Source organism: Vicugna pacos, unplaced genomic scaffold (assembly GCF_048564905.1).
Source record: "Vicugna pacos unplaced genomic scaffold, VicPac4 scaffold_20, whole genome shotgun sequence".
Lineage (NCBI taxonomy): Eukaryota > Metazoa > Chordata > Mammalia > Artiodactyla > Camelidae > Vicugna > Vicugna pacos.
The window spans coordinates 91,710,217-91,782,305 of NW_027328741.1; the positions used below are offsets into that span (position 1 = coordinate 91,710,217).

At 45.0% G+C, this 72,089-nt stretch overlaps 6 long non-coding RNA genes across 6 annotated transcripts; all 6 read left to right on the forward strand.

Annotated features, from left to right (window-relative positions):
- The first annotated feature begins 19,901 nt into the window (after window positions 1-19,901).
- LOC140693740 (uncharacterized) lies at window positions 19,902-20,581 on the forward strand. Its single transcript, XR_012069438.1, has 3 exons — window positions 19,902-20,015; window positions 20,224-20,314; window positions 20,397-20,581. It is a non-coding gene; the product is annotated as an uncharacterized lncRNA (long non-coding RNA).
- Window positions 20,582-26,008: 5,427 nt separating this feature from the next.
- LOC140693745 (uncharacterized) lies at window positions 26,009-30,955 on the forward strand. The gene is made up of 3 exons (XR_012069443.1): window positions 26,009-26,167; window positions 30,541-30,611; window positions 30,820-30,955. It is a non-coding gene; the product is annotated as an uncharacterized lncRNA (long non-coding RNA).
- A 351-nt stretch (window positions 30,956-31,306) lies between these two features.
- On the forward strand, window positions 31,307-36,242 carry LOC140693739 (uncharacterized). The gene is made up of 3 exons (XR_012069437.1): window positions 31,307-31,465; window positions 35,838-35,908; window positions 36,117-36,242. It is a non-coding gene; the product is annotated as an uncharacterized lncRNA (long non-coding RNA).
- A 10,943-nt stretch (window positions 36,243-47,185) lies between these two features.
- Window positions 47,186-52,104, forward strand: LOC140693746 (uncharacterized). The gene is made up of 3 exons (XR_012069444.1): window positions 47,186-47,358; window positions 51,732-51,802; window positions 52,011-52,104. It is a non-coding gene; the product is annotated as an uncharacterized lncRNA (long non-coding RNA).
- A 5,667-nt stretch (window positions 52,105-57,771) lies between these two features.
- On the forward strand, window positions 57,772-62,691 carry LOC140693748 (uncharacterized). The gene is made up of 3 exons (XR_012069446.1): window positions 57,772-57,953; window positions 62,326-62,396; window positions 62,605-62,691. It is a non-coding gene; the product is annotated as an uncharacterized lncRNA (long non-coding RNA).
- Window positions 62,692-63,068: 377 nt separating this feature from the next.
- Window positions 63,069-67,995, forward strand: LOC140693757 (uncharacterized). Its single transcript, XR_012069455.1, has 3 exons — window positions 63,069-63,250; window positions 67,623-67,693; window positions 67,902-67,995. It is a non-coding gene; the product is annotated as an uncharacterized lncRNA (long non-coding RNA).
- The last annotated feature ends 4,094 nt before the right edge of the window (window positions 67,996-72,089 follow it).

The window sequence follows — 72,089 nt, forward strand, 5'->3', positions numbered from 1 at the left end:
CTGTCGGTCTCTTTTGCACTTAGTACACTTTGGCAGAGCTACTTGCCTTTGTTATAGGCTTCTTACATTTCTTCTCTACGTAGCCTAGAATATGGCATTCCTTCATCCTGTTGGAAGACATACAAGTCTACATCACGGACTAGGAAACCATTTGATTCCAAATCGGCATTAGTGTTAGGTCACGATATGCTCTTATGAATCAAAATTTACGAATATGAATGCACGCTTCTGATTTCCGAATACAAGTGTGCTGAGTACATGCAAGCCACGATACTGGGTCGATGCATGCTGAATGACCCTTGACCTCACCTTGAGTATTTTCTTTTGAATACTCATGGTTCCCTTTGTATATGTCAGCCAACCATACCATTTTGGTGCTTGTTTGTTGGTTTGATTCTTTGTTGGTCTTCTTCTCGCTTGTTTTGCAAACACGTCAGGCCATGCATCTCTCCTTTCGCTTCAAACAGAGTCAAATAAGCTGATTCACTTAAGAGAGTGCTTCCAATCACCTATGATTTCCTGCTTCCCTCTCCCATCTTTAGGGTTTTGATGTCCTCCTTAAGTTCTTCTTCTTTCTTCTCTGCCACACATGCTCTTCTTGCATTTCCAATAATGGTTTCTTCTTTCCATTCCATCTTGCTGCTTTTCTATTCAGGGGAGTTTTCTCAACCTTTCTTTTAGAAAAACTTTTGAACTGCTGAATTCTTTTAAGATTTGCCGGTCTGTAGAATTCTCTAGCTCTGCCGTTATTTGAAATGGTGTTCATGTGGCATAGGCTACCCTAGGTGGCAGCATTTGGCCATTCAGGATATGGTCTGTGTCCTGGCACTCCTCCCTGTCCTGCAATATTGCTGCCGAGATATCAGCTGAAACCCCTCTGGAGGTTTCCTTGTGACTATGTTGTTTCCTCCAGGTGCATTTTAAATCACTCGGATATTCGTGAACTTTGTTGATTTGAATCATACAGCTGCTGGTAGGTCTATTGGGATTCCACCTCCTTCGGATGCTGTGTAATTCCTGAATTCGCATAGATGATTCTTTCTTGGCTTTCAGCAAGTTTCAGTCTGATTTTTCTACAGATAAATTTTCAGACATTTTTTGTTTCTTTATCTCTTGCTTTTCCATCTGGGACTCATGATTTCTATTCTTTCATGCCCTGTCTTAACCCAGGGTTCAACTGCAATGTTTTCATTTGTTTGCACTTGCTTTCCTATGTCTGCTTCTGACCGAGGTTTTTCTCTTCCCCTGTCTTCACAGTCATTCACGCGTCCCTCTGCATTATCTAGTCTGCTTAGGACTGAACTTTAGCCTAGATATAATCACATCCATTGAGTTTCCTGATATTTTTTGGCTCGTCTTTAGACATTCTCTTAAAATATTCTGGTATTCTGCCTTTTGTGATTCTGAGACACTGGTGTTCTTCAGTGTTTTCCTGACCTTCATTTTCAACACTTGTTCTGGATAGCGTTTTGCAGACTAGTTGTTTGAAAGCTTATCTTTTGCGCCTTCAATATCTTTGGAACTGAAAATGGTACTTCCTGTTTCTTTTACTGTTCTTCTTCATCTCTACTGGTCAGGTAATATCAGGTATCTAATGTAGACTTCTAGGGCTTTGTTAATTGAAAATTTTAGACTCTTGTCTCTACGCAATTCCTTGGGATTTCTGTGAGGACAATTTCTCCTAGGCATTGATGCCATAACCTGTACCTGTGTGTGTTGTTTGGTATATCTCCAATTGCTGGTGTTGCATTAGTTGTGATGAACAACCCATACTACTTCGATTAGCATAACTTCATTTTGATTTTACTTATCTCACACTTCTGAAAGTGCACAGGACACTTCCTCTTGTGGAAATGAAGCTTCTAAAAGTTCTCAGCTCTGCATTCTTCTCTATGTCATTTTGGAGTGTTTCCAAAACAGCAAACTGAGAGTGCTCTGCTGCTTTTTATTGCCACGGGAATGTCCCAATGAAATCAGTTCTTTCCAGAGCTTCTCTGTCTACAGAAACACCAGTGGAAGCATATCTATGGATGTCACATATCAGGGCCTGCTGGAATGATCCCGCAGACCTTCCTTGTTGTCCTAGGTGCCGTACCGTGCCGGTGCCATCCAAAATGTAGCATCCGCTTTTGGGAGATAGTGCTGAAGGGAATGCTTCCTCTTCTCACGCTGTGGACTTGGACCACTCTTCCTTGTCCTCTCATCCTTGTGGCACGGGTGCACGAAGGCAACCACAGAGTTGTTGCGCATCCTGTGACTCAAACCAAACCATAATCCCAGCCCAGGTTATGAATGTAGCATATCCTAAGGCTTTTCATTCTGATTTCAAATTCAAGGCCCCCTGGATCCCTCAGACCAGATGCACGATATCTCTGATTCAGCCCCACACGTGCTCTATTGGCAAAATTCCCAATTGGTCCCTGGTCCTGCAGATGTACTGGGTGTGGCCATGGGACATATCGGTAATCGCAACCGCGCGACCAGTGTGGTTGATTTATTATTGGTACACAGTTCGGTTTGCTCTCTTGATTCGACCCACCACATCCCACAACGCACTCCAGATCCATGAGACTCAGCGTGTGCCATCATCCGTAGCTCTATGCCTCACTGACCATTGCCTCTGCTACCTCAAATTTGGCAGCTGGGATCTTGGTCTCAGAATTAACTGTGGGGATATTTTGCGCTGGTTTCTTTGAGTTCTCTCAGCCAAGCATCTGCTGTGCACTCTTGTAAATCTCAGCACATCACCTTCAAACCCATGTCTCCTGTCCGCTTGAGAGTGTGCGTCCAAGTTAAACAGAGTTTCACCCTCGTTGCTCCATCACCAGGGGTCCGAACCTGCACTGGTTTCCATTCCCTGCTTTGCATTCTCCTGCTTCCTGGTGTCCTGAGGCCTCATCCTGTCTTTGGGAGTAACAGACCTCTCTTCGGCCAGTGTCCTATGCTAAGGGCTGGGTGAGTGGATGTTTCCATTGCTCTGTACATGGGAGCGAGTGAGTGCAGGTTGCACTTCTTCTCTGCCAACTGGGCATCGATGAATCAACACTATCCAGATACATTTCACAGAAATGTGATATTTGCTTAGCTCTTTGTTTCTATACAGCCGTGGTGGGAGGGATTGTCCGAAGACAACTATTTTGACATTGTGTTGATATCCCATTTGCAGTCTTTAAGAAGTTTAACAGAACTCATTTACATGTTTTGGGAGTTATACGAAAATGGAGTTATTTTTTGAAACACACTAAATCGACCTAGAAGCCAGACTTGTCAATTTTGGTAACATTGTGTCAGCTCTACGGAAAAGCTAGACAGATAGAATGCAAACTAGCAGTCCAAACTGTTCAAGGGGTCATGTCAGCTCTTTAAGGTTGAAGCCTCCGAAACCAACAGGAACCATGAAATAACTTTTGGAAACATGGAATAACCCCCAACCTTGGATACACTTGTGCATGTGGTGCCCTGTATCCCAATGACACCTACTGGACAATGTTGGCATTTCAAGGGGTAACATCCCTCTCTAGGAAAATACAAGAGGAACCAAACCAAATATATACATTTAGGTTTGAATCCAAAAGCACCTAGAGGCATTCTAGCTAGGAGAATCCTGCTGCAGTTATGCTAGTCTATTGAGAACCAGGTGTTTTTCTATCAGTGTTGAGAACGCTTAATCATCCGATCCTGTAGTTTAAAGCCATTTAACGCAACCAAGTCTGCACCCCCATGATATAGTGCCCCCGGGGGCTTGACTCAAGTGAAAGACGATCCACATAAGCTGTGTCTTTAATGTCATTGGCGACTTTTACAGTTCAGTTCACTTTCTGACTGGCACTATTTACCTTCACTGTCTTGAGAAACTGAAGCCTAATACAGATTCATGTTCAGTCAAAGATGCCCCTCACTTACCACACTCCCTTCACCCCAGGGAAGACATAAACACAACATTTGCTGAATCTAGCGGAAGGACATCGTTTCTAGGTGTGAGCTAAGTATTCAATTTTATCTATTTCAGCCGAGACTATTTGACCTTTAAGGTGTTCACTGTTGTTCACAGAGAGTGAAGCTGGAGGAACTCTGATTCTAGGAGGGGCTTGCTCTTCTCGTAATGGCTTCATTGCAGCTCAGGTACTGATCCTTCAAAATGGATGCCTGAGTGGAGGGGAGGCAAGGGCAAGTGCTCACTAGCTAGGCCCAAACCTGGGAAAAGGCTTACCTGGGCTTGTTGAATTTTGGTCTGAATGGCTTGGGAATGCCCCTTGGGACGTGTGGATTCTCACGACCTCTTCCAAGAACAGGAGCGTTTTGATCATCTCTGCCATTTCTTCTCCTTCAGACGTCAGGGACCTTGGACCCGTTATTGGAGAAGAGAATTGAGGAACTTCCTCAAGTCCACGTTGGCACTCCGTATGTTTCTGCCTGTATCAGTGAGTTTCAATATGTCTCATGAATGTCTTTTGAGCCTGGTATCCTCTACAGCTGTCTCCACGCCAGTATTCTCCATTGTAGCAGAACATCTCTCATCCATGTGTTCGCATCTCTCCTCAATCCGTGCAGCCAGCTTATCGGCCAGCTTCTCTTCGTGTCTCCCCTAAAGTCGACTTCACCAGGACTGGGCAAGTCTGAAAGTACCTCGGAGCCTGACCAGTAAGCTGATGACAGGCAGATCTTCCACTGTCTGCCCTTTCAGGTTCTGGAAACTGACCTGTGACCTCAGGTCTTTGGGCAGCAGCAGTATCTCGAACTTACACAGCTTCCCGGACCAAACACCTAAGCCAAGCTCCACAGAGGGCGGCAGCCCCGCCATCACACTGATCCACCCACAGAACTCTGCCCGGTTACCTAGGATCCAACAGCCACAACAAGCCTCGCGGTACACACCAACATTCCACCTGGAATCCAACCGCTAACTGCCATCCCCAATGGCTGCTGCATCTTGTCAGTGTTGGGGGAGGGGCTGCATCCGACGAGAGGTTCCTAAGGTAAATGTGATTCTACCCACTAGCGTCCCATGGGCCTTTCTTCTTCCCTCTTTCCTTTTGTTCAGAGCTCTATGCACCGTACCAATGGAGGGAAGTGTGTCCCTTTTCAGTTGATGGTTTCACACGTCTTTAAACTTTCTAACAGTTCACAGTACACAGGGACCCACTAAAGGAGACTTATGTTCCTATAATATCCGTACACCCGGAATACATATGCGTCGCCTGAGTTCTGCTGAAACACCCACACTCTCAGGACATGGATCCATTGGATTCATGGGGGCTGAAATTCCAAGAAATGAAACCAACCCCAATGTGCACTTTGCTGTCGGTCTCTTTTGCACTTAGTACACTTTGGCAGAGCTACTTGCCTTTGTTATAGGCTTCTTACATTTCTTCTCTACGTAGCCTAGAATATGGCATTCCTTCATCCTGTTGGAAGACATACAAGTCTACATCACGGACTAGGAAACCATTTGATTCCAAATCGGCATTAGTGTTAGGTCACGATATGCTCTTATGAATCAAAATTTACGAATATGAATGCACGCTTCTGATTTCCGAATACAAGTGTGCTGAGTACATGCAAGCCACGATACTGGGTCGATGCGTTCTGAATGACCCTTGACCTCACCTTGAGTATTTTCTTTTGAATACTCATGGTTCCCTTTGTATATGTCAGCCAACCATACCATTTTGGTGCTTGTTTGTTGGTTTGATTCTTTGTTGGTCTTCTTCTCGCTTGTTTTGCAAACACGTCAGGCCATGCATCTCTCCTTTCGCTTCAAACAGAGTCAAATAAGCTGATTCACTTAAGAGAGTGCTTCCAATCACCTATGATTTCCTGCTTCCCTCTCCCATCTTTAGGGTTTTGATGTCCTCCTTAAGTTCTTCTTCTTTCTTCTCTGCCACACATGCTCTTCTTGCATTTCCAATAATGGTTTCTTCTTTCCATTCCATCTTGCTGCTTTTCTATTCAGGGGAGTTTTCTCAACCTTTCTTTTAGAAAAACTTTTGAACTGCTGAATTCTTTTAAGATTTGCCGGTCTGTAGAATTCTCTAGCTCTGCCGTTATTTGAAATGGTGTTCATGTGGCATAGGCTACCCTAGGTGGCAGCATTTGGCCATTCAGGATATGGTCTGTGTCCTGGCACTCCTCCCTGTCCTGCAATATTGCTGCCGAGATATCAGCTGAAACCCCTCTGGAGGTTTCCTTGTGACTATGTTGTTTCCTCCAGGTGCATTTTAAATCACTCGGATATTCGTGAACTTTGTTGATTTGAATCATACAGCTGCTGGTAGGTCTATTGGGATTCCACCTCCTTCGGATGCTGTGTAATTCCTGAATTCGCATAGATGATTCTTTCTTGGCTTTCAGCAAGTTTCAGTCTGATTTTTCTACAGATAAATTTTCAGACATTTTTTGTTTCTTTATCTCTTGCTTTTCCATCTGGGACTCATGATTTCTATTCTTTCATGCCCTGTCTTAACCCAGGGTTCAACTGCAATGTTTTCATTTGTTTGCACTTGCTTTCCTATGTCTGCTTCTGACCGAGGTTTTTCTCTTCCCCTGTCTTCACAGTCATTCACGCGTCCCTCTGCATTATCTAGTCTGCTAAGGACTGAATTTTAGCCCTGATATTATCACAACCATTGAGTTTCCTGATATTTTTGGCTCGTGTTGAGACTTTCTCTTCCCCTTTTCTGGTATTCTGCCTTTTGTGATTCTGAGACACTGGTGTTCTTCAGTGTTTTCCTGACCTTCATTTTCAACACTTGTTCTGGATAGCGTTTTGCAGACTAGTTGTTTGAAAGCTTATCTTTTGCGCCTTCAATATCTTTGGAACTGAAAATGGTACTTCCTGTTTCTTTTACTGTTCTTCTTCATCTCTACTGGTCAGGTAATATCAGGTATCTAATGTAGACTTCTAGGGCTTTGTTAATTGAAAATTTTAGACTCTTGTCTCTACGCAATTCCTTGGGATTTCTGTGAGGACAATTTCTCCTAGGCATTGATGCCATAACCTGTACCTGTGTGTGTTGTTTGGTATATCTCCAATTGCTGGTGTTGCATTAGTTGTGATGAACAACCCATACTACTTCGATTAGCATAACTTCATTTTGATTATACTTATCTCACACTTCTGAAAGTGCACAGGACACTTCCTCTTGTGGAAATGAAGCTTCTAAAAGTTCTCAGCTCTGCATTCTTCTCTATGTCATTTTGGAGTGTTTCCAAAACAGCAAACTGAGAGTGCTCTGCTGCTTTTTATTGCCACGGGAATGTCCCAATGAAATCAGTTCTTTCCAGAGCTTCTCTGTCTACAGAAACACCAGTGGAAGCATATCTATGGATGTCACATATCAGGGCCTGCTGGAATGATCCCGCAGACCTTCCTTGTTGTCCTAGGTGCCGTACCGTGCCGGTGCCATCCAAAATGTAGCATCCGCTTTTGGGAGATAGTGCTGAAGGGAATGCTTCCTCTTCTCACGCTGTGGACTTGGACCACTCTTCCTTGTCCTCTCATCCTTGTGGCACGGGTGCACGAAGGCAACCACAGAGTTGTTGCGCATCCTGTGACTCAAACCAAACCATAATCCCAGCCCAGGTTATGAATGTAGCATATCCTAAGGCTTTTCATTCTGATTTCAAATTCAAGGCCCCCTGGATCCCTCAGACCAGATGCACGATATCTCTGATTCAGCCCCACACGTGCTCTATTGGCAAAATTCCCAATTGGTCCCTGGTCCTGCAGATGTACTGGGTGTGGCCATGGGACATATCGGTAATCGCAACCGCGCGACTAGTGTGGTTGATTTATTATTGGTACACAGTTCGGTTTGCTCTCTTGATTCGACCCACCACATCCCACAACGCACTCCAGATCCCTGAGACTCAGCGTGTGCCATCATCCGTAGCTCTATGCCTCACTGACCATTGCCTCTGCTACCTCAAATTTGGCAGCTGGGATCTTGGTCTCAGAATTAACTGTGGGGATATTTTGCGCTGGTTTCTTTGAGTTCTCTCAGCCAAGCATCTGCTGTGCACTCTTGTAAATCTCAGCACATCACCTTCAAACCCATGTCTCCTGTCCGCTTGAGAGTGTGCGTCCAAGTTAAACAGAGATTCACCCTCGTTGCTCCATCACCAGGGGTCCGAACCTGCACTGGTTTCCATTCCCTGCTTTGCATTCTCCTGCTTCCAGGTGTCCTGAGGCCTCATCCTGTCTTTGGGAGTAACAGACCTCTCTTCGGCCAGTGTCCTATGCTAAGGGCTGGGTGAGTGGATGTTTCCATTGCTCTGTACATGGGAGCGAGTGAGTGCAGGTTGCACTTCTTCTCTGCCAACTGGGCATCGATGAATCAACACTATCCAGATACATTTCACAGAAATGTGATATTTGCTTAGCTCTTTGTTTCTATACAGCCGTGGTGGGAGGGATTGTCCGAAGACAACTATTTTGACATTGTGTTGATATCCCATTTGCAGTCTTTAAGAAGTTTAACAGAACTCATTTACATGTTTTGGGAGTTATACGAAAATGGAGTTAATTTTTGAAACACACTAAATCGACCTAGAAGCCAGACTTGTCAATTTTGTTAACATTGTGTCAGCTCTACGGAAAAGCTAGACAGATAGAATGCAAACTAGCAGTCCAAACTGTTCAAGGGGTCATGTCAGCTCTTTTAGGTTGAAGCCTTCGAAACCAACAGGAACCATGAAATAACTTTTGGAAACATGGAATAAACCCCAACCTTGGATACACTTGTGCATGTGGTGCCCTGTATCCCAATGACACCTACTGGACAATGTTTGCATTTCAAGGGGTAACATCCCTCTCTAGGAAAATACAAGAGGAACCAAACCAAATATATACATTTAGGTTTGAATCCAAAAGCACCTAGAGGCATTCTAGCTAGGAGAATCCTGCTGCAGTTATGCTAGTCTATTGAGAACCAGGTGTTTTTCTATCAGTGTTGAGAACGCTTAATCATCCGATCCTGTAGTTTAAAGCCATTTAACGCAACCAAGTCTGCACCCCCATGATATAGTGCCCCCGGGGGCTTGACTCAAGTGAAAGACGATCCACATAAGCTGTGTCTTTAATGTCATTGGCGACTTTTACAGTTCAGTTCACTTTCTGACTGGCACTATTTACCTTCACTGTCTTGAAAAACTGAAGCCTAATACAGATTCATGTTCAGTCAAAGATTCCCCTCACTTACCACACTCCCTTCACCCCAGGGAAGACATAAACACAACATTTGCTGAATCTAGCGGAAGGACATCGTTTCTAGGTGTGAGCTAAGTATTCAATTTTATCTATTTCAGCCGAGACTATTTGACCTTTAAGGTGTTCACTGTTGTTCACAGAGAGTGAAGCTGGAGGAACTCTGATTCTAGGAGGGGCTTGCTCTTCTCGTAATGGCTTCATTGCAGCTCAGGTACTGATCCTTCAAAATGGATGCCTGAGTGGAGGGGAGGCAAGGGCAAGTGCTCACTAGCTAGGCCCAAACCTGGGAAAAGGCTTACCTGGGCTTGTTGAATTTTGGTCTGAATGGCTTGGGAATGCCCCTTGGGACGTGTGGATTCTCACGACCTCTTCCAAGAACAGGAGCGTTTTGATCATCTCTGCCATTTCTTCTCCTTCAGACGTCAGGGACCTTGGACCCGTTATTGGAGAAGAGAATTGAGGAACTTCCTCAAGTCCACGTTGGCACTCCGTATGTTTCTGCCTGTATCAGTGAGTTTCAATATGTCTCATGAATGTCTTTTGAGCCTGGTATCCTCTACAGCTGTCTCCACGCCAGTATTCTCCATTGTAGCAGAACATCTCTCATCCATGTGTTCGCATCTCTCCTCAATCCGTGCAGCCAGCTTATCGGCCAGCTTCTCTTCGTGTCTCCCCTAAAGTCGACTTCACCAGGACTGGGCAAGTCTGAAAGTACCTCGGAGCCTGACCAGTAAGCTGATGACAGGCAGATCTTCCACTGTCTGCCCTTTCAGGTTCTGGAAACTGACCTGTGACCTCAGGTCTTTGGGCAGCAGCAGTATCTCGAACTTACACAGCTTCCCGGACCAAAGACCTAAGCCAAGCTCCACAGAGGGCGGCAGCCCCGCCATCACACTGATCCACCCACAGAACTCTGCCCGGTTACCTAGGATCCAACAGCCACAACAAGCCTCGCGGTACACACCAACATTCCACCTGGAATCCAACCGCTAACTGCCATCCCCAATGGCTGCTGCATCTTGTCAGTGTTGGGGGAGGGGCTGCATCCGACGAGAGGTTCCTAAGGTAAATGTGATTCTACCCACTAGCGTCCCATGGGCCTTTCTTCTTCCCTCTTTCCTTTTGTTCAGAGCTCTATGCACCGTACCAATGGAGGGAAGTGTGTCCCTTTTCAGTTGATGGTTTCACACGTCTTTAAACTTTCTAACAGTTCACAGTACACAGGGACCCACTAAAGGAGACTTATGTTCCTATAATATCCGTACACCCGGAATACATATGCGTCGCCTGAGTTCTGCTGAAACACCCACACTCTCAGGACATGGATCCATTGGATTCATGGGGGCTGAAATTCCAAGAAATGAAACCAACCCCAATGTGCACTTTGCTGTCGGTCTCTTTTGCACTTAGTACACTTTGGCAGAGCTACTTGCCTTTGTTATAGGCTTCTTACATTTCTTCTCTACGTAGCCTAGAATATGGCATTCCTTCATCCTGTTGGAAGACATACAAGTCTACATCACGGACTAGGAAACCATTTGATTCCAAATCGGCATTAGTGTTAGGTCACGATATGCTCTTATGAATCAAAATTTACGAATATGAATGCACGCTTCTGATTTCCGAATACAAGTGTGCTGAGTACATGCAAGCCACGATACTGGGTCGATGCATGCTGAATGACCCTTGACCTCACCTTGAGTATTTTCTTTTGAATACTCATGGTTCCCTTTGTATATGTCAGCCAACCATACCATTTTGGTGCTTGTTTGTTGGTTTGATTCTTTGTTGGTCTTCTTTTCGCTTGTTTTGCAAACACGTCAGGCCATGCATCTCTCCTTTCGCTTCAAACAGAGTCAAATAAGCTGATTCACTTAAGAGAGTGCTTCCAATCACCTATGATTTCCTGCTTCCCTCTCCCATCTTTAGGGTTTTGATGTCCTCCTTAAGTTCTTCTTCTTTCTTCTCTGCCACACATGCTCTTCTTGCATTTCCAATAATGGTTTCTTCTTTCCATTCCATCTTGCTGCTTTTCTATTCAGGGGAGTTTTCTCAACCTTTCTTTTAGAAAAACTTTTGAACTGCTGAATTCTTTTAAGATTTGCCGGTCTGTAGAATTCTCTAGCTCTGCCGTTATTTGAAATGGTGTTCATGTGGCATAGGCTACCCTAGGTGGCAGCATTTGGCCATTCAGGATATGGTCTGTGTCCTGGCACTCCTCCCTGTCCTGCAATATTGCTGCCGAGATATCAGCTGAAACCCCTCTGGAGGTTTCCTTGTGACTATGTTGTTTCCTCCAGGTGCATTTTAAATCACTCGGATATTCGTGAACTTTGTTGATTTGAATCATACAGCTGCTGGTAGGTCTATTGGGATTCCACCTCCTTCGGATGCTGTGTAATTCCTGAATTCGCATAGATGATTCTTTCTTGGCTTTCAGCAAGTTTCAGTCTGATTTTTCTACAGATAAATTTTCAGACATTTTTTGTTTCTTTATCTCTTGCTTTTCCATCTGGGACTCATGATTTCTATTCTTTCATGCCCTGTCTTAACCCAGGGTTCAACTGCAATGTTTTCATTTGTTTGCACTTGCTTTCCTATGTCTGCTTCTGACCGAGGTTTTTCTCTTCCCCTGTCTTCACAGTCATTCACGCGTCCCTCTGCATTATCTAGTCTGCTTAGGACTGAACTTTAGCCTAGATATAATCACATCCATTGAGTTTCCTGATATTTTTTGGCTCGTCTTTAGACATTCTCTTAAAATATTCTGGTATTCTGCCTTTTGTGATTCTGAGACACTGGTGTTCTTCAGTGTTTTCCTGACCTTCATTTTCAACACTTGTTCTGGATAGCGTTTTGCAGACTAGTTGTTTGAAAGCTTATCTTTTGCGCCTTCAATATCTTTGGAACTGAAAATGGTACTTCCTGTTTCTTTTACTGTTCTTCTTCATCTCTACTGGTCAGGTAATATCAGGTATCTAATGTAGACTTCTAGGGCTTTGTTAATTGAAAATTTTAGACTCTTGTCTCTACGCAATTCCTTGGGATTTCTGTGAGGACAATTTCTCCTAGGCATTGATGCCATAACCTGTACCTGTGTGTGTTGTTTAGTATATCTCCAATTGTTGGTGTTGCATTAGTTGTGATGAACAACCCATACTACTTCGATTAGCATAACTTCATTTTGATTTTACTTATCTCACACTTCTGAAAGTGCACAGGACACTTCCTCTTGTGGAAATGAAGCTTCTAAAAGTTCTCAGCTCTGCATTCTTCTCTATGTCATTTTGGAGTGTTTCCAAAACAGCAAACTGAGAGTGCTCTGCTGCTTTTTATTGCCACGGGAATGTCCCAATGAAATCAGTTCTTTCCAGAGCTTCTCTGTCTACAGAAACACCAGTGGAAGCATATCTATGGATGTCACATATCAGGGCCTGCTGGAATGATCCCGCAGACCTTCCTTGTTGTCCTAGGTGCCGTACCGTGCCGGTGCCATCCAAAATGTAGCATCCGCTTTTGGGAGATAGTGCTGAAGGGAATGCTTCCTCTTCTCACGCTGTGGACTTGGACCACTCTTCCTTGTCCTCTCATCCTTGTGGCACGGGTGCACGAAGGCAACCACAGAGTTGTTGCGCATCCTGTGACTCAAACCAAACCATAATCCCAGCCCAGGTTATGAATGTAGCATATCCTAAGGCTTTTCATTCTGATTTCAAATTCAAGGCCCCCTGGATCCCTCAGACCAGATGCACGATATCTCTGATTCAGCCCCACACGTGCTCTATTGGCAAAATTCCCAATTGGTCCCTGGTCCTGCAGATGTACTGGGTGTGGCCATGGGACATATCGGTAATCGCAACCGCGCGACCAGTGTGGTTGATTTATTATTGGTACACAGTTCGGTTTGCTCTCTTGATTCGACCCACCACATCCCACAACGCACTCCAGATCCATGAGACTCAGCGTGTGCCATCATCCGTAGCTCTATGCCTCACTGACCATTGCCTCTGCTACCTCAAATTTGGCAGCTGGGATCTTGGTCTCAGAATTAACTGTGGGGATATTTTGCGCTGGTTTCTTTGAGTTCTCTCAGCCAAGCATCTGATGTGCACTCTTGTAAATCTCAGCACATCACCTTCAAACCCATGTCTCCTGTCCGCTTGAGAGTGTGCGTCCAATTTAAACAGAGTTTCACCCTCGTTGCTCCATCACCAGGGGTCCGAACCTGCACTGGTTTCCATTCCCTGCTTTGCATTCTCCTGCTTCCTGGTGTCCTGAGGCCTCATCCTGTCTTTGGGAGTAACAGACCTCTCTTCGGCCAGTGTCCTATGCTAAGGGCTGGGTGAGTGGATGTTTCCATTGCTCTGTACATGGGAGCGAGTGAGTGCAGGTTGCACTTCTTCTCTGCCAACTGGGCATCGATGAATCAACACTATCCAGATACATTTCACAGAAATGTGATATTTGCTTAGCTCTTTGTTTCTATACAGCCGTGGTGGGAGGGATTGTCCGAAGACAACTATTTTGACATTGTGTTGATATCCCATTTGCAGTCTTTAAGAAGTTTAACAGAACTCATTTACATGTTTTGGGAGTTATACGAAAATGGAGTTATTTTTTGAAACACACTAAATCGACCTAGAAGCCAGACTTGTCAATTTTGGTAACATTGTGTCAGCTCTACGGAAAAGCTAGACAGATAGAATGCAAACTAGCAGTCCAAACTGTTCAAGGGGTCATGTCAGCTCTTTAAGGTTGAAGCCTCCGAAACCAACAGGAACCATGAAATAACTTTTGGAAACATGGAATAACCCCCAACCTTGGATACACTTGTGCATGTGGTGCCCTGTATCCCAATGACACCTACTGGACAATGTTGGCATTTCAAGGGGTAACATCCCTCTCTAGGAAAATACAAGAGGAACCAAACCAAATATATACATTTAGGTTTGAATCCAAAAGCACCTAGAGGCATTCTAGCTAGGAGAATCCTGCTGCAGTTATGCTAGTCTATTGAGAACCAGGTGTTTTTCTATCAGTGTTGAGAACGCTTAATCATCCGATCCTGTAGTTTAAAGCCATTTAACGCAACCAAGTCTGCACCCCCATGATATAGTGCCCCCGGGGGCTTGACTCAAGTGAAAGACGATCCACATAAGCTGTGTCTTTAATGTCATTGGCGACTTTTACAGTTCAGTTCACTTTCTGACTGGCACTATTTACCTTCACTGTCTTGAAAAACTGAAGCCTAATACAGATTCATGTTCAGTCAAAGATGCCCCTCACTTACCACACTCCCTTCACCCCAGGGAAGACATAAACACAACATTTGCTGAATCTAGCGGAAGGACATCGTTTCTAGGTGTGAGCTAAGTATTCAATTTTATCTATTTCAGCCGAGACTATTTGACCTTTAAGGTGTTCACTGTTGTTCACAGAGAGTGAAGCTGGAGGAACTCTGATTCTAGGAGGGGCTTGCTCTTCTCGTAATGGCTTCATTGCAGCTCAGGTACTGATCCTTCAAAATGGATGCCTGAGTGGAGGGGAGGCAAGGGCAAGTGCTCACTAGCTAGGCCCAAACCTGGGAAAAGGCTTACCTGGGCTTGTTGAATTTTGGTCTGAATGGCTTGGGAATGCCCCTTGGGACGTGTGGATTCTCACGACCTCTTCCAAGAACAGGAGCGTTTTGATCATCTCTGCCATTTCTTCTCCTTCAGACGTCAGGGACCTTGGACCCGTTATTGGAGAAGAGAATTGAGGAACTTCCTCAAGTCCACGTTGGCACTCCGTATGTTTCTGCCTGTATCAGTGAGTTTCAATATGTCTCATGAATGTCTTTTGAGCCTGGTATCCTCTACAGCTGTCTCCACGCCAGTATTCTCCATTGTAGCAGAACATCTCTCATCCATGTGTTCGCATCTCTCCTCAATCCGTGCAGCCAGCTTATCGGCCAGCTTCTCTTCGTGTCTCCCCTAAAGTCGACTTCACCAGGACTGGGCAAGTCTGAAAGTACCTCGGAGCCTGACCAGTAAGCTGATGACAGGCAGATCTTCCACTGTCTGCCCTTTCAGGTTCTGGAAACTGACCTGTGACCTCAGGTCTTTGGGCAGCAGCAGTATCTCGAACTTACACAGCTTCCCGGACCAAACACCTAAGCCAAGCTCCACAGAGGGCGGCAGCCCCGCCATCACACTGATCCACCCACAGAACTCTGCCCGGTTACCTAGGATCCAACAGCCACAACAAGCCTCGCGGTACACACCAACATTCCACCTGGAATCCAACCGCTAACTGCCATCCCCAATGGCTGCTGCATCTTGTCAGTGTTGGGGGAGGGGCTGCATCCGACGAGAGGTTCCTAAGGTAAATGTGATTCTACCCACTAGCGTCCCATGGGCCTTTCTTCTTCCCTCTTTCCTTTTGTTCAGAGCTCTATGCACCGTACCAATGGAGGGAAGTGTGTCCCTTTTCAGTTGATGGTTTCACACGTCTTTAAACTTTCTAACAGTTCACAGTACACAGGGACCCACTAAAGGAGACTTATGTTCCTATAATATCCGTACACCCGGAATACATATGCGTCGCCTGAGTTCTGCTGAAACACCCACACTCTCAGGACATGGATCCATTGGATTCATGGGGGCTGAAATTCCAAGAAATGAAACCAACCCCAATGTGCACTTTGCTGTCGGTCTCTTTTGCACTTAGTACACTTTGGCAGAGCTACTTGCCTTTGTTATAGGCTTCTTACATTTCTTCTCTACGTAGCCTAGAATATGGCATTCCTTCATCCTGTTGGAAGACATACAAGTCTACATCACGGACTAGGAAACCATTTGATTCCAAATCGGCATTAGTGTTAGGTCACGATATGCTCTTATGAATCAAAATTTACGAATATGAATGCACGCTTCTGATTTCCGAATACAAGTGTGCTGAGTACATGCAAGCCACGATACTGGGTCGATGCGTTCTGAATGACCCTTGACCTCACCTTGAGTATTTTCTTTTGAATACTCATGGTTCCCTTTGTATATGTCAGCCAACCATACCATTTTGGTGCTTGTTTGTTGGTTTGATTCTTTGTTGGTCTTCTTCTCGCTTGTTTTGCAAACACGTCAGGCCATGCATCTCTCCTTTCGCTTCAAACAGAGTCAAATAAGCTGATTCACTTAAGAGAGTGCTTCCAATCACCTATGATTTCCTGCTTCCCTCTCCCATCTTTAGGGTTTTGATGTCCTCCTTAAGTTCTTCTTCTTTCTTCTCTGCCACACATGCTCTTCTTGCATTTCCAATAATGGTTTCTTCTTTCCATTCCATCTTGCTGCTTTTCTATTCAGGGGAGTTTTCTCAACCTTTCTTTTAGAAAAACTTTTGAACTGCTGAATTCTTTTAAGATTTGCCGGTCTGTAGAATTCTCTAGCTCTGCCGTTATTTGAAATGGTGTTCATGTGGCATAGGCTACCCTAGGTGGCAGCATTTGGCCATTCAGGATATGGTCTGTGTCCTGGCACTCCTCCCTGTCCTGCAATATTGCTGCCGAGATATCAGCTGAAACCCCTCTGGAGGTTTCCTTGTGACTATGTTGTTTCCTCCAGGTGCATTTTAAATCACTCGGATATTCGTGAACTTTGTTGATTTGAATCATACAGCTGCTGGTAGGTCTATTGGGATTCCACCTCCTTCGGATGCTGTGTAATTCCTGAATTCGCATAGATGATTCTTTCTTGGCTTTCAGCAAGTTTCAGTCTGATTTTTCTACAGATAAATTTTCAGACATTTTTTGTTTCTTTATCTCTTGCTTTTCCATCTGGGACTCATGATTTCTATTCTTTCATGCCCTGTCTTAACCCAGGGTTCAACTGCAATGTTTTCATTTGTTTGCACTTGCTTTCCTATGTCTGCTTCTGACCGAGGTTTTTCTCTTCCCCTGTCTTCACAGTCATTCACGCGTCCCTCTGCATTATCTAGTCTGCTTAGGACTGAACTTTAGCCTAGATATAATCACATCCATTGAGTTTCCTGATATTTTTTGGCTCGTCTTTAGACATTCTCTTAAACTATTCTGGTATTCTGCCTTTTGTGATTCTGAGACACTGGTGTTCTTCAGTGTTTTCCTGACCTTCATTTTCAACACTTGTTCTGGATAGCGTTTTGCAGACTAGTAGTTTGAAAGCTTATCTTTTGCGCCTTCAATATCTTTGGAACTGAAAATGGTACTTCCTGTTTCTTTTACTGTTCTTCTTCATCTCTACTGGTCAGGTAATATCAGGTATCTAATGTAGACTTCTAGGGCTTTGTTAATTGAAAATTTTAGACTCTTGTCTCTACGCAATTCCTTGGGATTTCTGTGAGGACAATTTCTCCTAGGCATTGATGCCATAACCTGTACCTGTGTGTGTTGTTTAGTATATCTCCAATTGTTGGTGTTGCATTAGTTGTGATGAACAACCCATACTACTTCGATTAGCATAACTTCATTTTGATTATACTTATCTCACACTTCTGAAAGTGCACAGGACACTTCCTCTTGTGGAAATGAAGCTTCTAAAAGTTCTCAGCTCTGCATTCTTCTCTATGTCATTTTGGAGTGTTTCCAAAACAGCAAACTGAGAGTGCTCTGCTGCTTTTTATTGCCACGGGAATGTCCCAATGAAATCAGTTCTTTCCAGAGCTTCTCTGTCTACAGAAACACCAGTGGAAGCATATCTATGGATGTCACATATCAGGGCCTGCTGGAATGATCCCGCAGACCTTCCTTGTTGTCCTAGGTGCCGTACCGTGCCGGTGCCATCCAAAATGTAGCATCCGCTTTTGGGAGATAGTGCTGAAGGGAATGCTTCCTCTTCTCACGCTGTGGACTTGGACCACTCTTCCTTGTCCTCTCATCCTTGTGGCACGGGTGCACGAAGGCAACCACAGAGTTGTTGCGCATCCTGTGACTCAAACCAAACCATAATCCCAGCCCAGGTTATGAATGTAGCATATCCTAAGGCTTTTCATTCTGATTTCAAATTCAAGGCCCCCTGGATCCCTCAGACCAGATGCACGATATCTCTGATTCAGCCCCACACGTGCTCTATTGGCAAAATTCCCAATTGGTCCCTGGTCCTGCAGATGTACTGGGTGTGGCCATGGGACATATCGGTAATCGCAACCGCGCGACCAGTGTGGTTGATTTATTATTGGTACACAGTTCGGTTTGCTCTCTTGATTCGACCCACCACATCCCACAACGCACTCCAGATCCATGAGACTCAGCGTGTGCCATCATCCGTAGCTCTATGCCTCACTGACCATTGCCTCTGCTACCTCAAATTTGGCAGCTGGGATCTTGGTCTCAGAATTAACTGTGGGGATATTTTGCGCTGGTTTCTTTGAGTTCTCTCAGCCAAGCATCTGATGTGCACTCTTGTAAATCTCAGCACATCACCTTCAAACCCATGTCTCCTGTCCGCTTGAGAGTGTGCGTCCAAGTTAAACAGAGTTTCACCCTCGTTGCTCCATCACCAGGGGTCCGAACCTGCACTGGTTTCCATTCCCTGCTTTGCATTCTCCTGCTTCCTGGTGTCCTGAGGCCTCATCCTGTCTTTGGGAGTAACAGACCTCTCTTCGGCCAGTGTCCTATGCTAAGGGCTGGGTGAGTGGATGTTTCCATTGCTCTGTACATGGGAGCGAGTGAGTGCAGGTTGCACTTCTTCTCTGCCAACTGGGCATCGATGAATCAACACTATCCAGATACATTTCACAGAAATGTGATATTTGCTTAGCTCTTTGTTTCTATACAGCCGTGGTGGGAGGGATTGTCCGAAGACAACTATTTTGACATTGTGTTGATATCCCATTTGCAGTCTTTAAGAAGTTTAACAGAACTCATTTACATGTTTTGGGAGTTATACGAAAATGGAGTTATTTTTTGAAACACACTAAATCGACCTAGAAGCCAGACTTGTCAATTTTGGTAACATTGTGTCAGCTCTACGGAAAAGCTAGACAGATAGAATGCAAACTAGCAGTCCAAACTGTTCAAGGGGTCATGTCAGCTCTTTAAGGTTGAAGCCTCCGAAACCAACAGGAACCATGAAATAACTTTTGGAAACATGGAATAACCCCCAACCTTGGATACACTTGTGCATGTGGTGCCCTGTATCCCAATGACACCTACTGGACAATGTTGGCATTTCAAGGGGTAACATCCCTCTCTAGGAAAATACAAGAGGAACCAAACCAAATATATACATTTAGGTTTGAATCCAAAAGCACCTAGAGGCATTCTAGCTAGGAGAATCCTGCTGCAGTTATGCTAGTCTATTGAGAACCAGGTGTTTTTCTATCAGTGTTGAGAACGCTTAATCATCCGATCCTGTAGTTTAAAGCCATTTAACGCAACCAAGTCTGCACCCCCATGATATAGTGCCCCCGGGGGCTTGACTCAAGTGAAAGACGATCCACATAAGCTGTGTCTTTAATGTCATTGGCGACTTTTACAGTTCAGTTCACTTTCTGACTGGCACTATTTACCTTCACTGTCTTGAAAAACTGAAGCCTAATACAGATTCATGTTCAGTCAAAGATTCCCCTCACTTACCACACTCCCTTCACCCCAGGGAAGACATAAACACAACATTTGCTGAATCTAGCGGAAGGACATCGTTTCTAGGTGTGAGCTAAGTATTCAATTTTATCTATTTCAGCCGAGACTATTTGACCTTTAAGGTGTTCACTGTTGTTCACAGAGAGTGAAGCTGGAGGAACTCTGATTCTAGGAGGGGCTTGCTCTTCTCGTAATTGCTTCATTGCAGCTCAGGTACTGATCCTTCAAAATGGATGCCTGAGTGGAGGGGAGGCAAGGGCAAGTGCTCACTAGCTAGGCCCAAACCTGGGAAAAGGCTTACCTGGGCTTGTTGAATTTTGGTCTGAATGGCTTGGGAATGCCCCTTGGGACGTGTGGATTCTCACGACCTCTTCCAAGAACAGGAGCGTTTTGATCATCTCTGCCATTTCTTCTCCTTCAGACGTCAGGGACCTTGGACCCGTTATTGGAGAAGAGAATTGAGGAACTTCCTCAAGTCCACGTTGGCACTCCGTATGTTTCTGCCTGTATCAGTGAGTTTCAATATGTCTCATGAATGTCTTTTGAGCCTGGTATCCTCTACAGCTGTCTCCACGCCAGTATTCTCCATTGTAGCAGAACATCTCTCATCCATGTGTTCGCATCTCTCCTCAATCCGTGCAGCCAGCTTATCGGCCAGCTTCTCTTCGTGTCTCCCCTAAAGTCGACTTCACCAGGACTGGGCAAGTCTGAAAGTACCTCGGAGCCTGACCAGTAAGCTGATGACAGGCAGATCTTCCACTGTCTGCCCTTTCAGGTTCTGGAAACTGACCTGTGACCTCAGGTCTTTGGGCAGCAGCAGTATCTCGAACTTACACAGCTTCCCGGACCAAACACCTAAGCCAAGCTCCACAGAGGGCGGCAGCCCCGCCATCACACTGATCCACCCACAGAACTCTGCCCGGTTACCTAGGATCCAACAGCCACAACAAGCCTCGCGGTACACACCAACATTCCACCTGGAATCCAACCGCTAACTGCCATCCCCAATGGCTGCTGCATCTTGTCAGTGTTGGGGGAGGGGCTGCATCCGACGAGAGGTTCCTAAGGTAAATGTGATTCTACCCACTAGCGTCCCATGGGCCTTTCTTCTTCCCTCTTTCCTTTTGTTCAGAGCTCTATGCACCGTACCAATGGAGGGAAGTGTGTCCCTTTTCAGTTGATGGTTTCACACGTCTTTAAACTTTCTAACAGTTCACAGTACACAGGGACCCACTAAAGGAGACTTATGTTCCTATAATATCCGTACACCCGGAATACATATGCGTCGCCTGAGTTCTGCTGAAACACCCACACTCTCAGGACATGGATCCATTGGATTCATGGGGGCTGAAATTCCAAGAAATGAAACCAACCCCAATGTGCACTTTGCTGTCGGTCTCTTTTGCACTTAGTACACTTTGGCAGAGCTACTTGCCTTTGTTATAGGCTTCTTACATTTCTTCTCTACGTAGCCTAGAATATGGCATTCCTTCATCCTGTTGGAAGACATACAAGTCTACATCACGGACTAGGAAACCATTTGATTCCAAATCGGCATTAGTGTTAGGTCACGATATGCTCTTATGAATCAAAATTTACGAATATGAATGCACGCTTCTGATTTCCGAATACAAGTGTGCTGAGTACATGCAAGCCACGATACTGGGTCGATGCGTTCTGAATGACCCTTGACCTCACCTTGAGTATTTTCTTTTGAATAATCATGGTTCCCTTTGTATATGTCAGCCAACCATACCATTTTGGTGCTTGTTTGTTGGTTTGATTCTTTGTTGGTCTTCTTCTCGCTTGTTTTGCAAACACGTCAGGCCATGCATCTCTCCTTTCGCTTCAAACAGAGTCAAATAAGCTGATTCACTTAAGAGAGTGCTTCCAATCACCTATGATTTCCTGCTTCCCTCTCCCATCTTTAGGGTTTTGATGTCCTCCTTAAGTTCTTCTTCTTTCTTCTCTGCCACACATGCTCTTCTTGCATTTCCAATAATGGTTTCTTCTTTCCATTCCATCTTGCTGCTTTTCTATTCAGGGGAGTTTTCTCAACCTTTCTTTTAGAAAAACTTTTGAACTGCTGAATTCTTTTAAGATTTGCCGGTCTGTAGAATTCTCTAGCTCTGCCGTTATTTGAAATGGTGTTCATGTGGCATAGGCTACCCTAGGTGGCAGCATTTGGCCATTCAGGATATGGTCTGTGTCCTGGCACTCCTCCCTGTCCTGCAATATTGCTGCCGAGATATCAGCTGAAACCCCTCTGGAGGTTTCCTTGTGACTATGTTGTTTCCTCCAGGTGCATTTTAAATCACTCGGATATTCGTGAACTTTGTTGATTTGAATCATACAGCTGCTGGTAGGTCTATTGGGATTCCACCTCCTTCGGATGCTGTGTAATTCCTGAATTCGCATAGATGATTCTTTCTTGGCTTTCAGCAAGTTTCAGTCTGATTTTTCTACAGATAAATTTTCAGACATTTTTTGTTTCTTTATCTCTTGCTTTTCCATCTGGGACTCATGATTTCTATTCTTTCATGCCCTGTCTTAACCCAGGGTTCAACTGCAATGTTTTCATTTGTTTGCACTTGCTTTCCTATGTCTGCTTCTGACCGAGGTTTTTCTCTTCCCCTGTCTTCACAGTCATTCACGCGTCCCTCTGCATTATCTAGTCTGCTTAGGACTGAACTTTAGCCTAGATATAATCACATCCATTGAGTTTCCTGATATTTTTTGGCTCGTCTTTAGACATTCTCTTAAACTATTCTGGTATTCTGCCTTTTGTGATTCTGAGACACTGGTGTTCTTCAGTGTTTTCCTGACCTTCATTTTCAACACTTGTTCTGGATAGCGTTTTGCAGACTAGTTGTTTGAAAGCTTATCTTTTGCGCCTTCAATATCTTTGGAACTGAAAATGGTACTTCCTGTTTCTTTTACTGTTCTTCTTCATCTCTACTGGTCAGGTAATATCAGGTATCTAATGTAGACTTCTAGGGCTTTGTTAATTGAAAATTTTAGACTCTTGTCTCTACGCAATTCCTTGGGATTTCTGTGAGGACAATTTCTCCTAGGCATTGATGCCATAACCTGTACCTGTGTGTGTTGTTTAGTGTATCTCCAATTGCTGGTGTTGCATTAGTTGTGATGAACAACCCATACTACTTCGATTAGCATAACTTCATTTTGATTATACTTATCTCACACTTCTGAAAGTGCACAGGACACTTCCTCTTGTGGAAATGAAGCTTCTAAAAGTTCTCAGCTCTGCATTCTTCTCTATGTCATTTTGGAGTGTTTCCAAAACAGCAAACTGAGAGTGCTCTGCTGCTTTTTATTGCCACGGGAATGTCCCAATGAAATCAGTTCTTTCCAGAGCTTCTCTGTCTACAGAAACACCAGTGGAAGCATATCTATGGATGTCACATATCAGGGCCTGCTGGAATGATCCCGCAGACCTTCCTTGTTGTCCTAGGTGCCGTACCGTGCCGGTGCCATCCAAAATGTAGCATCCGCTTTTGGGAGATAGTGCTGAAGGGAATGCTTCCTCTTCTCACGCTGTGGACTTGGACCACTCTTCCTTGTCCTCTCATCCTTGTGGCACGGGTGCACGAAGGCAACCACAGAGTTGTTGCGCATCCTGTGACTCAAACCAAACCATAATCCCAGCCCAGGTTATGAATGTAGCATATCCTAAGGCTTTTCATTCTGATTTCAAATTCAAGGCCCCCTGGATCCCTCAGACCAGATGCACGATATCTCTGATTCAGCCCCACACGTGCTCTATTGGCAAAATTCCCAATTGGTCCCTGGTCCTGCAGATGTACTGGGTGTGGCCATGGGACATATCGGTAATCGCAACCGCGCGACCAGTGTGGTTGATTTATTATTGGTACACAGTTCGGTTTGCTCTCTTGATTCGACCCACCACATCCCACAACGCACTCCAGATCCATGAGACTCAGCGTGTGCCATCATCCGTAGCTCTATGCCTCACTGACCATTGCCTCTGCTACCTCAAATTTGGCAGCTGGGATCTTGGTCTCAGAATTAACTGTGGGGATATTTTGCGCTGGTTTCTTTGAGTTCTCTCAGCCAAGCATCTGCTGTGCACTCTTGTAAATCTCAGCACATCACCTTCAAACCCATGTCTCCTGTCCGCTTGAGAGTGTGCGTCCAAGTTAAACAGAGTTTCACCCTCGTTGCTCCATCACCAGGGGTCCGAACCTGCACTGGTTTCCATTCCCTGCTTTGCATTCTCCTGCTTCCAGGTGTCCTGAGGCCTCATCCTGTCTTTGGGAGTAACAGACCTCTCTTCGGCCAGTGTCCTATGCTAAGGGCTGGGTGAGTGGATGTTTCCATTGCTCTGTACATGGGAGCGAGTGAGTGCAGGTTGCACTTCTTCTCTGCCAACTGGGCATCGATGAATCAACACTATCCAGATACATTTCACAGAAATGTGATATTTGCTTAGCTCTTTGTTTCTATACAGCCGTGGTGGGAGGGATTGTCCGAAGACAACTATTTTGACATTGTGTTGATATCCCATTTGCAGTCTTTAAGAAGTTTAACAGAACTCATTTACATGTTTTGGGAGTTATACGAAAATGGAGTTATTTTTTGAAACACACTAAATCGACCTAGAAGCCAGACTTGTCAATTTTGGTAACATTGTGTCAGCTCTACGGAAAAGCTAGACAGATAGAATGCAAACTAGCAGTCCAAACTGTTCAAGGGGTCATGTCAGCTCTTTAAGGTTGAAGCCTCCGAAACCAACAGGAACCATGAAATAACTTTTGGAAACATGGAATAACCCCCAACCTTGGATACACTTGTGCATGTGGTGCCCTGTATCCCAATGACACCTACTGGACAATGTTGGCATTTCAAGGGGTAACATCCCTCTCTAGGAAAATACAAGAGGAACCAAACCAAATATATACATTTAGGTTTGAATCCAAAAGCACCTAGAGGCATTCTAGCTAGGAGAATCCTGCTGCAGTTATGCTAGTCTATTGAGAACCAGGTGTTTTTCTATCAGTGTTGAGAACGCTTAATCATCCGATCCTGTAGTTTAAAGCCATTTAACGCAACCAAGTCTGCACCCCCATGATATAGTGCCCCCGGGGGCTTGACTCAAGTGAAAGACGATCCACATAAGCTGTGTCTTTAATGTCATTGGCGACTTTTACAGTTCAGTTCACTTTCTGACTGGCACTATTTACCTTCACTGTCTTGAAAAACTGAAGCCTAATACAGATTCATGTTCAGTCAAAGATTCCCCTCACTTACCACACTCCCTTCACCCCAGGGAAGACATAAACACAACATTTGCTGAATCTAGCGGAAGGACATCGTTTCTAGGTGTGAGCTAAGTATTCAGTTTTATCTATTTCAGCCGAGACTATTTGACCTTTAAGGTGTTCACTGTTGTTCACAGAGAGTGAAGCTGGAGGAACTCTGATTCTAGGAGGGGCTTGCTCTTCTCGTAATGGCTTCATTGCAGCTCAGGTACTGATCCTTCAAAATGGATGCCTGAGTGGAGGGGAGGCAAGGGCAAGTGCTCACTAGCTAGGCCCAAACCTGGGAAAAGGCTTACCTGGGCTTGTTGAATTTTGGTCTGAATGGCTTGGGAATGCCCCTTGGGACGTGTGGATTCTCACGACCTCTTCCAAGAACAGGAGCGTTTTGATCATCTCTGCCATTTCTTCTCCTTCAGACGTCAGGGACCTTGGACCCGTTATTGGAGAAGAGAATTGAGGAACTTCCTCAAGTCCACGTTGGCACTCCGTATGTTTCTGCCTGTATCAGTGAGTTTCAATATGTCTCATGAATGTCTTTTGAGCCTGGTATCCTCTACAGCTGTCTCCACGCCAGTATTCTCCATTGTAGCAGAACATCTCTCATCCATGTGTTCGCATCTCTCCTCAATCCGTGCAGCCAGCTTATCGGCCAGCTTCTCTTCGTGTCTCCCCTAAAGTCGACTTCACCAGGACTGGGCAAGTCTGAAAGTACCTCGGAGCCTGACCAGTAAGCTGATGACAGGCAGATCTTCCACTGTCTGCCCTTTCAGGTTCTGGAAACTGACCTGTGACCTCAGGTCTTTGGGCAGCAGCAGTATCTCGAACTTACACAGCTTCCCGGACCAAACACCTAAGCCAAGCTCCACAGAGGGCGGCAGCCCCGCCATCACACTGATCCACCCACAGAACTCTGCCCGGTTACCTAGGATCCAACAGCCACAACAAGCCTCGCGGTAAACACCAACATTCCACCTGGAATCCAACCGCTAACTGCCATCCCCAATGGCTGCTGCATCTTGTCAGTGTTGGGGGAGGGGCTGCATCCGACGAGAGGTTCCTAAGGTAAATGTGATTCTACCCACTAGCGTCCCATGGGCCTTTCTTCTTCCCTCTTTCCTTTTGTTCAGAGCTCTATGCACCGTACCAATGGAGGGAAGTGTGTCCCTTTTCAGTTGATGGTTTCACACGTCTTTAAACTTTCTAACAGTTCACAGTACACAGGGACCCACTAAAGGAGACTTATGTTCCTATAATATCCGTACACCCGGAATACATATGCGTCGCCTGAGTTCTGCTGAAACACCCACACTCTCAGGACATGGATCCATTGGATTCATGGGGGCTGAAATTCCAAGAAATGAAACCAACCCCAATGTGCACTTTGCTGTCGGTCTCTTTTGCACTTAGTACACTTTGGCAGAGCTACTTGCCTTTGTTATAGGCTTCTTACATTTCTTCTCTACGTAGCCTAGAATATGGCATTCCTTCATCCTGTTGGAAGACATACAAGTCTACATCACGGACTAGGAAACCATTTGATTCCAAATCGGCATTAGTGTTAGGTCACGATATGCTCTTATGAATCAAAATTTACGAATATGAATGCACGCTTCTGATTTCCGAATACAAGTGTGCTGAGTACATGCAAGCCACGATACTGGGTCGATGCGTTCTGAATGACCCTTGACCTCACCTTGAGTATTTTCTTTTGAATACTCATGGTTCCCTTTGTATATGTCAGCCAACCATACCATTTTGGTGCTTGTTTGTTGGTTTGATTCTTTGTTGGTCTTCTTCTCGCTTGTTTTGCAAACACGTCAGGCCATGCATCTCTCCTTTCGCTTCAAACAGAGTCAAATAAGCTGATTCACTTAAGAGAGTGCTTCCAATCACCTATGATTTCCTGCTTCCCTCTCCCATCTTTAGGGTTTTGATGTCCTCCTTAAGTTCTTCTTCTTTCTTCTCTGCCACACATGCTCTTCTTGCATTTCCAATAATGGTTTCTTCTTTCCATTCCATCTTGCTGCTTTTCTATTCAGGGGAGTTTTCTCAACCTTTCTTTTAGAAAAACTTTTGAACTGCTGAATTCTTTTAAGATTTGCCGGTCTGTAGAATTCTCTAGCTCTGCCGTTATTTGAAATGGTGTTCATGTGGCATAGGCTACCCTAGGTGGCAGCATTTGGCCATTCAGGATATGGTCTGTGTCCTGGCACTCCTCCCTGTCCTGCAATATTGCTGCCGAGATATCAGCTGAAACCCCTCTGGAGGTTTCCTTGTGACTATGTTGTTTCCTCCAGGTGCATTTTAAATCACTCGGATATTCGTGAACTTTGTTGATTTGAATCATACAGCTGCTGGTAGGTCTATTGGGATTCCACCTCCTTCGGATGCTGTGTAATTCCTGAATTCGCATAGATGATTCTTTCTTGGCTTTCAGCAAGTTTCAGTCTGATTTTTCTACAGATAAATTTTCAGACATTTTTTGTTTCTTTATCTCTTGCTTTTCCATCTGGGACTCATGATTTCTATTCTTTCATGCCCTGTCTTAACCCAGGGTTCAACTGCAATGTTTTCATTTGTTTGCACTTGCTTTCCTATGTCTGCTTCTGACCGAGGTTTTTCTCTTCCCCTGTCTTCACAGTCATTCACGCGTCCCTCTGCATTATCTAGTCTGCTTAGGACTGAACTTTAGCCTAGATATAATCACATCCATTGAGTTTCCTGATATTTTTTGGCTCGTCTTTAGACATTCTCTTAAACTATTCTGGTATTCTGCCTTTTGTGATTCTGAGACACTGGTGTTCTTCAGTGTTTTCCTGACCTTCATTTTCAACACTTGTTCTGGATAGCGTTTTGCAGACTAGTTGTTTGAAAGCTTATCTTTTGCGCCTTCAATATCTTTGGAACTGAAAATGGTACTTCCTGTTTCTTTTACTGTTCTTCTTCATCTCTACTGGTCAGGTAATATCAGGTATCTAATGTAGACTTCTAGGGCTTTGTTAATTGAAAATTTTAGACTCTTGTCTCTACGCAATTCCATGGGATTTCTGTGAGGACAATTTCTCCTAGGCATTGATGCCATAACCTGTACCTGTGTGTGTTGTTTGGTATATCTCCAATTGCTGGTGTTGCATTAGTTGTGATGAACAACCCATACTACTTCGATTAGCATAACTTCATTTTGATTATACTTATCTCACACTTCTGAAAGTGCACAGGACACTTCCTCTTGTGGAAATGAAGCTTCTAAAAGTTCTCAGCTCTGCATTCTTCTCTATGTCATTTTGGAGTGTTTCCAAAACAGCAAACTGAGAGTGCTCTGCTGCTTTTTATTGCCACGGGAATGTCCCAATGAAATCAGTTCTTTCCAGAGCTTCTCTGTCTACAGAAACACCAGTGGAAGCATATCTATGGATGTCACATATCAGGGCCTGCTGGAAAGATCCCGCAGACCTTCCTTGTTGTCCTAGGTGCCGTACCGTGCCGGTGCCATCCAAAATGTAGCATCCGCTTTTGGGAGATAGTGCTGAAGGGAATGCTTCCTCTTCTCACGCTGTGGACTTGGACCACTCTTCCTTGTCCTCTCATCCTTGTGGCACGGGTGCACGAAGGCAACCACAGAGTTGTTGCGCATCCTGTGACTCAAACCAAACCATAATCCCAGCCCAGGTTATGAATGTAGCATATCCTAAGGCTTTTCATTCTGATTTCAAATTCAAGGCCCCCTGGATCCCTCAGACCAGATGCACGATATCTCTGATTCAGCCCCACACGTGCTCTATTGGCAAAATTCCCAATTGGTCCCTGGTCCTGCAAATGTACTGGGTGTGGCCATGGGACATATCGGTAATCGCAACCGCGTGACCAGTGTGGTTGATTTATTATTGGTACACAGTTCGGTTTGCTCTCTTGATTCGACCCACCACATCCCACAACGCACTCCAGATCCCTGAGACTCAGCGTGTGCCATCATCCGTAGCTCTATGCCTCACTGACCATTGCCTCTGCTACCTCAAATTTGGCAGCTGGGATCTTGGTCTCAGAATTAACTGTGGGGATATTTTGCGCTGGTTTCTTTGAGTTCTCTCAGCCAAGCTTCTGCTGTGCACTCTTGTAAATCTCAGCACATCACCTTCAAACCCATGTCTCCTGTCCGCTTGAGAGTGTGCGTCCAAGTTAAACAGAGTTTCACCCTCGTTGCTCCATCACCAGGGGTCCGAACCTGCACTGGTTTCCATTCCCTGCTTTGCATTCTCCTGCTTCCAGGTGTCCTGAGGCCTCATCCTGTCTTTGGGAGTAACAGACCTCTCTTCGGCCAGTGTCCTATGCTAAGGGCTGGGTGAGTGGATGTTTCCATTGCTCTGTACATGGGAGCGAGTGAGTGCAGGTTGCACTTCTTCTCTGCCAACTGGGCATCGATGAATCAACACTATCCAGATACATTTCACAGAAATGTGATATTTGCTTAGCTCTTTGTTTCTATACAGCCGTGGTGGGAGGGATTGTCCGAAGACAACTATTTTGACATTGTGTTGATATCCCATTTGCAGTCTTTAAGAAGTTTAACAGAACTCATTTACATGTTTTGGGAGTTATACGAAAATGGAGTTATTTTTTGAAACACACTAAATCGACCTAGAAGCCAGACATGTCAATTTTGGTAACATTGTGTCAGCTCTACGGAAAAGCTAGACAGATAGAATGCAAACTAGCAGTCCAAACTGTTCAAGGGGTCATGTCAGCTCTTTAAGGTTGAAGCCTCCGAAACCAACAGGAACCATGAAATAACTTTTGGAAACATGGAATAACCCCCAACCTTGGATACACTTGTGCATGTGGTGCCCTGTATCCCAATGACACCTACTGGCCAATGTTGGCATTTCAAGGGGTAACATCCCTCTCTAGGAAAATACAAGAGGAAACAAACCAAATATATACATTTAGGTTTGAATCCAAAAGCACCTAGAGGCATTCTAGCTAGGAGAATCCTGCTGCAGTTATGCTAGTCTATTGAGAACCAGGTGTTTTTCTATCAGTGTTGAGAACGCTTAATCATCCGATCCTGTAGTTTAAAGCCATTTAACGCATCCAAGTCTGCACCCCCATGATATAGTGCCCCCGGGGGCTTGACTCAAGTGAAAGATGATCCACATAAGCTGTGTCTTTAATGTCATTGGCGACTTTTACAGTTCAGTTCACTTTCTGACTTGTACTATTTACCTTCACTGTCTTGAAAAATTGAAGCCTAATACAGATTCATGTTCAGTCAAAGATGCCCCTCACTTACCACACTCCCTTCACCCCAGGGAAGACATAAACACAACATTTGCTGAATCTAGCGGAAGGACATCGTTTCTAGGTGTGAGCTAAGTATTCAATTTTATCTATTTCAGCCGAGACTATTTGACCTTTAAGGTGTTCACTGTTGTTCACAGAGAGTGAAGCTGGAGGAACTCTGATTCTAGGAGGGGCTTGCTCTTCTCGTAATGGCTTCATTGCAGCTCAGGTACTGATCCTTCAAAATGGATGCCTGAGTGGAGGGGAGGCAAGGGCAAGTGCTCACTAGCTAGGCCCAAACCTGGGAAAAGGCTTACCTGGGCTTGTTGAATTTTGGTCTGAATGGCTTGGGAATGCCCCTTGGGACGTGTGGATTCTCACGACCTCTTCCAAGAACAGGAGCGTTTTGATCATCTCTGCCATTTCTTCTCCTTCAGACGTCAGGGACCTTGGACCCGTTATTGGAGAAGAGAATTGAGGAACTTCCTCAAGTCCACGTTGGCACTCCGTATGTTTCTGCCTGTATCAGTGAGTTTCAATATGTCTCATGAATGTCTTTTGAGCCTGGTATCCTCTACAGCTGTCTCCACGCCAGTATTCTCCATTGTAGCAGAACATCTCTCATCCATGTGTTCGCATCTCTCCTCAATCCGTGCAGCCAGCTTATCGGCCAGCTTCTCTTCGTGTCTCCCCTAAAGTCGACTTCACCAGGACTGGGCAAGTCTGAAAGTACCTCGGAGCCTGACCAGTAAGCTGATGACAGGCAGATCTTCCACTGTCTGCCCTTTCAGGTTCTGGAAACTGACCTGTGACCTCAGGTCTTTGGGCAGCAGCAGTATCTCGAACTTACACAGCTTCCCGGACCAAAGACCTAAGCCAAGCTCCACAGAGGGCGGCAGCCCCTCCATCACACTGATCCACCCACAGAACTCTGCCCGGTTACCTAGGATCCAACAGCCACAACAAGCCTCGCGGTAAACACCAACATTCCACCTGGAATCCAACCGCTAACTGCCATCCCCAATGGCTGCTGCATCTTGTCAGTGTTGGGGGAGGGGCTGCATCCGACGAGAGGTTCCTAAGGTAAATGTGATTCTACCCACTAGCGTCCCATGGGCCTTTCTTCTTCCCTCTTTCCTTTTGTTCAGAGCTCTATGCACCGTACCAATGGAGGGAAGTGTGTCCCTTTTCAGTTGATGGTTTCACACGTCTTTAAACTTTCTAACAGTTCACAGTACACAGGGACCCACTAAAGGAGACTTATGTTCCTATAATATCCGTACACCCGGAATACATATGCGTCGCCTGATTTCTGCTGAAACACCCACACTCCCAGGACATGGATCCATTGGATTCATGGGGGCTGAAATTCCAAGAAATGAAACCAACCCCAATGTGCACTTTGCTGTCGGTCTCTTTTGCACTTAGTACACTTTGGCAGAGCTACTTGCCTTTGTTATAGGCTTCTTACATTTCTTCTCTACGTAGCCTAGAATATGGCATTCCTTCATCCTGTTGGAAGACATACAAGTCTACATCACGGACTAGGAAACCATTTGATTCCAAATCGGCATTAGTGTTAGGTCACGATATGCTCTTATGAATCAAAATTTACGAATATGAATGCACGCTTCTGATTTCCGAATACAAGTGTGCTGAGTACATGCAAGCCACGATACTGGGTCGATGCGTTCTGAATGACCCTTGACCTCACCTTGAGTATTTTCTTTTGAATACTCATGGTTCCCTGTGTATATGTCAGCCAACCATACCATTTTGGTGCTTGTTTGTTGGTTTGATTCTTTGTTGGTCTTCTTCTCGCTTGTTTTGCAAACACGTCAGGCCATGCATCTCTCCTTTCGCTTCAAACAGAGTCAAATAAGCTGATTCACTTAAGAGAGTGCTTCCAATCACCTATGATTTCCTGCTTCCCTCTCCCATCTTTAGGGTTTTGATGTCCTCCTTAAGTTCTTCTTCTTTCTTCTCTGCCACACATGCTCTTCTTGCATTTCCAATAATGGTTTCTTCTTTCCATTCCATCTTGCTGCTTTTCTATTCAGGGGAGTTTTCTCAACCTTTCTTTTAGAAAAACTTTTGAACTGCTGAATTCTTTTAAGATTTGCCGGTCTGTAGAATTCTCTAGCTCTGCCGTTATTTGAAATGGTGTTCATGTGGCATAGGCTACCCTAGGTGGCAGCATTTGGCCATTCAGGATATGGTCTGTGTCCTGGCACTCCTCCCTGTCCTGCAATATTGCTGCCGAGATATCAGCTGAAACCCCTCTGGAGGTTTCCTTGTGACTATGTTGTTTCCTCCAGGTGCATTTTAAATCACTCGGATATTCGTGAACTTTGTTGATTTGAATCATACAGCTGCTGGTAGGTCTATTGGGATTCCACCTCCTTCGGATGCTGTGTAATTCCTGAATTCGCATAGATGATTCTTTCTTGGCTTTCAGCAAGTTTCAGTCTGATTTTTCTACAGATAAATTTTCAGACATTTTTTGTTTCTTTATCTCTTGCTTTTCCATCTGGGACTCATGATTTCTATTCTTTCATGCCCTGTCTTAACCCAGGGTTCAACTGCAATGTTTTCATTTGTTTGCACTTGCTTTCCTATGTCTGCTTCTGACCGAGGTTTTTCTCTTCCCCTGTCTTCACAGTCATTCACGCGTCCCTCTGCATTATCTAGTCTGCTAAGGACTGAATTTTAGCCCTGATATTATCACAACCATTGAGTTTCCTGATATTTTTGGCTCGTGTTGAGACTTTCTCTTCCCCTTTTCTGGTATTCTGCCTTTTGTGATTCTGAGACACTGGTGTTCTTCAGTGTTTTCCTGACCTTCATTTTCAACACTTGTTCTGGATAGCGTTTTGCAGACTAGTTGTTTGAAAGCTTATCTTTTGCGCCTTCAATATCTTTGGAACTGAAAATGGTACTTCCTGTTTCTTTTACTGTTCTTCTTCATCTCTACTGGTCAGGTAATATCAGGTATCTAATGTAGACTTCTAGGGCTTTGTTAATTGAAAATTTTAGACTCTTGTCTCTACGCAATTCCATGGGATTTCTGTGAGGACAATTTCTCCTAGGCATTGATGCCATAACCTGTACCTGTGTGTGTTGTTTGATATATCTCCAATTGCTGGTGTTGCATTAGTTGTGATGAACAACCCATACTACTTCGATTAGCATAACTTCATTTTGATTATACTTATCTCACACTTCTGAAAGTGCACAGGACACTTCCTCTTGTGGAAATGAAGCTTCTAAAAGTTCTCAGCTCTGCATTCTTCTCTATGTCATTTTGGAGTGTTTCCAAAACAGCAAACTGAGAGTGCTCTGCTGCTTTTTATTGCCACGGGAATGTCCCAATGAAATCAGTTCTTTCCAGAGCTTCTCTGTCTACAGAAACACCAGTGGAAGCATATCTATGGATGTCACATATCAGGGCCTGCTGGAATGATCCCGCAGACCTTCCTTGTTGTCCTAGGTGCCGTACCGTGCCGGTGCCATCCAAAATGTAGCATCCGCTTTTGGGAGATAGTGCTGAAGGGAATGCTTCCTCTTCTCACGCTGTGGACTTGGACCACTCTTCCTTGTCCTCTCATCCTTGTGGCACGGGTGCACGAAGGCAACCACAGAGTTGTTGCGCATCCTGTGACTCAAACCAAACCATAATCCCAGCCCAGGTTATGAATGTAGCATATCCTAAGGCTTTTCATTCTGATTTCAAATTCAAGGCCCCCTGGATCCCTCAGACCAGATGCACGATATCTCTGATTCAGCCCCACACGTGCTCTATTGGCAAAATTCCCAATTGGTCCCTGGTCCTGCAGATGTACTGGGTGTGGCCATGGGACATATCGGTAATCGCAACCGCGCGACCAGTGTGGTTGATTTATTATTGGTACACAGTTCGGTTTGCTCTCTTGATTCGACCCACCACATCCCACAACGCACTCCAGATCCCTGAGACTCAGCGTGTGCCATCATCGGTAGCTCTATGCCTCACTGACCATTGCCTCTGCTACCTCAAATTTGGCAGCTGGGATCTTGGTCTCAGAATTAACTGTGGGGATATTTTGCGCTGGTTTCTTTGAGTTCTCTCAGCCAAGCATCTGATGTGCACTCTTGTAAATCTCAGCACATCACCTTCAAACCCATGTCTCCTGTCCGCTTGAGAGTGTGCGTCCAAGTTAAACAGAGTTTCACCCTCGTTGCTCCATCACCAGGGGTCCGAACCTGCACTGGTTTCCATTCCCTGCTTTGCATTCTCCTGCTTCCATGTGTCCTGAGGCCTCATCCTGTCTTTGGGAGTAACAGACCTCTCTTCGGCCAGTGTCCTATGCTAAGGGCTGGGTGAGTGGATGTTTCCATTGCTCTGTACATGGGAGCGAGTGAGTGCAGGTTGCACTTCTTCTCTGCCAACTGGGCATCGATGAATCAACACTATCCAGATACATTTCACAGAAATGTGATATTTGCTTAGCTCTTTGTTTCTATACAGCCGTGGTGGGAGGGATTGTCCGAAGACAACTATTTTGACATTGTGTTGATATCCCATTTGCAGTCTTTAAGAAGTTTAACAGAACTCATTTACATGTTTTGGGAGTTATACGAAAATGGAGTTATTTTTTGAAACACACTAAATCGACCTAGAAGCCAGACTTGTCAATTTTGGTAACATTGTGTCAGCTCTACGGAAAAGCTAGACAGATAGAATGCAAACTAGCAGTCCAAACTGTTCAAGGGGTCATGTCAGCTCTTTAAGGTTGAAGCCTCCGAAACCAACAGGAACCATGAAATAACTTTTGGAAACATGGAATAACCCCCAACCTTGGATACACTTGTGCATGTGGTGCCCTGTATCCCAATGACACCTACTGGACAATGTTGGCATTTCAAGGGGTAACATCCCTCTCTAGGAAAATACAAGAGGAAACAACCCAAATATATACATTTAGGTTTGAATCCAAAAGCACCTAGAGGCATTCTAGCTAGGAGAATCCTGCTGCAGTTATGCTAGTCTATTGAGAACCAGGTGTTTTTCTATCAGTGTTGAGAACGCTTAATCATCCGATCCTGTAGTTTAAAGCCATTTAACGCAACCAAGTCTGCACCCCCATGATATAGTGCCCCCGGGGGCTTGACTCAAGTGAAAGACGATCCACATAAGCTGTGTCTTTAATGTCATTGGCGACTTTTACAGTTCAGTTCACTTTCTGACTGGCACTATTTACCTTCACTGTCTTGAAAAACTGAAGCCTAATACAGATTCATGTTCAGTCAAAGATTCCCCTCACTTACCACACTCCCTTCACCCCAGGGAAGACATAAACACAACATTTGCTGAATCTAGCGGAAGGACATCGTTTCTAGGTGTGAGCTAAGTATTCAATTTTATCTATTTCAGCCGAGACTATTTGACCTTTAAGGTGTTCACTGTTGTTCACAGAGAGTGAAGCTGGAGGAACTCTGATTCTAGGAGGGGCTTGCTCTTCTCGTAATGGCTTCATTGCAGCTCAGGTACTGATCCTTCAAAATGGATGCCTGAGTGGAGGGGAGGCAAGGGCAAGTGCTCACTAGCTAGGCCCAAACCTGGGAAAAGGCTTACCTGGGCTTGTTGAATTTTGGTCTGAATGGCTTGGGAATGCCTCTTGGGACGTGTGGATTCTCACGACCTCTTCCAAGAACAGGAGCGTTTTGATCATCTCTGCCATTTCTTCTCCTTCAGACGTCAGGGACCTTGGACCCGTTATTGGAGAAGAGAATTGAGGAACTTCCTCAAGTCCACGTTGGCACTCCGTATGTTTCTGCCTGTATCAGTGAGTTTCAATATGTCTCATGAATGTCTTTTGAGCCTGGTATCCTCTACAGCTGTCTCCACGCCAGTATTCTCCATTGTAGCAGAACATCTCTCATCCATGTGTTCGCATCTCTCCTCAATCCGTGCAGCCAGCTTATCGGCCAGCTTCTCTTCGTGTCTCCCCTAAAGTCGACTTCACCAGGACTGGGCAAGTCTGAAAGTACCTCGGAGCCTGACCAGTAAGCTGATGACAGGCAGATCTTCCACTGTCTGCCCTTTCAGGTTCTGGAAACTGACCTGTGACCTCAGGTCTTTGGGCAGCAGCAGTATCTCGAACTTACACAGCTTCCCGGACCAAAGACCTAAGCCAAGCTCCACAGAGGGCGGCAGCCCCTCCATCACACTGATCCACCCACAGAACTCTGCCCGGTTACCTAGGATCCAACAGCCACAACAAGCCTCGCGGTACACACCAACATTCCACCTGGAATCCAACCGCTAACTGCCATCCCCAATGGCTGCTGCATCTTGTCAGTGTTGGGGGAGGGGCTGCATCCGACGAGAGGTTCCTAAGGTAAATGTGATTCTACCCACTAGCGTCCCATGGGCCTTTCTTCTTCCCTCTTTCCTTTTGTTCAGAGCTCTATGCACCGTACCAATGGAGGGAAGTGTGTCCCTTTTCAGTTGATGGTTTCACACGTCTTTAAACTTTCTAACAGTTCACAGTACACAGGGACCCATTAAAGGAGACTTATGTTCCTATAATATCCGTACACCCGGAATACATATGCGTCGCCTGATTTCTGCTGAAACACCCACACTCTCAGGACATGGATCCATTGGATTCATGGGGGCTGAAATTCCAAGAAATGAAACCAACCCCAATGTGCACTTTGCTGTCGGTCTCTTTTGCACTTAGTACACTTTGGCAGAGCTACTTGCCTTTGTTATAGGCTTCTTACATTTCTTCTCTACGTAGCCTAGAATATGGCATTCCTTCATCCTGTTGGAAGACATACAAGTCTACATCACGGACTAGGAAACCATTTGATTCCAAATCGGCATTAGTGTTAGGTCACGATATGCTCTTATGAATCAAAATTTACGAATATGAATGCACGCTTCTGATTTCCGAATACAAGTGTGCTGAGTACATGCAAGCCACGATACTGGGTCGATGCGTTCTGAATGACCCTTGACCTCACCTTGAGTATTTTCTTTTGAATAATCATGGTTCCCTTTGTATATGTCAGCCAACCATACCATTTTGGTGCTTGTTTGTTGGTTTGATTCTTTGTTGGTCTTCTTCTCGCTTGTTTTGCAAACACGTCAGGCCATGCATCTCTCCTTTCGCTTCAAACAGAGTCAAATAAGCTGATTCACTTAAGAGAGTGCTTCCAATCACCTATGATTTCCTGCTTCCCTCTCCCATCTTTAGGGTTTTGATGTCCTCCTTAAGTTCTTCTTCTTTCTTCTCTGCCACACATGCTCTTCTTGCATTTCCAATAATGGTTTCTTCTTTCCATTCCATCTTGCTGCTTTTCTATTCAGGGGAGTTTTCTCAACCTTTCTTTTAGAAAAACTTTTGAACTGCTGAATTCTTTTAAGATTTGCCGGTCTGTAGAATTCTCTAGCTCTGCCGTTATTTGAAATGGTGTTCATGTGGCATAGGCTACCCTAGGTGGCAGCATTTGGCCATTCAGGATATGGTCTGTGTCCTGGCACTCCTCCCTGTCCTGCAATATTGCTGCCGAGATATCAGCTGAAACCCCTCTGGAGGTTTCCTTGTGACTATGTTGTTTCCTCCAGGTGCATTTTAAATCACTCGGATATTCGTGAACTTTGTTGATTTGAATCATACAGCTGCTGGTAGGTCTATTGGGATTCCACCTCCTTCGGATGCTGTGTAATTCCTGAATTCGCATAGATGATTCTTTCTTGGCTTTCAGCAAGTTTCAGTCTGATTTTTCTACAGATAAATTTTCAGACATTTTTTTGTTTCTTTATCTCTTGCTTTTCCATCTGGGACTCATGATTTCTATTCTTTCATGCCCTGTCTTAACCCAGGGTTCAACTGCAATGTTTTCATTTGTTTGCACTTGCTTTCCTATGTCTGCTTCTGACCGAGGTTTTTCTCTTCCCCTGTCTTCACAGTCATTCACGCGTCCCTCTGCATTATCTAGTCTGCTAAGGACTGAATTTTAGCCCTGATATTATCACAACCATTGAGTTTCCTGATATTTTTGGCTCGTGTTGAGACTTTCTCTTCCCCTTTTCTGGTATTCTGCCTTTTGTGATTCTGAGACACTGGTGTTCTTCAGTGTTTTCCTGACCTTCATTTTCAACACTTGTTCTGGATAGCGTTTTGCAGACTAGTTGTTTGAAAGCTTATCTTTTGCGCCTTCAATATCTTTGGAACTGAAAATGGTACTTCCTGTTTCTTTTACTGTTCTTCTTCATCTCTACTGGTCAGGTAATATCAGGTATCTAATGTAGACTTCTAGGGCTTTGTTAATTGAAAATTTTAGACTCTTGTCTCTACGCAATTCCTTGGGATTTCTGTGAGGACAATTTCTCCTAGGCATTGATGCCATAACCTGTACCTGTGTGTGTTGTTTGGTATATCTCCAATTGCTGGTGTTGCATTAGTTGTGATGAACAACCCATACTACTTCGATTAGCATAACTTCATTTTGATTATACTTATCTCACACTTCTGAAAGTGCACAGGACACTTCCTCTTGTGGAAATGAAGCTTCTAAAAGTTCTCAGCTCTGCATTCTTCTCTATGTCATTTTGGAGTGTTTCCAAAACAGCAAACTGAGAGTGCTCTGCTGCTTTTTATTGCCACGGGAATGTCCCAATGAAATCAGTTCTTTCCAGAGCTTCTCTGTCTACAGAAACACCAGTGGAAGCATATCTATGGATGTCACATATCAGGGCCTGCTGGAATGATCCCGCAGACCTTCCTTGTTGTCCTAGGTGCCGTACCGTGCCGGTGCCATCCAAAATGTAGCATCCGCTTTTGGGAGATAGTGCTGAAGGGAATGCTTCCTCTTCTCACGCTGTGGACTTGGACCACTCTTCCTTGTCCTCTCATCCTTGTGGCACGGGTGCACGAAGGCAACCACAGAGTTGTTGCGCATCCTGTGACTCAAACCAAACCATAATCCCAGCCCAGGTTATGAATGTAGCATATCCTAAGGCTTTTCATTCTGATTTCAAATTCAAGGCCCCCTGGATCCCTCAGACCAGATGCACGATATCTCTGATTCAGCCCCACACGTGCTCTATTGGCAAAATTCCCAATTGGTCCCTGGTCCTGCAGATGTACTGGGTGTGGCCATGGGACATATCGGTAATCGCAACCGCGCGACCAGTGTGGTTGATTTATTATTGGTACACAGTTCGGTTTGCTCTCTTGATTCGACCCACCACATCCCACAACGCACTCCAGATCCATGAGACTCAGCGTGTGCCATAATCCGTAGCTCTATGCCTCACTGACCATTGCCTCTGCTACCTCAAATTTGGCAGCTGGGATCTTGGTCTCAGAATTAACTGTGGGGATATTTTGCGCTGGTTTCTTTGAGTTCTCTCAGCCAAGCATCTGATGTGCACTCTTGTAAATCTCAGCACATCACCTTCAAACCCATGTCTCCTGTCCGCTTGAGAGTGTGCGTCCAAGTTAAACAGAGTTTCACCCTTGTTGCTCCATCACCAGGGGTCCGAACCTGCACTGGTTTCCATTCCCTGCTTTGCATTCTCCTGCTTCCAGGTGTCCTGAGGCCTCATCCTGTCTTTGGGAGTAACAGACCTTTCTTCGGCCAGTGTCCTATGCTAAGGGCTGGGTGAGTGGATGTTTCCATTGCTCTGTACATGGGAGCGAGTGAGTGCAGGTTGCACTTCTTCTCTGCCAACTGGGCATCGATGAATCAACACTATCCAGATACATTTCACAGAAATGTGATATTTGCTTAGCTCTTTGTTTCTATACAGCCGTGGTGGGAGGGATTGTCCGAAGACAACTATTTTGACATTGTGTTGATATCCCATTTGCAGTCTTTAAGAAGTTTAACAGAACTCATTTACATGTTTTGGGAGTTATACGAAAATGGAGTTATTTTTTGAAACACACTAAATCGACCTAGAAGCCAGACTTGTCAATTTTGGTAACATTGTGTCAGCTCTACGGAAAAGCTAGACAGATAGAATGCAAACTAGCAGTCCAAACTGTTCAAGGGGTCATGTCAGCTCTTTAAGGTTGAAGCCTCCGAAACCAACAGGAACCATGAAATAACTTTTGGAAACATGGAATAACCCCCAACCTTGGATACACTTGTGCATGTGGTGCCCTATATCCCAATGACACCTACTGGCCAATGTTGGCATTTCAAGGGGTAACATCCCTCTCTAGGAAAATACAAGAGGAAACAACCCAAATATATACATTTATGTTTGAATCCAAAAGCACCTAGAGGCATTCTAGCTAGGAGAATCCTGCTGCAGTTATGCTAGTCTATTGAGAACCAGGTGTTTTTCTATCAGTGTTGAGAACGCTTAATCATCCGATCCTGTAGTTTAAAGCCATTTAACGCAACCAAGTCTGCACCCCCATGATATAGTGCCCCCGGGGGCTTGACTCAAGTGAAAGACGATCCACATAAGCTGTGTCTTTAATGTCATTGGCGACTTTTACAGTTCAGTTCACTTTCTGACTTGTACTATTTACCTTCACTGTCTTGAAAAACTGAAGCCTAATACAGATTCATGTTCAGTCAAAGATTCCCCTCACTTACCACACTCCCTTCACCCCAGGGAAGACATAAACACAACATTTGCTGAATCTAGCGGAAGGACATCGTTTCTAGGTGTGAGCTAAGTATTCAGTTTTATCTATTTCAGCCGAGACTATTTGACCTTTAAGGTGTTCACTGTTGTTCACAGAGAGTGAAGCTGGAGGAACTCTGATTCTAGGAGGGGCTTGCTCTTCTCGTAATGGCTTCATTGCAGCTCAGGTACTGATCCTTCAAAATGGATGCCTGAGTGGAGGGGAGGCAAGGGCAAGTGCTCACTAGCTAGGCCCAAACCTGGGAAAAGGCTTACCTGGGCTTGTTGAATTTTGGTCTGAATGGCTTGGGAATGCCCCTTGGGACGTGTGGATTCTCACGACCTCTTCCAAGAACAGGAGCGTTTTGATCATCTCTGCCATTTCTTCTCCTTCAGACGTCAGGGACCTTGGACCCGTTATTGGAGAAGAGAATTGAGGAACTTCCTCAAGTCCACGTTGGCACTCCGTATGTTTCTGCCTGTATCAGTGAGTTTCAATATGTCTCATGAATGTCTTTTGAGCCTGGTATCCTCTACAGCTGTCTCCACGCCAGTATTCTCCATTGTAGCAGAACATCTCTCATCCATGTGTTCGCATCTCTCCTCAATCCGTGCAGCCAGCTTATCGGCCAGCTTCTCTTCGTGTCTCCCCTAAAGTCGACTTCACCAGGACTGGGCAAGTCTGAAAGTACCTCGGAGCCTGACCAGTAAGCTGATGACAGGCAGATCTTCCACTGTCTGCCCTTTCAGGTTCTGGAAACTGACCTGTGACCTCAGGTCTTTGGGCAGCAGCAGTATCTCGAACTTACACAGCTTCCCGGACCAAACACCTAAGCCAAGCTCCACAGAGGGCGGCAGCCCCTCCATCACACTGATCCACCCACAGAACTCTGCCCGGTTACCTAGGATCCAACAGCCACAACAAGCCTCGCGGTACACACCAACATTCCACCTGGAATCCAACCGCTAACTGCCATCCCCAATGGCTGCTGCATCTTGTCAGTGTTGGGGGAGGGGCTGCATCCGACGAGAGGTTCCTAAGGTAAATGTGATTCTACCCACTAGCGTCCCATGGGCCTTTCTTCTTCCCTCTTTCCTTTTGTTCAGAGCTCTATGCACCGTACCAATGGAGGGAAGTGTGTCCCTTTTCAGTTGATGGTTTCACACGTCTTTAAACTTTCTAACAGTTCACAGTACACAGGGACCCATTAAAGGAGACTTATGTTCCTATAATATCCGTACACCCGGAATACATATGCGTCGCCTGATTTCTGCTGAAACACCCACACTCTCAGGACATGGATCCATTGGATTCATGGGGGCTGAAATTCCAAGAAATGAAACCAACCCCAATGTGCACTTTGCTGTCGGTCTCTTTTGCACTTAGTACACTTTGGCAGAGCTACTTGCCTTTGTTATAGGCTTCTTACATTTCTTCTCTACGTAGCCTAGAATATGGCATTCCTTCATCCTGTTGGAAGACATACAAGTCTACATCACGGACTAGGAAACCATTTGATTCCAAATCGGCATTAGTGTTAGGTCACGATATGCTCTTATGTATCAAAATTTACGAATATGAATGCACGCTTCTGATTTCCGAATACAAGTGTGCTGAGTACATGCAAGCCACGATACTGGGTCGATGCGTTCTGAATGACCCTTGACCTCACCTTGAGTATTTTCTTTTGAATAATCATGGTTCCCTTTGTATATGTCAGCCAACCATACCATTTTGGTGCTTGTTTGTTGGTTTGATTCTTTGTTGGTCTTCTTCTCGCTTGTTTTGCAAACACGTCAGGCCATGCATCTCTCCTTTCGCTTCAAACAGAGTCAAATAAGCTGATTCACTTAAGAGAGTGCTTCCAATCACCTATGATTTCCTGCTTCCCTCTCCCATCTTTAGGGTTTTGATGTCCTCCTTAAGTTCTTCTTCTTTCTTCTCTGCCACACATGCTCTTCTTGCATTTCCAATAATGGTTTCTTCTTTCCATTCCATCTTGCTGCTTTTCTATTCAGGGGAGTTTTCTCAACCTTTCTTTTAGAAAAACTTTTGAACTGCTGAATTCTTTTAAGATTTGCCGGTCTGTAGAATTCTCTAGCTCTGCCGTTATTTGAAATGGTGTTCATGTGGCATAGGCTACCCTAGGTGGCAGCATTTGGCCATTCAGGATATGGTCTGTGTCCTGGCACTCCTCCCTGTCCTGCAATATTGCTGCCGAGATATCAGCTGAAACCCCTCTGGAGGTTTCCTTGTGACTATGTTGTTTCCTCCAGGTGCATTTTAAATCACTCGGATATTCGTGAACTTTGTTGATTTGAATCATACAGCTGCTGGTAGGTCTATTGGGATTCCACCTCCTTCGGATGCTGTGTAATTCCTGAATTCGCATAGATGATTCTTTCTTGGCTTTCAGCAAGTTTCAGTCTGATTTTTCTACAGATATATTTTCAGACATTTTTTTGTTTCTTTATCTCTTGCTTTTCCATCTGGGACTCATGATTTCTATTCTTTCATGCCCTGTCTTAACCCAGGGTTCAACTGCAATGTTTTCATTTGTTTGCACTTGCTTTCCTATGTCTGCTTCTGACCGAGGTTTTTCTCTTCCCCTGTCTTCACAGTCATTCACGCGTCCCTCTGCATTATCTAGTCTGCTAAGGACTGAATTTTAGCCCTGATATTATCACAACCATTGAGTTTCCTGATATTTTTGGCTCGTGTTGAGACTTTCTCTTCCCCTTTTCTGGTAATCTGCCTTTTGTGATTCTGAGACACTGGTGTTCTTCAGTGTTTTCCTGACCTTCATTTTCAACACTTGTTCTGGATAGCGTTTTGCAGACTAGTTGTTTGAAAGCTTATCTTTTGCGCCTTCAATATCTTTGGAACTGAAAATGGTACTTCCTGTTTCTTTTACTGTTCTTCTTCATCTCTACTGGTCAGGTAATATCAGGTATCTAATGTAGACTTCTAGGGCTTTGTTAATTGAAAATTTTAGACTCTTGTCTCTACGCAATTCCATGGGATTTCTGTGAGGACAATTTCTCCTAGGCATTGATGCCATAACCTGTACCTGTGTGTGTTGTTTGGTATATCTCCAATTGCTGGTGTTGCATTAGTTGTGATGAACAACCCATACTACTTCGATTAGCATAACTTCATTTTGATTATACTTATCTCACACTTCTGAAAGTGCACAGGACACTTCCTCTTATGGAAATGAAGCTTCTAAAAGTTCTCAGCTCTGCATTCTTCTCTATGTCATTTTGGAGTGTTTCCAAAACAGCAAACTGAGAGTGCTCTGCTGCTTTTTATTGCCACGGGAATGTCCCAATGAAATCAGTTCTTTCCAGAGCTTCTCTGTCTACAGAAACACCAGTGGAAGCATATCTATGGATGTCACATATCAGGGCCTGCTGGAATGATCCCGCAGACCTTCCTTGTTGTCCTAGGTGCCGTACCGTGCCGGTGCCATCCAAAATGTAGCATCCGCTTTTGGGAGATAGTGCTGAAGGGAATGCTTCCTCTTCTCACGCTGTGGACTTGGACCACTCTTCCTTGTCCTCTCATCCTTGTGGCACGGGTGCACAAAGGCAACCACAGAGTTGTTGCGCATCCTGTGACTCAAACCAAACCATAATCCCAGCCCAGGTTATGAATGTAGCATATCCTAAGGCTTTTCATTCTGATTTCAAATTCAAGGCCCCCTGGATCCCTCAGACCAGATGCACGATATCTCTGATTCAGCCCCACACGTGCTCTATTGGCAAAATTCCCAATTGGTCCCTGGTCCTGCAGATGTACTGGGTGTGGCCATGGGACATATCGGTAATCGCAACCGCGCGACCAGTGTGGTTGATTTATTATTGGTACACAGTTCGGTTTGCTCTCTTGATTCGACCCACCACATCCCACAACGCACTCCAGATCCATGAGACTCAGCGTGTGCCATCATCCGTAGCTCTATGCCTCACTGACCATTGCCTCTGCTACCTCAAATTTGGCAGCTGGGATCTTGGTCTCAGAATTAACTGTGGGGATATTTTGCGCTGGTTTCTTTGAGTTCTCTCAGCCAAGCATCTGCTGTGCACTCTTGTAAATCTCAGCACATCACCTTCAAACCCATGTCTCCTGTCCGCTTGAGAGTGTGCGTCCAAGTTAAACAGAGTTTCACCCTTGTTGCTCCATCACCAGGGGTCCGAACCTGCACTGGTTTCCATTCCCTGCTTTGCATTCTCCTGCTTCCAGGTGTCCTGAGGCCTCATCCTGTCTTTGGGAGTAACAGACCTCTCTTCGGCCAGTGTCCTATGCTAAGGGCTGGGTGAGTGGATGTTTCCATTGCTCTGTACATGGGAGCGAGTGAGTGCAGGTTGCACTTCTTCTCTGCCAACTGGGCATCGATGAATCAACACTATCCAGATACATTTCACAGAAATGTGATATTTGCTTAGCTCTTTGTTTCTATACAGCCGTGGTGGGAGGGATTGTCCGAAGACAACTATTTTGACATTGTGTTGATATCCCATTTGCAGTCTTTAAGAAGTTTAACAGAACTCATTTACATGTTTTGGGAGTTATACGAAAATGGAGTTATTTTTTGAAACACACTAAATCGACCTAGAAGCCAGACTTGTCAATTTTGGTAACATTGTGTCAGCTCTACGGAAAAGCTAGACAGATAGAATGCAAACTAGCAGTCCAAACTGTTCAAGGGGTCATGTCAGCTCTTTAAGGTTGAAGCCTCCGAAACCAACAGGAACCATGAAATAACTTTTGGAAACATGGAATAACCCCCAACCTTGGATACACTTGTGCATGTGGTGCCCTGTATCCCAATGACACCTACTGGCCAATGTTGGCATTTCAAGGGGTAACATCCCTCTCTAGGAAAATACAAGAGGAAACAACCCAAATATATACATTTAGGTTTGAATCCAAAAGCACCTAGAGGCATTCTAGCTAGGAGAATCCTGCTGCAGTTATGCTAGTCTATTGAGAACCAGGTGTTTTTCTATCAGTGTTGAGAACGCTTAATCATCCGATCCTGTAGTTTAAAGCCATTTAACGCAACCAAGTCTGCACCCCCATGATATAGTGCCCCCGGGGGCTTGACTCAAGTGAAAGACGATCCACATAAGCTGTGTCTTTAATGTCATTGGCGACTTTTACAGTTCAGTTCACTTTCTGACTTGTACTATTTACCTTCACTGTCTTGAAAAACTGAAGCCTAATACAGATTCATGTTCAGTCAAAGATTCCCCTCACTTACCACACTCCCTTCACCCCAGGGAAGACATAAACACAACATTTGCTGAATCTAGCGGAAGGACATCGTTTCTAGGTGTGAGCTAAGTATTCAGTTTTATCTATTTCAGCCGAGACTATTTGACCTTTAAGGTGTTCACTGTTGTTCACAGAGAGTGAAGCTGGAGGAACTCTGATTCTAGGAGGGGCTTGCTCTTCTCGTAATGGCTTCATTGCAGCTCAGGTACTGATCCTTCAAAATGGATGCCTGAGTGGAGGGGAGGCAAGGGCAAGTGCTCACTAGCTAGGCCCAAACCTGGGAAAAGGCTTACCTGGGCTTGTTGAATTTTGGTCTGAATGGCTTGGGAATGCCCCTTGGGACGTGTGGATTCTCACGACCTCTTCCAAGAACAGGAGCGTTTTGATCATCTCTGCCATTTCTTCTCCTTCAGACGTCAGGGACCTTGGACCCGTTATTGGAGAAGAGAATTGAGGAACTTCCTCAAGTCCACGTTGGCACTCCGTATGTTTCTGCCTGTATCAGTGAGTTTCAATATGTCTCATGAATGTCTTTTGAGCCTGGTATCCTCTACAGCTGTCTCCACGCCAGTATTCTCCATTGTAGCAGAACATCTCTCATCCATGTGTTCGCATCTCTCCTCAATCCGTGCAGCCAGCTTATCGGCCAGCTTCTCTTCGTGTCTCCCCTAAAGTCGACTTCACCAGGACTGGGCAAGTCTGAAAGTACCTCGGAGCCTGACCAGTAAGCTGATGACAGGCAGATCTTCCACTGTCTGCCCTTTCAGGTTCTGGAAACTGACCTGTGACCTCAGGTCTTTGGGCAGCAGCAGTATCTCGAACTTACACAGCTTCCCGGACCAAACACCTAAGCCAAGCTCCACAGAGGGCGGCAGCCCCTCCATCACACTGATCCACCCACAGAACTCTGCCCGGTTACCTAGGATCCAACAGCCACAACAAGCCTCGCGGTAAACACCAACATTCCACCTGGAATCCAACCGCTAACTGCCATCCCCAATGGCTGCTGCATCTTGTCAGTGTTGGGGGAGGGGCTGCATCCGACGAGAGGTTCCTAAGGTAAATGTGATTCTACCCACTAGCGTCCCATGGGCCTTTCTTCTTCCCTCTTTCCTTTTGTTCAGAGCTCTATGCACCGTACCAATGGAGGGAAGTGTGTCCCTTTTCAGTTGATGGTTTCACACGTCTTTAAACTTTCTAACAGTTCACAGTACACAGGGACCCACTAAAGGAGACTTATGTTCCTATAATATCCGTACACCCGGAATACATATGCGTCGCCTGATTTCTGCTGAAACACCCACACTCCCAGGACATGGATCCATTGGATTCATGGGGGCTGAAATTCCAAGAAATGAAACCAACCCCAATGTGCACTTTGCTGTCGGTCTCTTTTGCACTTAGTACACTTTGGCAGAGCTACTTGCCTGTGTTATAGGCTTCTTACAATTCTTCTCTACGTAGCCTAGAATATGGCATTCCTTCATCCTGTTGGAAGACATACAAGTCTACATCACGGACTAGGAAACCATTTGATTCCAAATCGGCATTAGTGTTAGGTCACGATATGCTCTTATGAATCAAAATTTATGAATATGAATGCACGCTTCTGATTTCCGATTACAAGTGTGCTGAGTACATGCAAGCCACGATACTGGGTCGATGCGTTCTGAATGACCCTTGACCTCACCTTGAGTATTTTCTTTTGAATACTCATGGTTCCCTTTGTATATGTCAGCCAACCATACCATTTTGGTGCTTGTTTGTTGGTTTGATTCTTTGTTGGTCTTCTTCTCGCTTGTTTTGCAAACACGTCAGGCCATGCATCTCTCCTTTCGCTTCAAACAGAGTCAAATAAGCTGATTCACTTAAGAGAGTGCTTCCAATCACCTATGATTTCCTGCTTCCCTCTCCCATCTTTAGGGTTTTGATGTCCTCCTTAAGTTCTTCTTCTTTCTTCTCTGCCACACATGCTCTTCTTGCATTTCCAATAATGGTTTCTTCTTTCCATTCCATCTTGCTGCTTTTCTATTCAGGGGAGTTTTCTCAACCTTTCTTTTAGAAAAACTTTTGAACTGCTGAATTCTTTTAAGATTTGCCGGTCTGTAGAATTCTCTAGCTCTGCCGTTATTTGAAATGGTGTTCATGTGGCATAGGCTACCCTAGGTGGCAGCATTTGGCCATTCAGGATATGGTCTGTGTCCTGGCACTCCTCCCTGTCCTGCAATATTGCTGCCGAGATATCAGCTGAAACCCCTCTGGAGGTTTCCTTGTGACTATGTTGTTTCCTCCAGGTGCATTTTAAATCACTCGGATATTCGTGAACTTTGTTGATTTGAATCATACAGCTGCTGGTAGGTCTATTGGGATTCCACCTCCTTCGGATGCTGTGTAATTCCTGAATTCGCATAGATGATTCTTTCTTGGCTTTCAGCAAGTTTCAGTCTGATTTTTCTACAGATAAATTTTCAGACATTTTTTTGTTTCTTTATCTCTTGCTTTTCCATCTGGGACTCATGATTTCTATTCTTTCATGCCCTGTCTTAACCCAGGGTTCAACTGCAATGTTTTCATTTGTTTGCACTTGCTTTCCTATGTCTGCTTCTGACCGAGGTTTTTCTCTTCCCCTGTCTTCACAGTCATTCACGCGTCCCTCTGCATTATCTAGTCTGCTAAGGACTGAATTTTAGCCCTGATATTATCACAACCATTGAGTTTCCTGATATTTTTGGCTCGTGTTGAGACTTTCTCTTCCCCTTTTCTGGTATTCTGCCTTTTGTGATTCTGAGACACTGGTGTTCTTCAGTGTTTTCCTGACCTTCATTTTCAACACTTGTTCTGGATAGCGTTTTGCAGACTAGTTGTTTGAAAGCTTATCTTTTGCGCCTTCAATATCTTTGGAACTGAAAATGGTACTTCCTGTTTCTTTTACTGTTCTTCTTCATCTCTACTGGTCAGGTAATATCAGGTATCTAATGTAGACTTCTAGGGCTTTGTTAATTGAAAATTTTAGACTCTTGTCTCTACGCAATTCCATGGGATTTCTGTGAGGACAATTACTCCTAGGCACTGATGCCATAACCTGTACCTGTGTGTGTTGTTTGGTATATCTCCAATTGCTGGTGTTGCATTAGTTGTGATGAACAACCCATACTACTTCGATTAGCATAACTTCATTTTGATTATACTTATCTCACACTTCTGAAAGTGCACAGGACACTTCCTCTTGTGGAAATGAAGCTTCTAAAAGTTCTCAGCTCTGCATTCTTCTCTATGTCATTTTGGAGTGTTTCCAAAACAGCAAACTGAGAGTGCTCTGCTGCTTTTTATTGCCACGGGAATGTCCCAATGAAATCAGTTCTTTCCAGAGCTTCTCTGTCTACAGAAACACCAGTGGAAGCATATCTATGGATGTCACATATCAGGGCCTGCTGGAATGATCCCGCAGACCTTCCTTGTTGTCCTAGGTGCCGTACCGTGCCGGTGCCATCCAAAAGGTTGCATCCGCTTTTGGGAGATAGTGCTGAAGGGAATGCTTCCTCTTCTCACGCTGTGGACTTGGACCACTCTCCCTTGTCCTCTCATCCTTGTGGCACGGGTGCACGAAGGCAACCACAGAGTTGTTGCGCATCCTGTGACTCAAACCAAACCATAATCCCAGCCCAGGTTATGAATGTAGCATATCCTAAGGCTTTTCATTCTGATTTCAAATTCAAGGCCCCCTGGATCCCTCAGACCAGATGCACGATATCTCTGATTCAGCCCCACACGTGCTCTATTGGCAAAATTCCCAATTGGTCCCTGGTCCTGCAGATGTACTGGGTGTGGCCATGGGACATATCGGTAATCGCAACCGCGCGACCAGTGTGGTTGATTTATTATTGGTACACCGTTCGGTTTGCTCTCTTGATTCGACCCACCACATCCCACAATGCACTCCAGATCCCTGAGACTCAGCGTGTGCCATCATCGGTAGCTCTATGCCTCACTGACCATTGCCTCTGCTACCTCAAATTTGGCAGCTGGGATCTTGGTCTCAGAATTAACTGTGGGGATATTTTGCGCTGGTTTCTTTGAGTTCTCTCAGCCAAGCATCTGCTGTGCACTCTTGTAAATCTCAGCACATCACCTTCAAACCCATGTCTCCTGTCCGCTTGAGAGTGTGCGTCCAAGTTAATCAGAGTTTCACCCTCGTTGCTCCATCACCAGGGGTCCGAACCTGCACTGGTTTCCATTCCCTGCTTTGCATTCTCCTGCTTCCAGGTGTCCTGAGGCCTCATCCTGTCTTTGGGAGTAACAGACCTCTCTTCGGCCAGTGTCCTATGCTAAGGGCTGGGTGAGTGGATGTTTCCATTGCTCTGTACATGGGAGCGAGTGAGTGCAGGTTGCACTTCTTCTCTGCCAACTGGGCATCGATGAATCAACACTATCCAGATACATTTCACAGAAATGTGATATTTGCTTAGCTCTTTGTTTCTATACAGCCGTGGTGGGAGGGATTGTCCGAAGACAACTAATTTGACATTGTGTTGATATCCCATTTGCAGTCTTTAAGAAGTTTAACAGAACTCATTTACATGTTTTGGGAGTTATACGAAAATGGAGTTATTTTTTGAAACACACTAAATCGACCTAGAAGCCAGACTTGTCAATTTTGGTAACATTGTGTCAGCTCTACGGAAAAGCTAGACAGATAGAATGCAAACTAGCAGTCCAAACTGTTCAAGGGGTCATGTCAGCTCTTTAAGGTTGAAGCCTCCGAAACCAACAGGAACCATGAAATAACTTTTGGAAACATGGAATAACCCCCAACCTTGGATACACTTGTGCATGTGGTGCCCTGTATCCCAATGACACCTACTGGCCAATGTTGGCATTTCAAGGGGTAACATCCCTCTCTAGGAAAATACAAGAGGAAACAACTCAAATATATACATTTAGGTTTGAATCCAAAAGCACCTAGAGGCATTCTAGCTAGGAGAATCCTGCTGCAGTTATGCTAGTCTATTGAGAACCAGGTGTTTTTCTATCAGTGTTGAGAACGCTTAATCATCCGATCCTGTAGTTTAAAGCCATTTAACGCAACCAAGTCTGCACCCCCATGATATAGTGCCCCCGGGGGCTTGACTCAAGTGAAAGACGATCCACATAAGCTGTGTCTTTAATGTCATTGGCGACTTTTACAGTTCAGTTCACTTTCTGACTTGTACTATTTACCTTCACTGTCTTGAAAAACTGAAGCCTAATACAGATTCATGTTCAGTCAAAGATTCCCCTCACTTACCACACTCCCTTCACCCCAGGGAAGACATAAACACAACATTTGCTGAATCTAGCGGAAGGACATCGTTTCTAGGTGTGAGCTAAGTATTCAGTTTTATCTATTTCAGCCGAGACTATTTGACCTTTAAGGTGTTCACTGTTGTTCACAGAGAGTGAAGCTGGAGGAACTCTGATTCTAGGAGGGGCTTGCTCTTCTCGTAATGGCTTCATTGCAGCTCAGGTACTGATCCTTCAAAATGGATGCCTGAGTGGAGGGGAGGCAAGGGCAAGTGCTCACTAGCTAGGCCCAAACCTGGGAAAAGGCTTACCTGGGCTTGTTGAATTTTGGTCTGAATGGCTTGGGAATGCCCCTTGGGACGTGTGGATTCTCACGACCTCTTCCAAGAACAGGAGCGTTTTGATCATCTCTGCCATTTCTTCTCCTTCAGACGTCAGGGACCTTGGACCCGTTATTGGAGAAGAGAATTGAGGAACTTCCTCAAGTCCACGTTGGCACTCCGTATGTTTCTGCCTGTATCAGTGAGTTTCAATATGTCTCATGAATGTCTTTTGAGCCTGGTATCCTCTACAGCTGTCTCCACGCCAGTATTCTCCATTGTAGCAGAACATCTCTCATCCATGTGTTCGCATCTCTCCTCAATCCGTGCAGCCAGCTTATCGGCCAGTTTCTCTTCGTGTCTCCCCTAAAGTCGACTTCACCAGGACTGGGCAAGTCTGAAAGTACCTCGGAGCCTGACCAGTAAGCTGATGACAGGCAGATCTTCCACTGTCTGCCCTTTCAGGTTCTGGAAACTGACCTGTGACCTCAGGTCTTTGGGCAGCAGCAGTATCTCGAACTTACACAGCTTCCCGGACCAAACACCTAAGCCAAGCTCCACAGAGGGTGGCAGCCCCTCCATCACACTGATGCACCCACAGATCTCTGCCCGGTTACCTAGGATCCAACAGCCACAACAAGCCTCGCGGTAAACACCAACATTCCACCTGGAATCCAACCGCTAACTGCCATCCCCAATGGCTGCTGCATCTTGTCAGTGTTGGGGGAGGGGCTGCATCCGACGAGAGGTTCCTAAGGTAAATGTGATTCTACCCACTAGCGTCCCATGGGCCTTTCTTCTTCCCTCTTTCCTTTTGTTCAGAGCTCTATGCACCGTACCAATGGAGGGAAGTGTGTCCCTTTTCAGTTGATGGTTTCACACGTCTTTAAACTTTCTAACAGTTCACAGTACACAGGGACCCACTAAAGGAGACTTATGTTCCTATAATATCCGTACACCCGGAATACATATGCGTCGCCTGATTTCTGCTGAAACACCCACACTCTCAGGACATGGATCCATTGGATTCATGGGGGCTGAAATTCCAAGAAATGAAACCAACCCCAATGTGCACTTTGCTGTCGGTCTCTTTTGCACTTAGTACACTTTGGCAGAGCTACTTGCCTTTGTTATAGGCTTCTTACATTTCTTCTCTACGTAGCCTAGAATATGGCATTCCTTCATCCTGTTGGAAGACATACAAGTCTACATCACGGACTAGGAAACCATTTGATTCCAAATCGGCATTAGTGTTAGGTCACGATATGCTCTTATGAATCAAAATTTACGAATATGAATGCACGCTTCTGATTTCCGAATACAAGAGTGCTGAGTACATGCAAGCCACGATACTGGGTCGATGCGTTCTGAATGACCCTTGACCTCACCTTGAGTATTTTCTTTTGAATAATCATGGTTCCCTTTGTATATGTCAGCCAACCATACCATTTTGGTGCTTGTTTGTTGGTTTGATTCTTTGTTGGTCTTCTTCTCGCTTGTTTTGCAAACACGTCAGGCCATGCATCTCTCCTTTCGCTTCAAACAGAGTCAAATAAGCTGATTCACTTAAGAGAGTGCTTCCAATCACCTATGATTTCCTGCTTCCCTCTCCCATCTTTAGGGTTTTGATGTCCTCCTTAAGTTCTTCTTCTTTCTTCTCTGCCACACATGCTCTTCTTGCATTTCCAATAATGGTTTCTTCTTTCCATTCCATCTTGCTGCTTTTCTATTCAGGGGAGTTTTCTCAACCTTTCTTTTAGAAAAACTTTTGAACTGCTGAATTCTTTTAAGATTTGCCGGTCTGTAGAATTCTCTAGCTCTGCCGTTATTTGAAATGGTGTTCATGTGGCATAGGCTACCCTAGGTGGCAGCATTTGGCCATTCAGGATATGGTCTGTGTCCTGGCACTCCTCCCTGTCCTGCAATATTGCTGCCGAGATATCAGCTGAAACCCCTCTGGAGGTTTCCTTGTGACTATGTTGTTTCCTCCAGGTGCATTTTAAATCACTCGGATATTCGTGAACTTTGTTGATTTGAATCATACAGCTGCTGGTAGGTCTATTGGGATTCCACCTCCTTCGGATGCTGTGTAATTCCTGAATTCGCATAGATGATTCTTTCTTGGCTTTCAGCAAGTTTCAGTCTGATTTTTCTACAGATAAATTTTCAGACATTTTTTGTTTCTTTATCTCTTGCTTTTCCATCTGGGACTCATGATTTCTATTCTTTCATGCCCTGTCTTAACCCAGGGTTCAACTGCAATGTTTTCATTTGTTTGCACTTGCTTTCCTATGTCTGCTTCTGACCGAGGTTTTTCTCTTCCCCTGTCTTCACAGTCATTCACGCGTCCCTCTGCATTATCTAGTCTGCTAAGGACTGAATTTTAGCCCTGATATTATCACAACCATTGAGTTTCCTGATATTTTTGGCTCGTGTTGAGACTTTCTCTTCCCCTTTTCTGGTATTCTGCCTTTTGTGATTCTGAGACACTGGTGTTCTTCAGTGTTTTCCTGACCTTCATTTTCAACACTTGTTCTGGATAGCGTTTTGCAGACTAGTTGTTTGAAAGCTTATCTTTTGCGCCTTCAATATCTTTGGAACTGAAAATGGTGCTTCCTGTTTCTTTTACTGTTCTTCTTCATCTCTACTGGTCAGGTAATATCAGGTATCTAATGTAGACTTCTAGGGCTTTGTTAATTGAAAATTTTAGACTCTTGTCTCTACGCAATTCCATGGGATTTCTGTGAGGACAATTACTCCTAGGCACTGATGCCATAACCTGTACCTGTGTGTGTTGTTTGGTATATCTCCAATTGCTGGTGTTGCATTAGTTGTGATGAACAACCCATACTACTTCGATTAGCATAACTTCATTTTGATTATACTTATCTCACACTTCTGAAAGTGCACAGGACACTTCCTCTTGTGGAAATGAAGCTTCTAAAAGTTCTCAGCTCTGCATTCTTCTCTATGTCATTTTGGAGTGTTTCCAAAACAGCAAACTGAGAGTGCTCTGCTGCTTTTTATTGCCACGGGAATGTCCCAATGAAATCAGTTCTTTCCAGAGCTTCTCTGTCTACAGAAACACCAGTGGAAGCATATCTATGGATGTCACATATCAGGGCCTGCTGGAATGATCCCGCAGACCTTCCTTGTTGTCCTAGGTGCCGTACCGTGCCGGTGCCATCCAAAATGTTGCATCCGCTTTTGGGAGATAGTGCTGAAGGGAATGCTTCCTCTTCTCACGCTGTGGACTTGGACCACTCTCCCTTGTCCTCTCATCCTTGTGGCACGGGTGCACGAAGGCAACCACAGAGTTGTTGCGCATCCTGTGACTCAAACCAAACCATAATCCCAGCCCAGGTTATGAATGTAGCATATCCTAAGGCTTTTCATTCTGATTTCAAATTCAAGGCCCCCTGGATCCCTCAGACCAGATGCACGATATCTCTGATTCAGCCCCACACGTGCTCTATTGGCAAAATTCCCAATTGGTCCCTGGTCCTGCAGATGTACTGGGTGTGGCCATGGGACATATCGGTAATCGCAACCGCGCGACCAGTGTGGTTGATTTATTATTGGTACACAGTTCGGTTTGCTCTCTTGATTCGACCCACCACATCCCACAACGCACTCCAGATCCATGAGACTCAGCGTGTGCCATCATCCGTAGCTCTATGCCTCACTGACCATTGCCTCTGCTACCTCAAATTTGGCAGCTGGGATCTTGGTCTCAGAATTAACTGTGGGGATATTTTGCGCTGGTTTCTTTGAGTTCTCTCAGCCAAGCATCTGCTGTGCACTCTTGTAAATCTCAGCACATCACCTTCAAACCCATGTCTCCTGTCCGCTTGAGAGTGTGCGTCCAAGTTAAACAGAGTTTCACCCTCGTTGCTCCATCACCAGGGGTCCGAACCTGCACTGGTTTCCATTCCCTGCTTTGCATTCTCCTGCTTCCAGGTGTCCTGAGGCCTCATCCTGTCTTTGGGAGTAACAGACCTCTCTTCGGCCAGTGTCCTATGCTAAGGGCTGGGTGAGTGGATGTTTCCATTGCTCTGTACATGGGAGCGAGTGAGTGCAGGTTGCACTTCTTCTCTGCCAACTGGGCATCGATGAATCAACACTATCCAGATACATTTCACAGAAATGTGATATTTGCTTAGCTCTTTGTTTCTATACAGCCGTGGTGGGAGGGATTGTCCGAAGACAACTAATTTGACATTGTGTTGATATCCCATTTGCAGTCTTTAAGAAGTTTAACAGAACTCATTTACATGTTTTGGGAGTTATACGAAAATGGAGTTATTTTTTGAAACACACTAAATCGACCTAGAAGCCAGACTTGTCAATTTTGGTAACATTGTGTCAGCTCTACGGAAAAGCTAGACAGATAGAATGCAAACTAGCAGTCCAAACTGTTCAAGGGGTCATGTCAGCTCTTTAAGGTTGAAGCCTCCGAAACCAACAGGAACCATGAAATAACTTTTGGAAACATGGAATAACCCCCAACCTTGGATACACTTGTGCATGTGGTGCCCTGTATCCCAATGACACCTACTGGCCAATGTTGGCATTTCAAGGGGTAACATCCCTCTCTAGGAAAATACAAGAGGAAACAACCCAAATATATACATTTAGGTTTGAATCCAAAAGCACCTAGAGGCATTCTAGCTAGGAGAATCCTGCTGCAGTTATGCTAGTCTATTGAGAACCAGGTGTTTTTCTATCAGTGTTGAGAACGCTTAATCATCCGATCCTGTAGTTTAAAGCCATTTAACGCAACCAAGTCTGCACCCCCATGTTATAGTGCCCCCGGGGGCTTGACTCAAGTGAAAGACGATCCACATAAGCTGTGTCTTTAATGTCATTGGCGACTTTTACAGTTCAGTTCACTTTCTGACTTGTACTATTTACCTTCACTGTCTTGAAAAACTGAAGCCTAATACAGATTCATGTTCAGTCAAAGATTCCCCTCACTTACCACACTCCCTTCACCCCAGGGAAGACATAAACACAACATTTGCTGAATCTAGCGGAAGGACATCGTTTCTAGGTGTGAGCTAAGTATTCAGTTTTATCTATTTCAGCCGAGACTATTTGACCTTTAAGGTGTTCACTGTTGTTCACAGAGAGTGAAGCTGGAGGAACTCTGATTCTAGGAGGGGCTTGCTCTTCTCGTAATGGCTTCATTGCAGCTCAGGTACTGATCCTTCAAAATGGATGCCTGAGTGGAGGGGAGGCAAGGGCAAGTGCTCACTAGCTAGGCCCAAACCTGGGAAAAGGCTTACCTGGGCTTGTTGAATTTTGGTCTGAATGGCTTGGGAATGCCCCTTGGGACGTGTGGATTCTCACGACCTCTTCCAAGAACAGGAGCGTTTTGATCATCTCTGCCATTTCTTCTCCTTCAGACGTCAGGGACCTTGGACCCGTTATTGGAGAAGAGAATTGAGGAACTTCCTCAAGTCCACGTTGGCACTCCGTATGTTTCTGCCTGTATCAGTGAGTTTCAATATGTCTCATGAATGTCTTTTGAGCCTGGTATCCTCTACAGCTGTCTCCACGCCAGTATTCTCCATTGTAGCAGAACATCTCTCATCCATGTGTTCGCATCTCTCCTCAATCCGTGCAGCCAGCTTATCGGCCAGCTTCTCTTCGTGTCTCCCCTAAAGTCGACTTCACCAGGACTGGGCAAGTCTGAAAGTACCTCGGAGCCTGACCAGTAAGCTGATGACAGGCAGATCTTCCACTGTCTGCCCTTTCAGGTTCTGGAAACTGACCTGTGACCTCAGGTCTTTGGGCAGCAGCAGTATCTCGAACTTACACAGCTTCCCGGACCAAAGACCTAAGCCAAGCTCCACAGAGGGCGGCAGCCCCTCCATCACACTGATCCACCCACAGAACTCTGCCCGGTTACCTAGGATCCAACAGCCACAACAAGCCTCGCGGTAAACACCAACATTCCACCTGGAATCCAACCGCTAACTGCCATCCCCAATGGCTGCTGCATCTTGTCAGTGTTGGGGGAGGGGCTGCATCCGACGAGAGGTTCCTAAGGTAAATGTGATTCTACCCACTAGCGTCCCATGGGCCTTTCTTCTTCCCTCTTTCCTTTTGTTCAGAGCTCTATGCACCGTACCAATGGAGGGAAGTGTGTCCCTTTTCAGTTGATGGTTTCACACGTCTTTAAACTTTCTAACAGTTCACAGTACACAGGGACCCACTAAAGGAGACTTATGTTCCTATAATATCCGTACACCCGGAATACATATGCGTCGCCTGATTTCTGCTGAAACACCCACACTCTCAGGACATGGATCCATTGGATTCATGGGGGCTGAAATTCCAAGAAATGAAACCAACCCCAATGTGCACTTTGCTGTCGGTCTCTTTTGCACTTAGTACACTTTGGCAGAGCTACTTGCCTTTGTTATAGGCTTCTTACATTTCTTCTCTACGTAGCCTAGAATATGGCATTCCTTCATCCTGTTGGAAGACATACAAGTCTACATCACGGACTAGGAAACCATTTGATTCCAAATCGGCATTAGTGTTAGGTCACGATATGCTCTTATGAATCAAAATTTACGAATATGAATGCACGCTTCTGATTTCCGAATACAAGAGTGCTGAGTACATGCAAGCCACGATACTGGGTCGATGCGTTCTGAATGACCCTTGACCTCACCTTGAGTATTTTCTTTTGAATAATCATGGTTCCCTTTGTATATGTCAGCCAACCATACCATTTTGGTGCTTGTTTGTTGGTTTGATTCTTTGTTGGTCTTCTTCTCGCTTGTTTTGCAAACACGTCAGGCCATGCATCTCTCCTTTCGCTTCAAACAGAGTCAAATAAGCTGATTCACTTAAGAGAGTGCTTCCAATCACCTATGATTTCCTGCTTCCCTCTCCCATCTTTAGGGTTTTGATGTCCTCCTTAAGTTCTTCTTCTTTCTCCTCTGCCACACATGCTCTTCTTGCATTTCCAATAATGGTTTCTTCTTTCCATTCCATCTTGCTGCTTTTCTATTCAGGGGAGTTTTCTCAACCTTTCTTTTAGAAAAACTTTTGAACTGCTGAATTCTTTTAAGATTTGCCGGTCTGTAGAATTCTCTAGCTCTGCCGTTATTTGAAATGGTGTTCATGTGGCATAGGCTACCCTAGGTGGCAGCATTTGTCCATTCAGGATATGGTCTGTGTCCTGGCACTCCTCCCTGTCCTGCAATATTGCTGCCGAGATATCAGCTGAAACCCCTCTGGAGGTTTCCTTGTGACTATGTTGTTTCCTCCAGGTGCATTTTAAATCACTCGGATATTCGTGAACTTTGTTGATTTGAATCATACAGCTGCTGGTAGGTCTATTGGGATTCCACCTCCTTCGGATGCTGTGTAATTCCTGAATTCGCATAGATGATTCTTTCTTGGCTTTCAGCAAGTTTCAGTCTGATTTTTCTACAGATAAATTTTCAGACATTTTTTGTTTCTTTATCTCTTGCTTTTCCATCTGGGACTCATGATTTCTATTCTTTCATGCCCTGTCTTAACCCAGGGTTCAACTGCAATGTTTTCATTTGTTTGCACTTGCTTTCCTATGTCTGCTTCTGACCGAGGTTTTTCTCTTCCCCTGTCTTCACAGTCATTCACGCGTCCCTCTGCATTATCTAGTCTGCTAAGGACTGAATTTTAGCCCTGATATTATCACAACCATTGAGTTTCCTGATATTTTTGGCTCGTGTTGAGACTTTCTCTTCCCCTTTTCTGGTATTCTGCCTTTTGTGATTCTGAGACACTGGTGTTCTTCAGTGTTTTCCTGACCTTCATTTTCAACACTTGTTCTGGATAGCGTTTTGCAGACTAGTTGTTTGAAAGCTTATCTTTTGCGCCTTCAATATCTTTGGAACTGAAAATGGTACTTCCTGTTTCTTTTACTGTTCTTCTTCATCTCTACTGGTCAGGTAATATCAGGTATCTAATGTAGACTTCTAGGGCTTTGTTAATTGAAAATTTTAGACTCTTGTCTCTACGCAATTCCATGGGATTTCTGTGAGGACAATTACTCCTAGGCACTGATGCCATAACCTGTACCTGTGTGTGTTGTTTGGTATATCTCCAATTGCTGGTGTTGCATTAGTTGTGATGAACAACCCATACTACTTCGATTAGCATAACTTCATTTTGATTATACTTATCTCACACTTCTGAAAGTGCACAGGACACTTCCTCTTGTGGAAATGAAGCTTCTAAAAGTTCTCAGCTCTGCATTCTTCTCTATGTCATTTTGGAGTGTTTCCAAAACAGCAAACTGAGAGTGCTCTGCTGCTTTTTATTGCCACGGGAATGTCCCAATGAAATCAGTTCTTTCCAGAGCTTCTCTGTCTACAGAAACACCAGTGGAAGCATATCTATGGATGTCACATATCAGGGCCTGCTGGAATGATCCCGCAGACCTTCCTTGTTGTCCTAGGTGCCGTACCGTGCCGGTGCCATCCAAAAGGTTGCATCCGCTTTTGGGAGATAGTGCTGAAGGGAATGCTTCCTCTTCTCACGCTGTGGACTTGGACCACTCTCCCTTGTCCTCTCATCCTTGTGGCACGGGTGCACGAAGGCAACCACAGAGTTGTTGCGCATCCTGTGACTCAAACCAAACCATAATCCCAGCCCAGGTTATGAATGTAGCATATCCTAAGGCTTTTCATTCTGATTTCAAATTCAAGGCCCCCTGGATCCCTCAGACCAGATGCACGATATCTCTGATTCAGCCCCACACGTGCTCTATTGGCAAAATTCCCAATTGGTCCCTGGTCCTGCAGATGTACTGGGTGTGGCCATGGGACATATCGGTAATCGCAACCGCGCGACCAGTGTGGTTGATTTATTATTGGTACACAGTTCGGTTTGCTCTCTTGATTCGACCCACCACATCCCACAATGCACTCCAGATCCCTGAGACTCAGCGTGTGCCATCATCGGTAGCTCTATGCCTCACTGACCATTGCCTCTGCTACCTCAAATTTGGCAGCTGGGATCTTGGTCTCAGAATTAACTGTGGGGATATTTTGCGCTGGTTTCTTTGAGTTCTCTCAGCCAAGCATCTGCTGTGCACTCTTGTAAATCTCAGCACATCACCTTCAAACCCATGTCTCCTGTCCGCTTGAGAGTGTGCGTCCAAGTTAAACAGAGTTTCACCCTCGTTGCTCCATCACCAGGGGTCCGAACCTGCACTGGTTTCCATTCCCTGCTTTGCATTCTCCTGCTTCCAGGTGTCCTGAGGCCTCATCCTGTCTTTGGGAGTAACAGACCTCTCTTCGGCCAGTGTCCTATGCTAAGGGCTGGGTGAGTGGATGTTTCCATTGCTCTGTACATGGGAGCGAGTGAGTGCAGGTTGCACTTCTTCTCTGCCAACTGGGCATCGATGAATCAACACTATCCAGATACATTTCACAGAAATGTGATATTTGCTTAGCTCTTTGTTTCTATACAGCCGTGGTGGGAGGGATTGTCCGAAGACAACTAATTTGACATTGTGTTGATATCCCATTTGCAGTCTTTAAGAAGTTTAACAGAACTCATTTACATGTTTTGGGAGTTATACGAAAATGGAGTTATTTTTTGAAACACACTAAATCGACCTAGAAGCCAGACTTGTCAATTTTGGTAACATTGTGTCAGCTCTACGGAAAAGCTAGACAGATAGAATGCAAACTAGCAGTCCAAACTGTTCAAGGGGTCATGTCAGCTCTTTAAGGTTGAAGCCTCCGAAACCAACAGGAACCATGAAATAACTTTTGGAAACATGGAATAACCCCCAACCTTGGATACACTTGTGCATGTGGTGCCCTGTATCCCAATGACACCTACTGGCCAATGTTGGCATTTCAAGGGGTAACATCCCTCTCTAGGAAAATACAAGAGGAAACAACCCAAATATATACATTTAGGTTTGAATCCAAAAGCACCTTGAGGCATTCTAGCTAGGAGAATCCTGCTGCAGTTATGCTAGTCTATTGAGAACCAGGTGTTTTTCTATCAGTGTTGAGAACGCTTAATCATCCGATCCTGTAGTTTAAAGCCATTTAACGCAACCAAGTCTGCACCCCCATGTTATAGTGCCCCCGGGGGCTTGACTCAAGTGAAAGACGATCCACATAAGCTGTGTCTTTAATGTCATTGGCGACTTTTACAGTTCAGTTCACTTTCTGACTTGTACTATTTACCTTCACTGTCTTGAAAAACTGAAGCCTAATACAGATTCATGTTCAGTCAAAGATTCCCCTCACTTACCATACTCGCTTCACCCCAGGGAAGACATAAACACAACATTTGCTGAATCTAGCGGAAGGACATCGTTTCTAGGTGTGAGCTAAGTATTCAGTTTTATCTATTTCAGCCGAGACTATTTGACCTTTAAGGTGTTCACTGTTGTTCACAGAGAGTGAAGCTGGAGGAACTCTGATTCTAGGAGGGGCTTGCTCTTCTCGTAATGGCTTCATTGCAGCTCAGGTACTGATCCTTCAAAATGGATGCCTGAGTGGAGGGGAGGCAAGGGCAAGTGCTCACTAGCTAGGCCCAAACCTGGGAAAAGGCTTACCTGGGCTTGTTGAATTTTGGTCTGAATGGCTTGGGAATGCCCCTTGGGACGTGTGGATTCTCACGACCTCTTCCAAGAACAGGAGCGTTTTGATCATCTCTGCCATTTCTTCTCCTTCAGACGTCAGGGACCTTGGACCCGTTATTGGAGAAGAGAATTGAGGAACTTCCTCAAGTCCACGTTGGCACTCCGTATGTTTCTGCCTGTATCAGTGAGTTTCAATATGTCTCATGAATGTCTTTTGAGCCTGGTATCCTCTACAGCTGTCTCCACGCCAGTATTCTCCATTGTAGCAGAACATCTCTCATCCATGTGTTCGCATCTCTCCTCAATCCGTGCAGCCAGCTTATCGGCCAGCTTCTCTTCGTGTCTCCCCTAAAGTCGACTTCACCAGGACTGGGCAAGTCTGAAAGTACCTCGGAGCCTGACCAGTAAGCTGATGACAGGCAGATCTTCCACTGTCTGCCCTTTCAGGTTCTGGAAACTGACCTGTGACCTCAGGTCTTTGGGCAGCAGCAGTATCTCGAACTTACACAGCTTCCCGGACCAAACACCTAAGCCAAGCTCCACAGAGGGCGGCAGCCCCTCCATCACACTGATCCACCCACAGAACTCTGCCCGGTTACCTAGGATCCAACAGCCACAACAAGCCTCGCGGTAAACACCAACATTCCACCTGGAATCCAACCGCTAACTGCCATCCCCAATGGCTGCTGCATCTTGTCAGTGTTGGGGGAGGGGCTGCATCCGACGAGAGGTTCCTAAGGTAAATGTGATTCTACCCACTAGCGTCCCATGGGCCTTTCTTCTTCCCTCTTTCCTTTTGTTCAGAGCTCTATGCACCGTACCAATGGAGGGAAGTGTGTCCCTTTTCAGTTGATGGTTTCACACGTCTTTAAACTTTCTAACAGTTCACAGTACACAGGGACCCACTAAAGGAGACTTATGTTCCTATAATATCCGTACACCCGGAATACATATGCGTCGCCTGATTTCTGCTGAAACACCCACACTCTCAGGACATGGATCCATTGGATTCATGGGGGCTGAAATTCCAAGAAATGAAACCAACCCCAATGTGCACTTTGCTGTCGGTCTCTTTTGCACTTAGTACACTTTGGCAGAGCTACTTGCCTTTGTTATAGGCTTCTTACATTTCTTCTCTACGTAGCCTAGAATATGGCATTCCTTCATCCTGTTGGAAGACATACAAGTCTACATCACGGACTAGGAAACCATTTGATTCCAAATCGGCATTAGTGTTAGGTCACGATATGCTCTTATGAATCAAAATTTACGAATATGAATGCACGCATCTGATTTCCGAATACAAGTGTGCTGAGTACATGCAAGCCACGATACTGGGTCGATGCGTTCTGAATGACCCTTGACCTCACCTTGAGTATTTTCTTTTGAATACTCATGGTTCCCTTTGTATATGTCAGCCAACCATACCATTTTGGTGCTTGTTTGTTGGTTTGATTCTTTGTTGGTCTTCTTCTCGCTTGTTTTGCAAACACGTCAGGCCATGCATCTCTCCTTTCGCTTCAAACAGAGTCAAATAAGCTGATTCACTTAAGAGAGTGCTTCCAATCACCTATGATTTCCTGCTTCCCTCTCCCATCTTTAGGGTTTTGATGTCCTCCTTAAGTTCTTCTTCTTTCTTCTCTGCCACACATGCTCTTCTTGCATTTCCAATAATGGTTTCTTCTTTCCATTCCATCTTGCTGCTTTTCTATTCAGGGGAGTTTTCTCAACCTTTCTTTTAGAAAAACTTTTGAACTGCTGAATTCTTTTAAGATTTGCCGGTCTGTAGAATTCTCTAGCTCTGCCGTTATTTGAAATGGTGTTCATGTGGCATAGGCTACCCTAGGTGGCAGCATTTGTCCATTCAGGATATGGTCTGTGTCCTGGCACTCCTCCCTGTCCTGCAATATTGCTGCCGAGATATCAGCTGAAACCCCTCTGGAGGTTTCCTTGTGACTATGTTGTTTCCTCCAGGTGCATTTTAAATCACTCGGATATTCGTGAACTTTGTTGATTTGAATCATACAGCTGCTGGTAGGTCTATTGGGATTCCACCTCCTTCGGATGCTGTGTAATTCCTGAATTCGCATAGATGATTCTTTCTTGGCTTTCAGCAAGTTTCAGTCTGATTTTTCTACAGATAAATTTTCAGACATTTTTTTGTTTCTTTATCTCTTGCTTTTCCATCTGGGACTCATGATTTCTATTCTTTCATGCCCTGTCTTAACCCAGGGTTCAACTGCAATGTTTTCATTTGTTTGCACTTGCTTTCCTATGTCTGCTTCTGACCGAGGTTTTTCTCTTCCCCTGTCTTCACAGTCATTCACGCGTCCCTCTGCATTATCTAGTCTGCTAAGGACTGAATTTTAGCCCTGATATTATCACAACCATTGAGTTTCCTGATATTTTTGGCTCGTGTTGAGACTTTCTCTTCCCCTTTTCTGGTATTCTGCCTTTTGTGATTCTGAGACACTGGTGTTCTTCAGTGTTTTCCTGACCTTCATTTTCAACACTTGTTCTGGATAGCGTTTTGCAGACTAGTTGTTTGAAAGCTTATCTTTTGCGCCTTCAATATCTTTGGAACTGAAAATGGTACTTCCTGTTTCTTTTACTGTTCTTCTTCATCTCTACTGGTCAGGTAATATCAGGTATCTAATGTAGACTTCTAGGGCTTTGTTAATTGAAAATTTTAGACTCTTGTCTCTACGCAATTCCATGGGATTTCTGTGAGGACAATTTCTCCTAGGCATTGATGCCATAACCTGTACCTGTGTGTGTTGTTTGGTATATCTCCAATTGCTGGTGTTGCATTAGTTGTGATGAACAACCCATACTACTTCGATTAGCATAACTTCATTTTGATTATACTTATCTCACACTTCTGAAAGTGCACAGGACACTTCCTCTTGTGGAAATGAAGCTTCTAAAAGTTCTCAGCTCTGCATTCTTCTCTATGTCATTTTGGAGTGTTTCCAAAACAGCAAACTGAGAGTGCTCTGCTGCTTTTTATTGCCACGGGAATGTCCCAATGAAATCAGTTCTTTCCAGAGCTTCTCTGTCTACAGAAACACCAGTGGAAGCATATCTATGGATGTCACATATCAGGGCCTGCTGGAATGATCCCGCAGACCTTCCTTGTTGTCCTAGGTGCCGTACCGTGCCGGTGCCATCCAAAATGTAGCATCCGCTTTTGGGAGATAGTGCTGAAGGGAATGCTTCCTCTTCTCACGCTGTGGACTTGGACCACTCTTCCTTGTCCTCTCATCCTTGTGGCACGGGTGCACGAAGGCAACCACAGAGTTGTTGCGCATCCTGTGACTCAAACCAAACCATAATCCCAGCCCAGGTTATGAATGTAGCATATCCTAAGGCTTTTCATTCTGATTTCAAATTCAAGGCCCCCTGGATCCCTCAGACCAGATGCACGATATCTCTGATTCAGCCCCACACGTGCTCTATTGGCAAAATTCCCAATTGGTCCCTGGTCCTGCAGATGTACTGGGTGTGGCCATGGGACATATCGGTAATCGCAACCGCGCGACCAGTGTGGTTGATTTATTATTGGTACACAGTTCGGTTTGCTCTCTTGATTCGACCCACCACATCCCACAACGCACTCCAGATCCCTGAGACTCAGCGTGTGCCATCATCGGTAGCTCTATGAATCACTGACCATTGCCTCTGCTACCTCAAATTTGGCAGCTTGGATCTTGGTCTCAGAATTAACTGTGGGGATATTTTGCGCTGGTTTCTTTGAGTTCTCTCAGCCAAGCATCTGCTGTGCACCCTTGAAAATCTCAGCACATCACCTTCAAACCCATGTCTCCTGTCCGCTTGAGAGTGTGCGTCCAAGTTAAACAGAGTTTCACCCTCGTTGCTCCATCACCAGGGGTCCGAACCTGCACTGGTTTCCATTCCCTGCTTTGCATTCTCCTGCTTCCAGGTGTCCTGAGGCCTCAACCTGTCTTTGGGAGTAACAGACCTCTCTTCGGCCAGTGTCCTATGCTAAGGGCTGGGTGAGTGGATGTTTCCATTGCTCTGTACATGGGAGCGAGTGAGTGCAGGTTGCACTTCTTCTCTGCCAACTGGGCATCGATGAATCAACACTATCCAGATACATTTAACAGAAATGTGATATTTGCTTAGCTCTTTGTTTCTATACAGCCGTGGTGGGAGGGATTGTCCGAAGACAACTATTTTGACATTGTGTTGATATCCCATTTGCAGTCTTTAAGAAGTTTAACAGAACTCATTTACATGTTTTGGGAGTTATACGAAAATGGAGTTATTTTTTGAAACACACTAAATCGACCTAGAAGCCAGACTTGTCAATTTTGGTAACATTGTGTCAGCTCTACGGAAAAGCTAGACAGATAGAATGCAAACTAGCAGTCCAAATGTTCAAGGGGTCATGTCAGCTCTTTAAGGTTGAAGCCTCCGAAACCAACAGGAACCATGAAATAACTTTTGGAAACATGGAATAACCCCCAACCTTGGATACACTTGTGCATGTGGTGCCCTGTATCCCAATGACACCTACTGGCCAATGTTGGCATTTCAAGGGGTAACATCCCTCTCTAGGAAAATACAAGAGGAAACAACCCAAATATATACATTTAGGTTTGAATCCAAAAGCACCTAGAGGCATTCTAGCTAGGAGAATCCTGCTGCAGTTATGCTAGTCTATTGAGAACCAGGTGTTTTTCTATCAGTGTTGAGAACGCTTAATCATCCGATCCTGTAGTTTAAAGCCATTTAACGCAACCAAGTCTGCACCCCCATGATATAGTGCCCCCGGGGGCTTGACTCAAGTGAAAGACGATCCACATAAGCTGTGTCTTTAATGTCATTGGCGACTTTTACAGTTCAGTTCACTTTCTGACTGGCACTATTTACCTTCACTGTCTTGAAAAACTGAAGCCTAATACAGATTCATGTTCAGTCAAAGATTCCCCTCACTTACCACACTCCCTTCACCCCAGGGAAGACATAAACACAACATTTGCTGAATCTAGCGGAAGGACATCGTTTCTAGGTGTGAGCTAAGTATTCAATTTTATCTATTTCAGCCGAGACTATTTGACCTTTAAGGTGTTCACTGTTGTTCACAGAGAGTGAAGCTGGAGGAACTCTGATTCTAGGAGGGGCTTGCTCTTCTCGTAATGGCTTCATTGCAGCTCAGGTACTGATCCTTCAAAATGGATGCCTGAGTGGAGGGGAGGCAAGGGCAAGTGCTCACTAGCTAGGCCCAAACCTGGGAAAAGGCTTACCTGGGCTTGTTGAATTTTGGTCTGAATGGCTTGGGAATGCCCCTTGGGACGTGTGGATTCTCACGACCTCTTCCAAGAACAGGAGCGTTTTGATCATCTCTGCCATTTCTTCTCCTTCAGACGTCAGGGACCTTGGACCCGTTATTGGAGAAGAGAATTGAGGAACTTCCTCAAGTCCACGTTGGCACTCCGTATGTTTCTGCCTGTATCAGTGAGTTTCAATATGTCTCATGAATGTCTTTTGAGCCTGGTATCCTCTACAGCTGTCTCCACGCCAGTATTCTCCATTGTAGCAGAACATCTCTCATCCATGTGTTCGCATCTCTCCTCAATCCGTGCAGCCAGCTTATCGGCCAGCTTCTCTTCGTGTCTCCCCTAAAGTCGACTTCACCAGGACTGGGCAAGTCTGAAAGTACCTCGGAGCCTGACCAGTAAGCTGATGACAGGCAGATCTTCCACTGTCTGCCCTTTCAGGTTCTGGAAACTGACCTGTGACCTCAGGTCTTTGGGCAGCAGCAGTATCTCGAACTTACACAGCTTCCCGGACCAAAGACCTAAGCCAAGCTCCACAGAGGGCGGCAGCCCCTCCATCACACTGATCCACCCACAGAACTCTGCCCGGTTACCTAGGATCCAACAGCCACAACAAGCCTCGCGGTAAACACCAACATTCCACCTGGAATCCAACCGCTAACTGCCATCCCCAATGGCTGCTGCATCTTGTCAGTGTTGGGGGAGGGGCTGCATCCGACGAGAGGTTCCTAAGGTAAATGTGATTCTACCCACTAGCGTCCCATGGGCCTTTCTTCTTCCCTCTTTCCTTTTGTTCAGAGCTCTATGCACCGTACCAATGGAGGGAAGTGTGTCCCTTTTCAGTTGATGGTTTCACACGTCTTTAAACTTTCTAACAGTTCACAGTACACAGGGACCCACTAAAGGAGACTTATGTTCCTATAATATCCGTACACCCGGAATACATATGCGTCGCCTGATTTCTGCTGAAACACCCACACTCTCAGGACATGGATCCATTGGATTCATGGGGGCTGAAATTCCAAGAAATGAAACCAACCCCAATGTGCACTTTGCTGTCGGTCTCTTTTGCACTTAGTACACTTTGGCAGAGCTACTTGCCTTTGTTATAGGCTTCTTACATTTCTTCTCTACGTAGCCTAGAATATGGCATTCCTTCATCCTGTTGGAAGACATACAAGTCTACATCACGGACTAGGAAACCATTTGATTCCAAATCGGCATTAGTGTTAGGTCACGATATGCTCTTATGAATCAAAATTTACGAATATGAATGCACGCATCTGATTTCCGAATACAAGTGTGCTGAGTACATGCAAGCCACGATACTGGGTCGATGCGTTCTGAATGACCCTTGACCTCACCTTGAGTATTTTCTTTTGAATACTCATGGTTCCCTTTGTATATGTCAGCCAACCATACCATTTTGGTGCTTGTTTGTTGGTTTGATTCTTTGTTGGTCTTCTTCTCGCTTGTTTTGCAAACACGTCAGGCCATGCATCTCTCCTTTCGCTTCAAACAGAGTCAAATAAGCTGATTCACTTAAGAGAGTGCTTCCAATCACCTATGATTTCCTGCTTCCCTCTCCCATCTTTAGGGTTTTGATGTCCTCCTTAAGTTCTTCTTCTTTCTTCTCTGCCACACATGCTCTTCTTGCATTTCCAATAATGGTTTCTTCTTTCCATTCCATCTTGCTGCTTTTCTATTCAGGGGAGTTTTCTCAACCTTTCTTTTAGAAAAACTTTTGAACTGCTGAATTCTTTTAAGATTTGCCGGTCTGTAGAATTCTCTAGCTCTGCCGTTATTTGAAATGGTGTTCATGTGGCATAGGCTACCCTAGGTGGCAGCATTTGTCCATTCAGGATATGGTCTGTGTCCTGGCACTCCTCCCTGTCCTGCAATATTGCTGCCGAGATATCAGCTGAAACCCCTCTGGAGGTTTCCTTGTGACTATGTTGTTTCCTCCAGGTGCATTTTAAATCACTCGGATATTCGTGAACTTTGTTGATTTGAATCATACAGCTGCTGGTAGGTCTATTGGGATTCCACCTCCTTCGGATGCTGTGTAATTCCTGAATTCGCATAGATGATTCTTTCTTGGCTTTCAGCAAGTTTCAGTCTGATTTTTCTACAGATAAATTTTCAGACATTTTTTTGTTTCTTTATCTCTTGCTTTTCCATCTGGGACTCATGATTTCTATTCTTTCATGCCCTGTCTTAACCCAGGGTTCAACTGCAATGTTTTCATTTGTTTGCACTTGCTTTCCTATGTCTGCTTCTGACCGAGGTTTTTCTCTTCCCCTGTCTTCACAGTCATTCACGCGTCCCTCTGCATTATCTAGTCTGCTAAGGACTGAATTTTAGCCCTGATATTATCACAACCATTGAGTTTCCTGATATTTTTGGCTCGTGTTGAGACTTTCTCTTCCCCTTTTCTGGTATTCTGCCTTTTGTGATTCTGAGACACTGGTGTTCTTCAGTGTTTTCCTGACCTTCATTTTCAACACTTGTTCTGGATAGCGTTTTGCAGACTAGTTGTTTGAAAGCTTATCTTTTGCGCCTTCAATATCTTTGGAACTGAAAATGGTACTTCCTGTTTCTTTTACTGTTCTTCTTCATCTCTACTGGTCAGGTAATATCAGGTATCTAATGTAGACTTCTAGGGCTTTGTTAATTGAAAATTTTAGACTCTTGTCTCTACGCAATTCCATGGGATTTCTGTGAGGACAATTTCTCCTAGGCATTGATGCCATAACCTGTACCTGTGTGTGTTGTTTGGTATATCTCCAATTGCTGGTGTTGCATTAGTTGTGATGAACAACCCATACTACTTCGATTAGCATAACTTCATTTTGATTATACTTATCTCACACTTCTGAAAGTGCACAGGACACTTCCTCTTGTGGAAATGAAGCTTCTAAAAGTTCTCAGCTCTGCATTCTTCTCTATGTCATTTTGGAGTGTTTCCAAAACAGCAAACTGAGAGTGCTCTGCTGCTTTTTATTGCCACGGGAATGTCCCAATGAAATCAGTTCTTTCCAGAGCTTCTCTGTCTACAGAAACACCAGTGGAAGCATATCTATGGATGTCACATATCAGGGCCTGCTGGAATGATCCCGCAGACCTTCCTTGTTGTCCTAGGTGCCGTACCGTGCCGGTGCCATCCAAAATGTAGCATCCGCTTTTGGGAGATAGTGCTGAAGGGAATGCTTCCTCTTCTCACGCTGTGGACTTGGACCACTCTTCCTTGTCCTCTCATCCTTGTGGCACGGGTGCACGAAGGCAACCACAGAGTTGTTGCGCATCCTGTGACTCAAACCAAACCATAATCCCAGCCCAGGTTATGAATGTAGCATATCCTAAGGCTTTTCATTCTGATTTCAAATTCAAGGCCCCCTGGATCCCTCAGACCAGATGCACGATATCTCTGATTCAGCCCCACACGTGCTCTATTGGCAAAATTCCCAATTGGTCCCTGGTCCTGCAGATGTACTGGGTGTGGCCATGGGACATATCGGTAATCGCAACCGCGCGACCAGTGTGGTTGATTTATTATTGGTACACAGTTCGGTTTGCTCTCTTGATTCGACCCACCACATCCCACAACGCACTCCAGATCCCTGAGACTCAGCGTGTGCCATCATCGGTAGCTCTATGAATCACTGACCATTGCCTCTGCTACCTCAAATTTGGCAGCTTGGATCTTGGTCTCAGAATTAACTGTGGGGATATTTTGCGCTGGTTTCTTTGAGTTCTCTCAGCCAAGCATCTGCTGTGCACCCTTGAAAATCTCAGCACATCACCTTCAAACCCATGTCTCCTGTCCGCTTGAGAGTGTGCGTCCAAGTTAAACAGAGTTTCACCCTCGTTGCTCCATCACCAGGGGTCCGAACCTGCACTGGTTTCCATTCCCTGCTTTGCATTCTCCTGCTTCCAGGTGTCCTGAGGCCTCAACCTGTCTTTGGGAGTAACAGACCTCTCTTCGGCCAGTGTCCTATGCTAAGGGCTGGGTGAGTGGATGTTTCCATTGCTCTGTACATGGGAGCGAGTGAGTGCAGGTTGCACTTCTTCTCTGCCAACTGGGCATCGATGAATCAACACTATCCAGATACATTTAACAGAAATGTGATATTTGCTTAGCTCTTTGTTTCTATACAGCCGTGGTGGGAGGGATTGTCCGAAGACAACTATTTTGACATTGTGTTGATATCCCATTTGCAGTCTTTAAGAAGTTTAACAGAACTCATTTACATGTTTTGGGAGTTATACGAAAAT